The 72,089-nt window shown below is 41.4% G+C and overlaps 1 non-coding gene across 1 annotated transcript; it reads left to right on the top strand.

The window, feature by feature from the left end:
* The first annotated feature begins 60,494 nt into the window (after window positions 1-60,494).
* LOC115739904 lies at window positions 60,495-60,601 on the top strand. The gene has a single exon (XR_004015302.1). It is a non-coding gene; the product is annotated as a small nucleolar RNA R71 (small nucleolar RNA).
* The last annotated feature ends 11,488 nt before the right edge of the window (window positions 60,602-72,089 follow it).

The raw sequence follows: 72,089 nt of genomic DNA, 5'->3' as shown, positions 1-72,089 counted from the left end.
TCGTCAAGAGGTAGGAGACGAGCTGATGTGGCTCGGTCAACCGGTCAAAGGTCTACGTGTCGAGCTCCGTTTGGTCCAGCTCATGTCCGAGTCGGCTTGGCCGTTGGCGCGAGCGAGCCGACTCGGACTCGATTCAACGGTCACGATTAATTGATAGGTTTGATTCTAGACCATTGGATATTCATTTTCGTATTTTTAGATAATTCATATATTAGATAGAAAATAAAAATAATGAAACGGCGCCGTTTTAGTTAGTGTTAGGCGACGTCGTTTAGGGCAAATAGGGAATGAGCGGCTCGGATCAAGTCCAAGTTTAATCGTGGCCGTTCAAGGTTTTAATCACTGCGGCGTCGTTTCGTGAAGAATGACCGAAGCGTCGTCGTTTCATAGCGTAAGCAAGTCGACGACCCGCATTAGATTTAAAGTTAAATCGTGGCCGTCCGTTTCATTATTAGACACGGCGTCGTTTTAGCTTAGGTAGGTTGACGGCCAAGATTAGATCTAAGCTTAGATCCTAGCCGTCCGTTCAATAACCCGAAGCGGCGTCATTTTGAATAAGTGCGAGTCGACGGTCGAGATCAAATCTGGGATTGATATCGCCCGTCCGTTTCATTTTTGTATATTCAAAATATTAGAAAATAGTTTAGAAAATAGAAAATAAATAAGAAAAAGTAAAGACGGCACCGTTTTTGTGTTCGGCGAGTCACGAACGTTCTGGACCGGGTTGACTCGGTCCGGAATATTAATCTAAAAATAAATAAAAATAACCAAAAATCCAAAAAAATTGTAAAAATATTTAGAAAATTCATAAAAATACCCAGATTTTCACAAAAAATTTCTAAAAATTTCTAGATCGATTCAGGATTCTTATAGTCTGGATCGAAAATTTTGAGACTTTGAGGGTCGATAAATATCGATTCGAAAAATTCCCAACTTTTTTTAGAAAATAGATAAAAAAAATCAAAAAAATTAGAAAAAATAATTTTTTTTTAGAAAATCACAAAAAATGGGAAATGGCCACATTCAACTGGCCCGACCTCAATTTTGTGATTTTTGGGTCCCGAACCCCAAAAATGACCATTCTACCCTTCCGGGCCTTTTGCCCCAAATTTTCCCGAACCATCCCCGGAACCCAAACTCGATATTTCTATGGGTCGATAGGGCCATTTTAGATATGTCTATATGATTGAATGATTGGATTGACTGTGATTATCCCGATTGCGCATTAAATTTTCTGATTGTGACCGTTAGGGTAGAAAAATCCCATCTGCATGATACCTTATATCGATAGAGCCTACCTCACTCGAAATTTCATCCGCATGAATTCTTAGGTTAGAAAATCACTCGACATCGGTAACCGAAAGGGCGTCAATGTAAATCTTGGCGTAACCAAGTCCCCCGACCCAAATCTCCGGTTCTCGTAGAACCGAACGATTTCTCCCGACCGTTCGGTAGGGTTTTTCGATCATACCCTCCAATAAATTGATCGGTGGCGACTCCAAAATGCATGTACACTACGCACATGTCACCCGACCACACTAAGGTCGATCTCGATAAATTTTTCTCTCACATCGCGATTCGAGTAATGGGTCTTGGGAGAGACCCGCGATTCCTAAAAATCCCGCCGACAATCGGGGTTGTATAAAAATGGATCAGCTCGTTAACCTTACTCGCCCCGTGTGTATCGACGGAGGAGGGTCGCGACAGATTGGCGACTTCACTGGGGAATCGAACTGGTTGCTAAACCGATAAGAGGACTTAAGCCAATAAAAATGTTGAGTGTTTTTTTAACCCCGTTTTCTGCAGATGCTCTTGAAGGTGAGGTATGTCCACTAACGAAAAGTGTTAAATGTTGATGCAGATGAGAGTTATAAGGGGTGGCGTCTTTGTTAACCTTTTTGTTGCGTATATGGTGTTTTGGGTTGTATGTTTATTTATGCATATATTGAAGCGGTGTTTTGAATATAAACTGCTGTGCATGTCTTGCATATTTTGAGGATCACGACACTACACACATAAGCGCCTAAACCCGAACCGCGAATCACCTTTATAGGTCGCCATAGATAGGGATCGGTATGCGAAGCGCCCGTGTTTGATTGCACTTGAGTTGACCATATTTGATCCCGCTCGCTATGCGAGATTGATGATCCTACCCACTTGTTGTTTGATTGCGCTTGTGGGCGGCTCATCGATTCGTATAGCGGGAGCCTTTTAGGTCCATACCCGAGCCTTTTTGATTTCTTTAGAGTTGAACCTCACTTGTCTCATGCGCATGTGAAATGGACGGTTGGTATACCTAAAACTAAAAACAAAAAAAAAAAAGTAACATCGGTTGGTAAGGCTTTTTACTCTCTTTATTTTTGTAAATTTAAATTTTGCATATCATGCATTTTCACGAGCATATCATCACAACTTGTAAGATCGTTTAAGTGATCGGGGATGAAGGTCAATTTTCCTTTTTAGGATAGATGGCGCTCCAAAGTCATACCGATGTCCTCGATGTATTCACATGGGAGTGGAGGACCATTCAATGCGAGGACCGAGTGCCCGCTACTTTTCGAGTCTTTGGATTTGTCTATGGATGGGAGCTCAATGGACGAAACCGCACTCGTAGCGAGAATTGTGATTATACTCGTTGTGGACAACATTTGGAACTCAAGCGCGAAAAAGAGAGAATTTGGGAGTTGTACATGAAATTGGCGAAAAAGCCTCGTGCGACCAAGACGTCTCCAAAGCACTCCCCGATTAAGAAGAAAGAAATCATCACCATATCCTCCGATGATGAAGAAGATGTTGAGCTTCCCGAGATAGTGGAGATATCATCCGATGAGGATACCGACTTGACTACCTAGTCATAGTTGGACTTTGGGGCAATTTCTAGGGTTTATTACATTTCCTTTGAGTCATTTACATGCTTTCCTTTGACATGTATTGATCGAACATTTCTAGTCATTTTTATCTTGTATTAGACTTGTGAATTTCATGGGTTGTCAAACCTTTAGTTGTAAAAGTGACTTTCTATCCCGATTACACTTAAACGATCCTAATCAATTACATGCCATCTTTGGGTGAGATTATGTCAATAATTACCCTATTTGGCTTATTTGGGTCAAATGGGAGTAGTTGACCCTCATGTTACCAAAAGATGACATGGAATTTGGTTAGTGCATTTGCATCACATTTCATGCATATTCATATTAAATCCGTGGTAATTGACTTTAGGATCATCATTTTGCATTTTTAGATCATGGGGAATGGAGATATCAAAGTCATCCCGGTACCGCGTAAGGAGCTCTCTCTATGGTGGGATCGCCTCGATATAATCAACAAAGCGTACGTTGAAGGGCGTTTGGGACGATTGGTGGACTTGATCAAAGTTGAATATCAACCGGCCCTCATTCAAGCGTTGACCAAGGCATGGGATATGCGCACGATGACATTTAATTTTCAAGGTCTTGAACCGACTCCTACGCTTGAGGAGAATACCGCTATCATTGGGGCTACATTTGACGATCATATAGCTCAACCTCCTCTTGACATGGATTCTACTCGTTTTCTCATTTGACATGACAATGGGAAAGCTAACTAAAGAGGGGGGAAAAAGATGTATCGAACCCGAATCAAGCTTATACTTCACGCTTTGAAGAACTCCCCGCTGCAACAAGTTGAATGGCCGGATTATTTAGATGACGAGATGAACATTCATAGAGCCTCCAAGGAGTACATTTAGAAGTTTAAGGAGTATCGCTAATCATTAGTTGAGCCATACGTACCTGAGTGCGTATCTCCTTGCATTGAAGATATGGAGTCCTATGAGCCCGAGTACATAGTACCGTATGTCCCGGGAGTAGAGTCGTACATTCCCGAAGATCCGGAGCAGAGGGTGTTTGAAGAGGGAGAAGACCCATACCTGTGGGATTCCGATGGATCAGAAGAGCAAGAAGAGTGGAAGCGTCATCAACTTGGATAGATCTGTTCCCTATTTAGATTTTACATATTTGTTATCTTTTAGACATTTTTGAACAATTTGGTTTGTAATAAATACATATTATTCCTTTTTATGAGCGTTTCATGCATACATATAGAAAATTCAATTACCACGGATCAACGTTTCCAAATCCTTAAATGTCCTCAATACTGATTTGATATTATGAAAAACAGGTGAGTGATAAACACGAGGACTCGCAGCAAGACGCGCAAATTGAGAATGGAGCAGGAAGAACTCGCACCTCGTATGGGTAACTTGGAGAACCAAATGAATATGATAGCCACAATGGTGGCAGAGATGAAGGCATTGTTGATCGCTAGTCGGGGGAGATACCCTGTTGATCCTAATACTCAAGCCCCTTCGGGCTCATATGATGGAATAAATACTAACCCGGCGCCTACCGCAAATCCTACTCCGAATGCGGAGTGATCACCTAAGGATCCTCCAGTGGTAATAGATCTAGAAAAGAAGGAGAAGCAAGTCCTCAAAATGGAGGAGGAAATTAAAAGGCTCGCTAAGATCGAAGAATGCCCGGCAAGTCGGGGGTATGAACTCTCGAGGTTTGATAAGGTCGCGCCATTTGAGAAAATTGAGGTTCCCGCCGATTACAAGGAACCAGATTTTGTGAGGAAGTATAATGGGACCGGGTGTCCCAAGGCGCATCTGAAGTATTATTTGCACCGAATGTCGCAATTCTCGGACAACATTCCGCTATTGGTCAACACCTTCCAAGAAAGCCTATCTGGGGCAGCCTTGGCGTGGTTCATTGAATTGGAGCCAGAGAGGCTCGCCGATTGGGACAAGCTAGCCGACGAGTTCCTTCGGCAATCCAAGTTTAATACCTTGACTACCCTTACTAGGGAAGATCTTTTGAGGACTGTAAAAGGAAAGAATGAGGCCGTTCGCGCCTACGCCCAAAGATGGAGGGCATTGGGCGTGCAAGTAAAACCGCCCGTTCCTAAAGAAGAATTGATAGACCTCTTCCTCAAGGCGTTGCCTTTTGAATACTTCGACAAGCTGAACACCTCCGGGTGTCGGACGTTTGCGCACCCGATCAAGGTAGCGAAACGTCACGAATGGGCACTAAGGGAGAAGAAAATACCCGAAGCACCTTTCGTACGCCAATACCCTTTGAGAAGGGACAATATGGAGCAAACCGGAGAAGTGGCCTTTGTCCCAAACCTGCCTAAGCTCAAAAATTTCTCACCTTCAACCCCTACTCAAGGAGCTTCTTCCCGGGCCGCTTCTAAACCACCCGAACCTAGAAGAAGAAATCAGCCTGTTTTTACCCCTTTACCCCGGATGTTATCTAAACTACTACCCATGTTGTTGGAGAATCGACTAGTTGCAAAAGAGCCACCTAGAGCTCATCCTCCAAGATTTCCTAGGTTTGATGAAACCTAGACATGCGTATACCATATGGGAGAAAGGGGGCATAACGTGGACAACTGTCTCGCTCTCAAGTTCAAGGTACAAGCATTGATCGATGGAAAAGTCCTAGAGTTTGACAAGATTGAACCGAATGTGCAACGGAACCCGCTACCCGAGTATCGCGAGGTGAACGCGATTTTTGGAGGCGAAGAGGAAGAGGTTTTGGAATTTATAGTGGATGTAAGTAAAATGCGGGATGTCCCGACATTGGCCTCATAATACCCGGAAGGAGAGAGTATTTCCCAAGAACAAAAGGATGCTTGCTTGGAAAAGCTAATCAATCTGGGTGTTATAGGAAGAATGGAAGACATCGCTTTTAAAGGAACGTATGTGGCTGTGGACATGCTTGCAGAAGAATTCACAATGAAAGCTATGATGGGAGGTGTCTGGAAAATACCCTCGGGATATTTGATGAGCGTCAAAGATGATAGGGAAATCGAAGAGTTAGACGAATATGAAGTCCACCTGGACAACGCCCGTAGAGGAGATAGAAGGTTTTTACAAAAAGCTCTTGAGAGAGGCGAGATAGTTGACAATCTCGGAGAAGATAGCGGTGGCTACAACTTTAAAGTCCTGTATTCGGCGCCGCCAAGTTTCTTCATTAATTTTGGAGATATAATTCCCGACGGGTGGGGCGGCATGGATGATCCCGAAAGTGAAGAATTTGTGGGAACGGTTGATGAAGCTAAGAATCGGGAGGCTCCTCATAATGAACAGGTGAATCGGGAGTCTAATGTGTGACTTTCTAATCTGGAGACCCATATACGTCATTTGACAACCATGGTGGCGGAGTTATCTCAATTGGTGGTTAAGAATAACACCGTGGTGGTAGAGGAGAATATGCAGATTCTGGAGATACGGCGAACCATGGAGACGCAAGGCCAAAAGATCGCTCTACCGCAAGAGCAAGGTGATGACGTGTCAAGGAAGATGAATGAGTTGAGAGAACCGATTACGCCACTCACCCAAGCTAGAAATATTCCGCCCTAAGGCGTGAATCCAAGGGTGAATTTTCGCACGAAGTATAATGGCGCTGGGTGTCCTTTGGCACATATCTCATATTATCTCCGCTAAATGGTTGGCCATCATGAAGATGACGAAACGCTAATCCGGAATTTCGGACATAGCTTAACGGGCCCCGCACTAGTGTGGTTCCAATTAATCGATCCGGACTGTGTCCCAAGTCGGGAAGAATTATCAGAGTACTTTATACGGCACTTCGAAACCGGAATCGGAGGGTACTTCACTAAAGCTAATTTGTTGAACATTAGAAAAGGGGAAGATGAGAGTTTTGAACTCTTTGCTAGGAGATGGAAGAAACATGCTGCGATGGTGCAACCGCTACTGTCAGAAAGGGAGATGCTGGAGTTTGTGCTTAAGTCGCTTCCGGCAGAATATTTTGATCGCATGTATGCATACACGTATTCTTCATTCCAACATATGATGGAGATTGGCATGAGGATTGAGGGAATTATCCCGAGAGTTAGAAGGGAAAGGCAAAGGCGTCCGGATGAAGAAAACGCCACGCCGGTAAGGCCATGTCCGTAACATAACCCCGATGATGTCCATGAAGATGAGATGATCGGAATGGTAGATACTCCGATTCGCTTTGTTATTGATCCGAATAAGGTGGATAATTGGGAAGCATCCGCCTCGAAAAAACCGTTAACGTCCGAATCACCACCAGAGGAAATCAGATCGGTGAAGATTAAATTACCGCCTGTGGAGGAATATAACCCGAAGGCGGTTCATTGGGATTATGGAACGGGCGAGATTGATGCCATAATGAGGTCGGGAAGATGTTATCCATCAAGAGAGGCGGATTCTCAAAAGAAAGTCCCAAGCTCGGAAGAAGTTGAGAAGTTGCAATCGGTCGTGAGAACCAGTGAATATGAGGTTGTCGACCAACCACGGAAAATGCTTGCACGGATTTCCTTCTTGGATCTCTTCAAAAATTCCGAAAAGCACAAGAATGCCCTCCTGAAGGTATTGGATGAGGTCAATGTTCCAGAGACCATTAACGAAGTTCAACTAGGGGATTTCGTGAGAGCTATCCTCTTGAAAGACCAGATATCCTTTTCAGATGAAGATTTTCCAAAGGAAGGGCGTGTGCATAATAAAGCCCTTTATATTGCCGTGAGGTGCCGGGGGAAGGAGGTTCCCCACATCTTAATTGACAATGGTTCGGCCTTTAATCTCTATCCTTTGAGTACTTTGAGAAGCTTGGGGATAAATGAAGATTTCGTCAAGACATCCAAGGCCACTATCCGGTCATTTGACGGAGTCTCCAAGAATGTAGTGGGAGAGATTGAACTGGACATCTCTATCGGACCGGTGACCTTCTCTGCACCGTTTCAAGTGCTGGATATTTCTAGTGCCTTCACCTTGCTTCTTGGAAAACCGTGGATTCACGTGTCAGGGGCGGTACCTTCCTCCCCGCATCAGAAGGTAAAATTTGTAGTCAAGGGTCAGTTGATCACCGTCCATGGCGAGACGGGGCATCGGGCTTCTTTAAAAGGGATGGTTCCATATATTGAGCCCTCAAAGGAGGATGAGCTGAGTTATCATACTTTTGATATCATATCTGTCATGCATGTATCGCCCGATACAAAAATAGCTACACCCGAGCTTTCAAAACCTGCGACCATGACGGGAAGAGTGCTACTCTCAAATGGTTTTATTCCGAGTGCCGGATTAGGGAAGTACGGTCGGGGGATCCGTAGCCCTTTGAATCCGAGCTCTAATGACCATAAGGTAGGTCCGGGTTATAAAGAGACAATAGAGCGCAATACGGATCGAGGTCGAGGTTGAAACAATGGTTATGGAGACCGAGGAGACCGTATACACCAAGGTGGCCGTTTTGTAGGCACCAATGCGTGGAAAGCTAGAGGGAAGATGTTCCCGAACCCCTTTTTTGAAGTGTTCTCTAAAGGAGGCAAATGGCTGGAAGATGAGGATATCTCCGAAGATGCAGAACCGGACCTGTTCAACCCATTCCCGGATAATCGGGTGCACGTGATCATTGAGTGGCTGAAAGATGATTTCCCCACCCCGGAGTAAAAGGCTCTTTCTAAACTTTACCTTTTAATGCATTTTGATTTCTGCATTTGTTTTCAAAGCTTTTAGTTGTTTTAGCACCCTTTGGGTCTCATGTCGTGATCCAAGAAGTGCAGATCAGTATTACTTTTAGTTGCATCTATTAATGAAAGTCATCTCAAGTTTTATTACGGACATGTGGGACAACGGATTGGTTCGATGATGACAATTGCTTATACTGTGAAACTTGAGGCCCGATCCACCATATGATCTTGAATTTTTAAATGGTTTTTTGAGAACAAGGACGTCCGAAAAATTGTGGGCTAGTTCTATTTTCTTTTTCTTCAAAAATTGAATTCAAAAAATGTTTTCATGTTAAAAGAGATCATGCATTCTTTAATTATATTATCTTTGAATACTAACCTTTCATGATGCATTTCGGGCATGTCATCCCACCCATGCATAACAGGTTAATATGTGACTCAGATCGGCTCGATGATTATGCATATGAAATTGATGTAGAAGAAGCTGATGTGAGCGATATCAAAAGGGAATGTGATTGTTTTGAAGAGTCCAAGCCTCCCATCTCCGAAAAACCCATCACTATTAATCTGGGGGACTCTACTTGCGTCAAAGAAGTGAAAGTGGGAGGACACTTATCTGCAGCAGATGTTTTGAGAATGACGACGTTACTTAAGGAATATCAAGATATTTTCGCCTGGTCATATGTTGACATGCTAGGTTTAGACCGTGAAATAGTGGAGCATGCTCTGCCCACGGATCCCGCTTGCACACCGGTTAATCAGCCGTCTAGAAGAATAAATCCCGAACCGGCAGATAAGATCAAAGAGGAGGTGATGAAGCTCCTCAAAGTTGGATTTATCGAGGCTGTCCCATATGCTGATTGGGTTGCCAACATCGTGCCGCTTAAGAAGAAGGATGGGAGAATTAAGATATGCGTGGATTATCGGGACTTGAACAAAGCTAGTCCGAAAGATGATTTTCCCCTACCGCATATTGATGTGCTCGTCGATAGTACCGCGGGCTTTGAATTATTCTCCTTTATGGATGGGTTCTCGGGATACAACCGGATCATGTTGAAAGAAGAAGATAAGATCAAGACCTCATTCACTACACAATGGGGGATCTTACGTCATAAAGTCATGCCCTTTGGGCTAAAAAACGCAGGGGCAACATATCAAAGGGCTGTGGTAACCCTTTTTCACGACATGATATATAAGGAAATGGAGGTTTATGTGGATGATATAATCGCCAAATCCAGACCAGGAGAAGATCATGTTCAAGTGCTGAGGAAATTATTTGATCGATTGAGGAAATACAAGCTCAAGCTGAATCCGGCGAAATGCGTATTTGGCGCAAGATTTGGAAAACTACTTGGATTTGTCGTAAGCGATCGTGGAATCAAAATCGACCCCTCCAAGATTAAAGCCATATGGGAAATAGGGACTCCTTCCATTGTTAAAGAAGTGAGGGGTCTACTTGGAAGATTGAATTGTATATCTAGATTCATATCGCAGGTATCAGAAACGGCGAAACCCTTTTTTCAAGCTTCCAAAGAAAGGCGCGAAAGTAAAATGGGATGCAGAATGTCAACAACCGTTTGAGAAGATCAAGGAATACTTGGTACAACCCCAGATCTTGGTACCCCATATCCCTAACGTTCCTTTAACTCTATATATGACAGTTCATGATGAGTCCTTGGGAGCTTTATTAGCCCAAACCAACCCCAAGGATTGAAAGGAACGTGCCATATATTATTTGAGCAAAAAGTTCACAGCATCTGAAGCCAAGTACTCGTCCGTGGAAAGGACTTGCGTAGCACTGGTTTGGGTTCTCCGTAGATTGAGGCAAGATACCTTGCACTATCATATTCAATTGGTCACCGATAATGACCCCATAAAGTACCTTTTGGATAAACTAGTTTTATTAGGAAAAATGGCCAAATGGCAAGTACTGCTTTCGGAATTCGATATCAAAACCTCTCCCCAAAAGTCTGTCAAGGGAAGAGCAATTGCTGACATGCTAGCTGAGAATCCTCCTAAAGACGTTTGAGAACAAAACAAGGGAGACCAAATTTTGAATATAATTGAAGACAAGTGGACGATGTACTTTGATGGCGCAAGAAATCTCGTTGGATCAGGTACCGGGGTAGTTCTGATATCCCCCGAAGATCAACATTATCCAGTTTCAGCCAAGTTAGTATTCCCATGCACCAACAACATTTCTGAATATGAGCACGCATATTGGGGTTGCAATTGGCCATTTCATTAAAGGTGAAGAAGCTATTGGTATATGGAGATTCCATGCTAATCATCTTACAAACCCAAGGAGAGTGGAAGACAAAGGATCCCAAGCTTATTCCTTGTCATAAATACCTCGAAGAATTGATCCAACATTTTGAGGAGATCGCTTTCGAGTATCTACTAAGAACTCAGAATCATTTTGCTGATGCTTTGGCCACACTATCAGCCATGTTACAAGTGCAAGATGGCCTTGAGATAGAACCGTTAAGAATTGACATCCTGGAGCAACCCGCATACTGCATGGTCATTGAAGAAGAACCCGATGAAGAGCCATGGTATCATGACATCAAAAATTACTTGCTGAAGGGCGAATTCCTACAAGGCGCTTAACCAGAAGATAAGAAATACATCAGCAAGATGGCTTCTAAATTTTTCCTCGGCGGACAGATCCCGTATAAGAGATCCTTTGACTTAGTCCTACCGAGGTGCATAAATGCCAAAAAAGCAAATCTCATTATGAAAGAGATTCATGAAGGAGAATGTGGGCCACATATGAATGGTCACCTCCTCGCCAAGAAGATTATGAGACTCGGATATTACTGGATGACTATCGAGTCAAATTGCAACTAACATGTGAGATCCTGTCATCAATGCCAAGTGTACGGCGACAAGATAAATGCGCCGCCAAATGAGCTACATCGGATGTCAGAACCCCGACCATTTTCTATGTGGGGAATTGATATGATTGGCCTTATCAACCCGAAGGCCTCCAACGGACATCGTTTTATTCATGTGGCTATTGACTATTTCACCAAATGGATTGAAGCCAGCTCATATGCCAACGTTATCGCAAACAACGTGGCTAAATTCATTAAGCGAGATATCATATCAAGATACGGAGTTCCAAGAGCTGTCATTACGCACAATGGCTCCAATCTGAACAACAAGGTAGTCGACCACTTATTGGATCAATTTAAGATACGACACCTTAATTCTTCACCTTACCGCCCACAAATGAATGGAGGCGTGGAAGCGGCAAACAAGAACATCAAGAAAATATTGGCCAAAACTGCTGAGAAATATCGAGACCGGCATGAAAGATTGCCATATGCTCTCATAGCCTATCGAACTTCGATTCGCACTTCAACCGGGGCAAGTCCCTACTCTTTGGTATACGGTATGGAAGCAGTCCTACCAGTGGAGGTGGAAATCCCCTCTTTAAGGATCTTGTCTCGGGTAGAACTCACGGAGGATGAGTGGAACCGCGCGAGACACGAACGCTTGAATTTGATTGATGAAAAACGATTGAAGGCTATCTGCCATGGTCAAAGCTACCGGAAGAAAGTAGCTAGGGCTTTTAACAAGAAGGTCAAGCCCGAAAATTTTGAAGCGGGGATGCTAGTTGTGAAGAAGATACTCCCAAATGCTCAACACCCGGGAGGCAAATTTACGCCAAATTATGAAGGCCCCTACGTGATTCAGAAAGTCTTATCCGGGGGAGCTCTTATACTTGTAAACATGGATGGAGAAGAATTGGCAAGTTCAGTAAATGTAGACGCTGTGAAGAGACATTATCCTTGAAATAAAATCAAGCTTCAAAGTAATTAATGAGCAGATCTGAGTCACATAAATTTTGCATTCGCATGACATTTGCATACATGTATTTGCATACGTTTGTATTTTGCGGGAGAACCGGGAGTCATGAGAAATCCTGCAGAGCAATTGATTAAACAAGGAAGTCACTTTGGGATTTAAAATTTTAAACATCTTTGATTGACTGATTCCTTTTGTTTATGCAAGAAACAGGAATTGACATCCGAAGGAGATAGGAGGAAGTCGCTTCGGGATTTGAAATTTTGGATATCTTTAACTAATCGATTCCTTTTGTTTATGCAGGAAACGGGAATTAACATCCGAAGGAGATAGGAGGAAGTCGCTTCGGGATTTAAAATTTTGGATATCTTTAACGGACCGATTCCTTTTGTTTATGCAGGAAATAGGAATCAACATCCGAAGGAGATAGGAAGAAGTCGCTTCGGGATTTAAAACTTTGAACATCTTTAAACTGATTGTTTCCTTTTATTTACGTAGGAGACAAAAGCCAGCATTTGAAGAAGACAGGTTTGAGGTTCTCCTCCTTTATGAAGTATTTTCATACACTGTCGTGCTAAAAAGTTGAAAAACTTGGATTTGCAAAGCCATAAGGCCCTTTTAAAGAAACATTCCTTTCAAGTTTCAGAAACATCTTTTGAATACACCTTTTGATGAGAACTTTTTGCAAATGATGAATTTTGATGAAAACGCTCCGAGTTTCTATAAAAGGGCACGTTTTGAAAGCTTTTCAAGAGATTAATCCTTCAGATGAAAAGAGGCAAACATTATCCTCAAACACGTCCCCGATACACTTGAGTGATGAGCGAGAGTGACAGAGAGAAAAAAGCTTAATTTTGGGTCGTAGGGATCATTCGTGGTGATTACATCGATTGAAGTGACGAAAGGCATTTTCATTTCAAAATTATCCATACACATTTATATCCCTTGTTAACTACTCTGAACCAAAAAGGGAGAATTTTCTGGATAAAACCCTATCAAGAACCATCCTACACTGGGGCATATTTGGAGGTTCATTGGATGATTTCTTGGAGAAAAGATCGGGGTAAAACTTTATTGTGCTAACTTGCATCAATCTTTTAGTGATAGCTTAAGGTGATTTCCGCGAGAGGTTTGGAACACCTCAAAGTGAAGAAAAGCATTTCATTTCTGTATCCCCAAACACTTACCCTTTGAAGAGCCAATTTGAGCTTTTAAATATTCATTTCTAAACCCTTGTTGGTGATCACCTCCCTACACCGGGGCAAAACAAAGGAATTACCAGCAATGAGTCAAAAAGCATAATTGGAAGAATTCTTGATACCGGTCTCAAAAGAGCCAATCAATGCAAAAAAAAAAAAATGACAAGAAACGAAAGGGCTAGAAAAAGCAAAGAGCCTGGTAAAAGCAAGGCCAAAGCCCATGAAAAGGCATCCCGAAAAAAGGGACAAAGTTTGAAAAATTACGATGAAAAGAGGAAAATCCTCAAAGTCAATTGAAGAAAGAATGATCATGAATCTTCCGCAAAAGCAAATGAATGCTGGTAAAAATGTAAACGTGATCATCCAAGTTCACCCCTCTTTTGAAAATATGGCCTTTCTTAAAAGCCCACCTTAAGCCAAGATACAACCCGTCACCAAAACTTTTCTGATCTAAGAGGTGTCTCAGGTTGATGCAAGAAATCACACAGGAAGCTACCGCTTAAAGAGGTAAGTACAATCCTGTCTTATCATGTCTTTAGGGTTCTTGACTTGTAAACCCGAAGAAGCTATTTTTAATCAATGTTCATTTCTAAGCCTCAAAATGAATATCCTTTGATAAACCATTGACCTGGCTTGAATTACGGTCCCTTTTAAAAATGCTTTCTCTGATTAGTCAGATTGTATGCATCTCGAATGATCCCGAAACCTCAAGGTTAGGTTTCCTGTGGGTAGATTTGAGTTTTAAGAAAAGCCTTCCCAAAATGGTGAGAAGCCCTCTTGGATGAAAGAAAACCCTTTTGAAAAACTTTTAAAACAACCTTTTTGTAGAATACTCGGGATGTGTCATTCAAAATCCATCCCCAGTGAAGGTCCGAACTTGTGATTAGACGCATTTCCTTCACAATTATACTTTGAAAATTTGTCCGGAATTCTTAAGTTTCTCCCCAGAACTTAAAATTGTCATTCTAATGATGTTTGATTGAACTTTTTACAGGTTCCCTAGTGACCCCAAATCCTCGGAAAAGTTAAATTTTAAAGATTTGATTAACTTGGATTTTCTGCGGGTCTTCCGGCATCCCCGGGTCCTCGGATCCTCAACTTTAAAATTTGAAAATAGGGTTTGAGCTTCTGTAGGTACACTAGTAAACCTAGGTCCTCAGATGGCACCCTCCTCCTTTGAAAATTTGAAAATAGGGTTTGAGCTTCTGTAGGTACACTAGTAAACCTAGGTCCTCAGATGGCACCCTCTCATTTTTAAAATTTGAAAATAGGGTTTGAGCTTCTGTAGGTACACTAGTAAACCTAGGTCTTCAGATGGCATCCTCTCATTTGAAAAATTTGAAAATAGGGTTCGAGTTTACGTAGGTATGCTAGTGAACCTAGGTCCTCATATGGCACCTTCTCCTTTGAAAAATTTGAAAATAGGGTTCGAGCTTACGTAGGTACGCTAGTGAACCTAGGTCCTCAGATGACACCCTCTCCTTTGAAAAATTTGAAAATAGGGTTTGAACTTCTGTAGGTACACTAGTAAACCTAGGTCCTCAGATGGCACCCTCCCATTTGAAAAATTTGAAAATAGGGTTTGAGCTTCTGTAGGCACACTAGTAAACCTAGGTCCTCGGATGGCACCTTCTCCTTTTAAAAGGTGAATCCCCAATGGATACCCAAACCCATTTTAAATTGGCGAGTCCCTTCCTAGAGGATAACCAATCTCATTTTAATAGGTGAAACCCCTTTGTTACAAGGGTGAACCTCTCTTCCAGACGGTGAGTCCCTTCCTAGAGGATAACCGATCTGCATTTTAGATGGTGTGTCCCTTTCTAGAGGATAGCCAATCTCATTTTAATAGGTGAAACCCCTTTGTTACGGGGGTGAACCTCTCTTCCAGACGGTGAGTCCCTTTCTAGAGGATAACCGATATGCATTTTAGATGGTGAGTCCCTTCCTAGATGATAGCCAATCTCATTTTAATAGGTGAAACCCCTTTGTTACAAGGGTGAACCTCTCTTCCAGACGGTGAGTCCCTTCCTAGTGGATAACCGATCTGCATTTTAGATGGTGAGTCCCTTCCTAGAGGATAGCCAATCTCATTTTAATAGGTGAAACCCCTTTGTTACAAGGGTGAACCTCTCTTCCAGACGGTGAGTCCCTTCCCAGAGGATAACCGATCTGTATTTTAGATGGTGAGTCCCTTCCTAGAGGATAGCCAATCTCATTTTAGTAGGTGAAACCCCTTTGTTACAAGGGTGAACCTCTCTTCCAGACGGTGAGTCCCTTCCTAAAGGATAACCGATCTGCATTTTAGATGGTGAGTCCCTTCCTAGAGGATAGCCAATCTCATTTTAATAGGTGAAACCCCTTTGTTACAAGGGTGAACCTCTCTTCCAAATCTTCAAACCACTGCTCGACACCGGACGGACGTTGACCATCATAAAATCTCGCGAACAGTTTAAAGGTAATTCTGTACACTCATTCACTCGACCATAGATCAACAAATCTCGGACCACGGACGGGTGAGCTACGGGTAAGTCTCTCTCTCTTCTCATCTCTCTTTCACATAAAATGGGCATGAGCTGAAATAATTCCCCGCGGAGTTAGAGCTTCAACGACAAAGGTAAGGCAATTGGATGTCAAGACTTGTTTTCTTTAAATTTCTCCCCAGCAGAGTCGATTAAGGACTCGGGTGTCACATTGTCTTTGAAAGCAACCTCTAACCGAGATTACTTTCAAAGAGGGGTAGCTGTTGACACCTGATTTTTAAATTCCTATCGAGCATGCGAGAGATGTCGCTCGATTCCGTGAAACCAGAGCCCTTGCGATTACCGTGAGATTGATTGTTTCCTAAGGTGACCATGCGAGGTTTAGTCATTTTTAATTCCTAGTCATATTTTTACAACCATGCTAGGTGTTCATACAAAATGGTCATGTAGGGGTTCGTTTCATTGCATTTTTCTAATTTCAATTTTTATCTTAAGAAAAAGAAAATGAACCAAAGCATTCAAAGGGTATAAAGGAGGAAATATAAAGAGCTAATCTAAAGCGATAAATAAAAATCCGCGGCTCTCGGGTATTTATATACAAAGTTGCAAATGGAAAACCCATGACAAGGATGGGTATACAAATGAAATGGGTCGGAATAGACATCGGCCAACCTCCAAGGTGGAATAGAGACTAAAAGTACTAATTAGATCGGAAAAATGTGGAGAAAGTTCAACAACAAAGTTTCCAAACAATTTTCGAATTTGTTTTTGGAAACTTTCTAATTTTTTGCTGTTTTTTCAAATTTTTAAGGTGAAATCTGATCGGACTGGATTCGAGGGATGGCGTATCGTGCAAGGATGTGACGGAAATTTCACTAAAGATCGCGCGCAAGATCGATTTTCCGAAAAAAAATTTTAGTTTGAAAAGTAATCGATGAGGCACTTTATCGAGCAAATAAATCGGTCATTAAGCATAATTAACGAAATTTGATCGGACCATCCAAAGTTAGGGAAAATGAGGTATCCAAAACGATTGATGGCTCGGTGTTGACACTTGATTTTTAGTCGGTTTTCCTTTAGTTTTATTTTCTAAAAATTCTCAAAAATTCACAAAAAAACAAAAAATTAAAAAATCAACATTGGAAGCCTTGGCCAAGCTTAATGAACCAATTTTGAACAAAAAATAATTTTTCATATTTTTCGCATTTTTTAATATTTTCGGAAAATAGGAAAATATTAGAAAATTCATAAAAAATATTTTTCGAGGTCACAAAAATATAGAAAAATGTCCAATATTTTTCTTTTAATTCCCTCTTCATATTGACCTCAAGAAAAATAAAAAATTGAGTTCAATTTTGGGCGTTCCTTCATAATACCTAGAGTTGAATTTGCACAAAAATACCAATTGAGTCTTTTTATTTGCAATTTTTGCACATTTTGTGTCTTGACATTCAATTGCAGTCCATTCAAGTTTCAATTTGATCAATTGCACCCTCAATTGCACCAATTGCACGAATTAGGCAAAATCCCCAAAATATCCGCAATTTAGTCCATCAACTTGCCAATTTTTGAAATTACTTTTAATTGAGGGACTTTTGTGGTAAAATAGGGCCGTCCCCCTAGGTTTTTACACATTTTGAATCGATTGGCATAGGTCTCATGGTCCAATTTGATCAAATTGACACTTAATTGAACATTTCCCCAATTTGGGCAATTAGAAAAATTTGGGGCTTTTGCATAAATTGATAGAAAATTTTGGGCAAAATTGCATTTCAAGAAAATATCCAGGCCCCTAAGTCCAATTTTAAAGTTTAATTGCAAAAATTCCCCACCAATTGTGTTTAATTTTGAAAATTTTGTAATGTACACTGTCCGAATCGGTTCGGACCGGTCTGACCGACGGTTGGATCGGTCGAACTGGTCCAAACAGTGTCATCTTCCCCAATTTACCCGCGCCATTTGCAGAATTGAGCGATGAACTTCCACGACCAAATCGAAGGCTAATTCGACCCTAATTAGTTTAATTAACGTGGGGTTTTTGTCTTGCAGATCAAGGCGTGTCGATCGCCACCGGTGGCACAGCCAACGGCCACCGGAATACGGCGGAATTGACAGTCAAAGTTTCGGTGAGGCGAAAGTCAACATTTTCGGGACAGTGTCAAATTCGCGCTCGTTTGTGAACGATTGAAGGCTTAATGGATCGGAGCGGAATCCTAATGATTCCGTCACTGCCTGAAGAGCCAAAACTCACGTGTTGGCACACCAGTGCGCGCGCTAATTCGAAGGCCAAGTATAAATAGTTGGGAAGCTTTGCGAATCAGGGGGGGCTCATTCGTGCTCGTCCATCAATAGAAGAGAGAGAGAGAGAGAGAGAGAGAGAGAGAGAGAGAGAGAGAGAGAGAGAGGCTCTCGCGAGCATTGTTGCCGCGTCGCCAGAGCTCAAACCGTGAGCCACTCGTCCGACCATCTCGGGCGATCTCAAGCTTCGAAACCAAGTCCGGAAGCTTATCCTCGGTTCCAGAAAGCGATCACGCCAAGCCAATCAGCCCGAGACCCCCCGAAGTGGTGAGTTGAACTTCCTCACTCCTCACTGTGCGATCATGGCACATCAACTTCACGAGCACGATTCTTTCAATTAGTCTGTGCCTTTTGTTCCCGGAGCACTTCTGATCATCATCGCAACTTGTTTTCGCATTGATTTTGCCTGAGCACCTTGAGTTGAACCTTCGATCCACGCCGGTTTGGTCGAACGTCGGCCAGGCCATTTTAGCCCTCGCGAGCTCGATCTGAGCTCGAGGTAAGTTTTCTTACCTCCTCTTCTAGTTTCTGTGTGATAGAATTGAGTTATTGTGCTCTGTGCTTCGAGTTTGAACTTCGCAATATTGCTCTGTGCGTGACTTGATACTTGCAAATCTGTGGATGAAATCGAATGATTTTAGGATATGTTGATCTAGGAAGTGAGACGAATCGATTGGCGTTAGTTTCGTGAGATTTCATCGAGGATTCACCGTTAGATCATTGCCGGAAGCTCTCGGCCATCCGTTTGTCGTCATCGAGAGGTAGGAGACGAGCTGATGTGGCTCGGTCGGCGGGTCAAAGGTCTACGTGTCGAGCTCCGTTTGGTCCGGCTCACGTCCGAGTTAGCTCGGTCGTTGGCGCGAGCGAGCCGACTCGGACTCGATCCAACGGTCTCGATTAATTGATAGGTTTGATTCTAGACCGTTGGATATTCATTTTCGTATTTTTAGATAATTCGTATATTAGATAGAAAATAAAAATAATGAAACGGCGCCGTTTTAGTTAGTGTTAGGCGACGTCGTTTAGGGCAAATAGGGAATGAGCGGCTCAGATCAAGTCCAAGTTTAATCGTGGCCGTTCAAGGTTTTAATCACTGCGGCGTCATTTCGTGAAGAATGACCGAAGCGTCGTCGTTTCATAGCAGAAGCAAGTCGACGACCCGCATTAGATCTAAAGTTAAATCGTGGCCGTTCGTTTCATTATTAGACATGGCGTCGTTTTAGCTTAGGTAGGTTGACGGCCAAGATTAGATCTAAGCTTAGATCCTAGCCGTCCGTTCAATAACCCGAAGCGGCGTTGTTTTGAATAAGTGCGAGTCGACGGCCGAGATCAAATCTAGGATTGATCTCACTTGTCCGTTTCATTTTTGTATATTCAGAATATTAGAAAATAGTTTAGAAAATAGAAAATAAATAAGAAAAAGTAAAGACGGCACCGTTTTTGTGTTCGGCGAGTCACGAACGTTCTGGACTGGGTTGACCCGGTCCGGAATATTAATATAAAAATAAATAAAAATAAATAAAAATTTCCAAAAATCCAAAAAAATTGTAAAAATACTTAGAAAATTCATAAAAATACTCAGATTTTCACAAAAAATTTCTAAAAATTTCTAGATCGATTTGGGACTCTTATAGTCCGGATCGAAAATTTTGAGACTTTGAGGGTCGATAAATATCGATCCGAAAAATTCCCAACTTTTTTTAGAGAATAGATAAAAAAAATCAAAAAAATTAGATAAATTAGATAAATTTTAGAAAATCACAAAAAACGGGAAATGGCCACATTGAATTGGCCCAAACTCAATTTTGTGATTTTCGGGTCCCGAACCCCAAAAATGACCATTCTACCCTTTTGGGCCTTCCGGCCCAAATTTTCCCGAACCGTCCCCGGAACCCAAACTCGATATTTCCGTGGGTCGATAGGGCCATTTTAGATATGTCTATATGATTGATTAATTGGATTGATTGTCATTATCCCGATTGGGCATTAAATTTTCCGATTGTATCAGTTAGGGTAGAAAAATCTCATCTGCATGATACCTTCTATTGATAGAGCCTACCTCACTCGAAATTTCATCCGGATGAATTCTTAGGTTAGAAAATCACTCGACATCGGTAACCGAAAGGGTGTCACTGTAAATCTTGGCGTAACCAAGTCCCCGGACCCAAATCTCCGGTTCTCGTAGAACCGAACGGTTTCTCCCGACCGCTCGGTAGGGTTTTCCGATCATACCCTCCAATAAATTGATCGGTGGCGACTCCAAAATGCATGTACACTATGCACATATCACCCGACCACACTAAGGTCGATCTCGATAAATTTTTCTCCCACATCGCGATTCGAGTAATGGGTCTTGGGAGAGACCCGCGATTCCTAAAAATCCCGCCGACAACCGGGGTTGTATAAAAAGGGATTGGCTCGTTAACCTCACTCGCCTCGTGTGTATCGATGGAGGATGGTCGCGACACTCAGGAAAAGCTTGACTGAGTGCTTCGTAACGACATCACGAATGTGCACACTTAGTGTCGATACTGAAAAATTTACAACCCCTAACTTTGCAGCTCATCGGAGCGCTTTTAGAAGTGATTATCTTAGTGTTCAAATCAAATCAAGAAAAACTGCTCATACTAAGTAAAACTAGTATTATTTAGTTTTCAAAATGATCGATGGCTGTTGACACATAAATTTTGACTAAATTTTTTAGGAAAAATTTGCATAAAAAAATTAGAGATTAATCTTAGTCTCTAATAAAAATATTTAATTCATTTTCATTTTAATTTTTGCATATCAATCATTTCATTTTATTGGACCAACGGCGGGTGATTCTGAACTTAAATTTTCCGGACGAAACCTGTGGAAATGTGAAATTCGAAGGAACAAATAATAACCGAATTAGCATATATGATTCACATGTTTGCTCAATAATTTGGTCATTATAAAAAAGAATAGTGGGCACGCATGAAAGGCAATTATGATGCTGTAAAGAAGTATTATACTTGATTTGCTCTAATATTGATGATCAAGTTATAATCCATTAGCTGTTCATTCATGAATTGTTCACTTGACTACTTTATGTTTGCATTACTAATTTTCACTGTGAGATTGTTTCAATAAGCAATCCTCCCCGATTCAATTGAGTTGATCATTTTGAATGAGGAATATTAGGATGACGAAAGGTAAGCTATTTCCATACATGTCCTATATCCCTTGTGAGAAATATAAGAATTTCCATACTCACAAGGTAAAGGGTTATCTCACGAAAAGTATGATGACCAAAATAATATGAGGCATTCATTTCCTCTATCAATACACTACAGGTTGCCCTTTACTCAACCCCTTCGAATGGTGGTTTCATTTCATATCATTATCAGGAACAACCCCACATTGGGGCGATTTCCACGAGAAAGTTCAAAGAAGGTTAAAATTTTCTTGTTTTCACTTGCATCAATATTCAAATTTATTTATTGCATGCAAATTCTGTGTTAACTCAAGGGCCTTAGAAATGATGAAGAGCATTTCATTTCCACACCATATACATTTATCCCTTGCTTAACCTAACTTCAACGGCGTATTCATTTCTCATAACCCAATCGGTGATCACTCTTGTGATAAAAAGGCAAATGAGAATCATCTCAAAGTATTTAGGAGGTAAGGAGCAAAGTGCCTTGGAGCAAGATGAATTTTGAAAGTTCTGTCATGAAATGTGCAGAAGATTCAAATGAGATCCTCCTTTCCTCCTAGAAGAAACTCTCGAAAAAGAAGAAGAAAGAAAGCGGGAGGAGGGAGTAAGAAAAACAAAGGCTTACCTTACTAAAAATCCTGAGCATTCAAAAAGGTGTTAAAAAAAAATAGAGAAAGGTCTCTCGATAGAAAAATTCTCAAAAAGAAAGGGAGGTCTCAACCGAATTGGCTCACTAAATGCTCCTAGCAGAAAAATCATTTTAAGGGAAGATTGCTTATTAGCAATAGCACCCATGCTCGAAGTATCGAAGATGGATGATCACCAATCTTATCTTCACGTTCCCCTTTTTTTGTAAATAGGTCTTTCATTTCCAAGCCTACCTTGAACCTACATTACAGCCCTTACCAAAAGTCTCTTCAGATTGGGGCACCCGAGCTAACGTAGTATTTCAAATGCTTATAAATGACATTCAAATAAGTGCAAGCAAGATCATTTTATCTCATTTTACAGGGTTCCCGACTTGTAAAGCCAATGCAGTTGATGAAGATCCCATTTCACTTCTAAGCCTTACGACTCTTATGAGTCCCCTTTGATCAACCTTTGACTAAGCCTAAATTACAGCCCTTGCAAAAGACCTCATGGATTGGTCCGGTCATACTAATTGTAAGAATACCCGGACCCTTGTCAAGTATGAAGATAACAGTTCCCAGCGTTTCTTGTGCCCGCATTGATGGTTGGGTTTTCAAAAGCTTTTTCATGAGAATGAGTGAAAAGTCTTTTTTGATTGAAGGTTCTTCATTCAACTTGGTCAAATTTGTCAAAAGGATTAGACAGATTTCCTCAACGATAAATTCTCCGGTGGAAGCTTGGTAATGTGAACAAGTTTTGACTTATGTTGTTACATTATTATTGTGTACATAATTATTTGCAGCTCTATTTTAAGTGAATAAATAGGTATGACGCAATCGGCCTAGCCATTCCTTAACCATTGCTCGGAAAATCCAGGTAAATTTTCTAACCCTTTTCCAAATTGGCTTTGGTTGTCATTTTAATCCCTATGTATGTTCACGCCGATAAGGTTCGTGTAACATACCTGTTTTATGATCACGCTGATAAGGTTCGCATGGCATAATCCTTTTGTGTGCATACTAATAAGGTTTGGATCACACCCTTTTTGTGTTCACACTGGCAAGTTTTAGGCGTCACATCATCTCTTGTATTCATGCTAATACGATGATAGCGTAGATATGAAGAGACCTGCTAAAATGGGGAAGGTCGCAAGAGACATTTTATTGACTCACGGTGACCCATTGAAATGGAGGAGGTCTCGAGAGACATTTTATCAACGCAAAGTGGCTCATTGAAATGGAGGAGTCACGAGAGACATTTTTACCGACTCATGATGATCCGCTAAAACGGAGGTGGTCTCAATAGAGATTTTTAGCCGATACGTGACCCGCTAAAACGAAGGAGGTCTCGAGAAGCGTCTTATCGACTCATGGTAGCTCACTAAAACAATGGCAGCCCCAAGAGACAAAATGGTATGGCTTGAACCATAATTCAAGCATATTTCTTTATTACAGATCTTGCGTCGTCTCACACCTAAAAAATTTGCATAAAAAATTAGAGATTAATTTTAGTCTCTAATATAAATATTTAATTCATTTTCATTTTCATTTTTGCATATCATTCATTGCATTTTATTGGACCAAAGGCGGGAGATTTTGAACTTAAATTTTTTGGACGAAACTAGTGGAAACGTGAAATTCGAAGGAGCCAATAATAACTGAATTAGCATATATGACTCACATTTTTGCATATCATTCATTGCATTTTATTGGACCAAAGGCGGGAGATTTTGAACTTAAATTTTTTGGACGAAACTAGTGGAAACGTGAAATTCGAAGGAGCCAATAATAACTGAATTAGCATATATGACTCACATTTTTGCTCTATAATTTGGTCATTATAAAAAAGAATAGTGGGCATGCACGAAAGGCAAAGAGGAGGAGGAAAGATATCAACCTTATCATGTCGTGGGGCAAAATTCATTCAAAAAGAAAAAAGCAAAATATAGATGGGTAATATATTTTAAATATCTCATGAGGAAAGAAGATCCAGCTTCTTCCTTTGAAATCCTAAGCGATCCCCATCTATATAAAGCATAATATTCACGTTCACAAGCGGGGATTGGCGTAGAAAGTTCAGAGTTTTAACTGAGAAAATTTGAGAGAACAACATGTGAGAGAGAGCATGCTTGAAACGCCGAAATCCCTTCTCAGTCATATAATTCGTGAAGCCTTACTTCCTTCACGTTTTTTTTTTTCTATCTTCATGTAGGAAGTTACAGCCGAATACCTCCTCCTGCTGATCCGACGCCCCCTTGCTCGCTGACCCGACGCCCACCAAATAGAAGGTTGTGCTGCCGTGACCAAAAGAATTGGCAGGGGAGTTTTCTGGAGTCAACTTGACTGATCCAACGTGGGAGGAAGGATTCTCAGTGGAGTACCTTGAAAAGAGGCCACAAAGAGACAAAACGTTAACAATGGACACATATAAAGAGACTGAGATCAAAAAGAGAGAAGGTAGAGCGGTGATTTTTGGCTTGGTCTGTCTAGTTCGCGCAGGGAAGGAAGAGTCTCCAACAAGCTTTGCAAGTGTCAACATGATTCTTAGCCGTCAGTCCATTGAGCACAAGCGTCGGCCCGCAAGATTTGGTTGCAAGTTCAAAAAGGAAACTTATCATGCAATCAAGGTAATTTTCGAATCTTGGATAATTAGTATATTGTGTTGCCATATTCCACATTGATTGAATATTCAATTTGCTTGATTTAGAACTTTGCAACATATCATTGTCTAAATTGAAAAATTGCATGTCTAAATTAAGTATCTCGAAAGCTTTGTGATATTTAATTTCCTAATTTGGATAAATTGTACGGCAAATTGGAACCTTGAAATTCTGTGAAAATATTGCAATATATTCACTTACCTAATTGAAATCTTTTGAATATACTCAAGATATTCAAAATGTGATCGATTAGGAATTTCCTAATCCGCAATCGCATACATTAGGAATAAGTCTATCTATCAAACTTTAGATGGAATTATTCCCATAGCGGCTATTTCGAATTTCGGGATCGATCTATCGGGCTTTAGATTGAAACTTGATTCGAAAGAAATAACGGTAATTATCTTTTCATTAAAAGATTTGTAACTTTAATTTAAATTCACTCATAAAAATTGAAAATCACAAAAAAAATAAAAAATTCAAAAAAAGAAAAATTCTTGTCTTATGTCTTTAAATTTCATGTCCGAAAATCAAAGAAAATAATAAAAAAAAAAGATTAGGAAGATATGGTTTCTTAAAAACCACGTCTTATCACTTTTAGAAAGATGGGATTTTTCTAGAAAGTCCTATCTTCTGGATTACATTCAATAAATGAAATTTTTTGAATCCCTTTCAACTTTTTAAAAGATATAGACATAGGGAAAAAAAAATTTCTTAAAAATTTTGGAAATTAATGCAAATTAAATCCGAAAAATTTAAGATAATCTTGAACCAATTCACCTTCATTTTTCATTAATTTTTAATTTCAAAAATACATCAAAACTACAAAAAAAAATCATAAAAAGAAAACCCAAACAATTGCACCTTTGAACTTCAAGTCCAAAAAAAAAAAAAAAAAATTTAAGTCAAAATTCATCAAAATTGCCAAATTGAACATTTTTCATGGAATTGGTACCGAAAGGGCATTAATTGAAAAATTAATGTAACCAAGTCCCCGAACTTTTAATTCTCCGGTTCGTAGAAATAAAATAGTTTTTTCCCACTATTTTATTTAAGTTTCTAATCAATCTATCTAAAATAATTAGTGGTGGTTCTAAATATTAAAATCTTTTGCGTAATAAATACTTGAACCTAAAGTTGCGAGTTGTAGAGCTTGGGAGAGCTCAAACTAGGTTAGTTAATCTAATTAATTAATCTAGTAATCCATTAACCTAAGATTGGGAAAACTTAATTTTAGGTCGCGATAACAGCTCAGGAAATGATCAATCGAGGGCATCGCAAGGATGTCGGGAAGATGGATAGTCGTGAGCCCAACACAACTAAAAATCAAACCCCACTTTGTGTTCACCGAGGCAATTTTGAAGGCAAATATCTCGGTGCACAAATATAATTATCAGAAGTTATTGATACCATATGAAACTAGATTAAACAAGGTTTCCAACGCACTTGGCGGCTTATAAAAATTCCACTTGAGCACACCTTACCAAAAAAATTCCACTTGAGCACACCTTACCAAGTCCTCAAACACACGAACTCGTAACTTCCAGACCCAGAAAAATTTCAAGCCTCACTTTGCGGTTCACCGAGATGACTTTCAAGGATCATAATTCAATCCATAGAGATGACCAAACCAAATCCAAAGTATCAATGTGAAGTGCTACACACATAGAATATGACCGACCAAAGAACGACCATAAAAGCTTGAGAAATAATCAAGAAAAACGACCTCAAAGTGGTGGGTTCGCATTGCTCCAACATGGAACAATTTTCAATGCCTAGAATTAGTTCATGGTAGCCATTTTAGAGGACCACAACTCACACCTCGCTTACAACCAACGGGCAAGCAATATACCGATGCGAAGAGCTATGTACAAAAAACAATATGAAATAAGAATAACTCATAAAGCACACAACACGAGAGAGAAAATCACCCTGAAATTAGGGGTTCGCATTGTTTTTTAAACCTAACACTTGAAAAGTCGAAAATGGCCAACCACAATAGCAATTTCGAAGGGGCGTAACTCACACCTCAATCACAATCAATAGTTAAATAATATATTGACACAAAGAGCTACACAAGAGGAAGAGATTCAGCTAGAAATAATCCAAAACGCACATAAAACAAGAGAGAAAAATGATCCCAAAGTAAGGGGATCTAGTTGTTTTGGAGTAAAACAAGAGTGAAAATCAGATCAACAAGGCATCCTCCCGAGTTCATATCTCACTCTACAAGTGCAACCAGTAGCAGAAGTAAATACATATGCACTCTACTACACACAGAACACAATGAGCTAAAGAACAGCAAAAAATGGGTACAGGAAAGCATTGAAAAAGGAGCTCAAAATAGGGGGTTTGAGACGTGGAAGGCATTTCATCGAACATGTGACGTACAACACAAAAAAAATTTAATCCGGGGCAATATGAGAGAAGCCAAAGCATGTAATCACTCAAAGGGGATGTAATGAGCATATATGCATGTATAGGAGCAGTCGGTTTGGTTCCATTCGACCCAAAAGTCGAATGGAAACAAATCGGACCACAAGATATGAGCTAGTGCAAAGTTGGTCGTGAAGGGTATTCGCGCTACCTTTTGGGCGGCTTCGATGATCGAATGGAGGCAATGACAGGTCCGAGGTGTTGTGAGAGTGTCGATGAAGGTGTGTAGATGCTTGGTCTCTCTTGAAAAGCTCTTGTTCCCCTTGTTTTTTTCCCTCAAAGTTCACTAATTACTAGCCCAAATCCTCTGAGTACCAGCCATGGAAGTGGTGGTTTTCTCAAATTCGTGAAACCTCGACTTCCATAGCCTTACTCTCATTTTTAGACAATGTCCACCACCCTTGTGCACACATCTCTCTCTGCACATTCCTTGCTAGCTAGAATATTCCATCGGGCTTGTCCTTGTTTGCACTCGAGCATTAGCTACCCAAATCCATATCACTTTCATGCCAAACCCGTGTCCACAAGATGCCAAAAGATGATGGGAAGGTTCTGGAATGTGGCCGTGGTACGTACGTGGCAGTGATCAAGATTGGCCGCACGAATTTGAGCTGCAACTTGCCGGTCCTCTATTTGGGCTCGTGGGCTCATCCGCAGTGGAAATGGGGCTGGGAATCCCAGCTTCGGCAATGAAACGCCACAAAAGTGGGTTTGTCAGGATCGGGATTGAGTTGGCTATAAAGCCCAATCAGTATAGTCGATGATCATGCCCATTTTCGTGGTCAATTTTGTTGATTTCTATCAAGGGATCAATTGCGGCCGTGGGAGCTAGAGGTTGAAGAAGATGAACAGTAATTGGGTTGCGGATTGGATCTACCCAACCCGGTTACACTTTTTTTTAATCAAATTATCCCCTAAAATGGCCTTCTTTTTTTTCGAGAAATTGAAGTTGGAATTAGATTGTAAAACATGTTTTTTTTTTTATTTTATCTAAGAGAGGTATTTTTGGGATTAAATGCCATGATTTAGTGCAAAAACCCCAAATCAAAATTTGCTCGGAAATGATTTTTCAATAATCCGAAGCCTAAACAATTGAATCGAGTCAAACTAACCCCGTGACGCCCTAGGACGCATCGCCTTTGGGTTTGACCCTTGCCATTATTTTCTTTTCCGTTCCATTAACGACAAGCGGAAATGTATAGACAACTACGAATACATCATTAGAACGCCTAAAACATATAGAAAACACACCATTTATTCATTAGCATCAAGATATTTTACATAGCCCTCTAAGGCTTCACTCGACTATCATTACACTATATCCACATAATACCTATTATATCAAAAGACCGGGGAATCTAACGCCGCTACTGATGACAACCTCCCAAAATTGGTTCCCTCTCCGTAGCATGTTATTTAATGGTGGTTGGCACCTCTACTACTAAGTCCAATCGAACCATTGTAACTCGAGAGGGGCTCGAGTTCAACTCTGTTAACAATCGAGTACCATGCTAAAAAGTGATAGGGGATGTATTTCGAGTTCGACTCCGTTAATGATTAGATACAATACTAAAAAAGTGATAGGGGATGCATTTTGGTAATCCCACTTTCACCCACACTATGGAATCGTATTGTTGGTAGAGTGCTTCCTCATCCACATCAAATACTTCCACATAGGTCATTTCAATATTAATTGGTGTGCCAAAATACGGAGCTTCACAAGATCCCATACCTACAAATCTGAAAAAATAATAGGGTGAGACAACGCTCAATAAGTAAAGTCACTAGTTATAGGATAAAAAAAATAGTTCGACGTCTAACCAGCCGCACTACTCACAAAGCCAAATCGATAATAGATCAATAGCAAATGCAATACCAACTGCTTACTATACATATACGTAGAATATATATACACACACACATATATATATACATATACGTAGAATATATATATACACGTAGACTACGACTACAAGAAGGCATAAACATGAACACGCATGCATGAACATTTTATAACATTATCATTGTCTCGACATCAACTGGTCCCTCTAGCATTAACTAGTCATCGCACTCCGCGGCATCCCGAAACTCCCGGCTCGGGGTCCTCTTGGCTCAACCAAGGCATTGCCCACTATTGGCGGTATCTCGAAACTATCCCCGGGGGATCTCGTTGATGTGGGGGCATCCGGCAACTGAGATGGGGCATCTCCGTCACCTCGAGCGACGAAGAATCTTATCTTTTCTTAGTGTCCATGCAATCATGATGTTCACATCCAATAGGTGTTACCGCTAATACAACTATATAACATAAGACCGCACACGTACATAACTTGTGTAAACAAACATATATTCATCAGAATACAACTACATAGAACTATAGGGGCTTATTTTAGCTCGTATTCTTGTCTAAACCGAACAAGATTTTCCTCCATAAAAAATCTACATCATGCATAAATTATCATATATTATTGCCATAATAACTTCTATACGCATAACCGGGCTCAAGCACCGAACCTATCGCTTTAGCCTAGAGCTAGGGACTCCACTTACCTCGCGAGATGAAATCAAACAAACCTTGGACGTAGCAAGACAGTGAGTAGTCGAGAGAGAGGAGTAGTAGCGTGAGAGGGAAAAAGGACGAGAGAGAGAGAGAGAGAGAGAGAGAGAGAGAGAGAGAGAGAGAGAGAGAGAGAGAGAGAGAGAGAGAGAGAGAGAGAGAGAGAGAGAGAGAGAGAGATGGCGTGCATGGGAGGTAGAAAATTCTGGTGCAATAAGTCTTCTTTGTTATGATTGCTCTTTTCATGATAAGACAAAGGATCTAATGACAACACTTTACGTGGTGGCCTACCTTACCATAAGAAGACAGCCTAGATTTTTAGGAGTAGAATTAGCTTTAGAAAACTTGGAAGACTTTGTGTGCCTCCTTCCCTTCTTGGCCAAGTTAAAAGACTCGATGATGACCTTTAGATTCCTTAAGATATCATTATCTCAAAATGGCCCAATTAGAGAAATTTGTTACCATAATCATCATGAATTTTGTCTTATACTCATTAAGACTAGTTTAGACATCCAATGAGATTAAGTTATGGTCGTGTCGCTATGCAACAAAAAATAAACCCTAATTACTACTTAGAAGATAGCGGTAAACGGGGATCGAGTCCACAAAGAAATTAAAACGAATTCCAAGATTAGGTAGTGGTAAACAGGGATTGAGTCCACATAGAAATTAAAACGAATTCCAAGATTAGGTTGAAAAAGATGATAAATGTCTATTTTCTAAGGACTAATTATTATAAATTGAATTCCTAATTAAAAGCAAGATAAAATTAATTTAACAGGAAAATTTATGGAGAAACCTATCGCCTTTCAATCTCGAATCCCCGATACCTTCTTATTTGATTAGCCTTTTTGTTCGCACTATCAAACCTAACAAGCTACAAGCTTGCCATAGTTGCAAAGATAATCTACAGCCTATCCTAGCTATAACCTATCTTGTCGATCACTATCGTCTTTCACTTTTGAAGCTTAGCACACTTAGTTCGATCGGATATAGATTATCATCGGCCTTGATCGTAAACTGCAATTAAAATTATTTCTTGGGTATGAAATTAGAATCACAGAAACTAAAATCATAAACTTGATTTAACAATAAAATTCTTGAATAGAATAGATGAAAATGTATTCTCTCCCAAACAATCAAGTGCAATACCAAACACTAAATAGAAAGTTTAGACTTCAAACAAGAATTATCGTTTCATCTAAACCCAAATATGATATAATAAATTTAGCTACTCATAGAGATAAATGATGGAGAAGAAATTGAAGAAGAACTCGGAGAAGAAGCTATGGCCGAAGTGAATTTTCCGCACGTTTCTTCCTTTTCTTCCCGCCTCCTCTCTTTTTCTCTCGTTTGTCGTCCCTAAAATCTCTAGTAGTCTCCTCTTTTTCTTTTTATCGGGATCTCTCCGTGATTGTATTTGATTTCCGGAATATGCTATCAATCAAGAATTAATGAAAATCCAACCTTGCTAAAGATAAGATTTTGCAAAATTCATTAAGGATCTTGGATTTTAGGAAATATCAGATTTAACCAAATCTCTATAGCTAGAGAATATTCCAAATTCGCTCTCTTATCAAACTCCTCCAATAATCAAAATATTAGCCAAATGAACTAATTTAATTATTAATATTTATTTGAAACCCATAAATTAGATACACTTTTATGCATAAATATGAATCGATCACACTCCCCAACTTAGAATTTTGCTTGTCCTCGAGTAAAAAGGAAAAATCACACTATGCTCAGAAACTCAATTTAAGCAAGGAAAACATCTTATACCCTTCTTTAGCTAAGCACATTAGTAAAGTCATGAACCCTTGAAACTTTAAGGGAATGTTTGCCTATCCAAGCCATAATTGCCTATCCGAGGGATACGTCATTCCTTAGATGACCTGCATAAACATATTCTTGTAGGCCTATGCATCAAATCATTTTAATCCAGGCCATACGTCGTTCCTCAGATGATCCGCACAAACACATTCTTGTAAGCGCATGCATCAAATCATTTTAATGCAAGAAAATATCGTCGTGGCTTAATGCAATTCATGTAAATCTAATGCAATACTTTGTTTAAGTAACAAATGGATGTTACCGTATTAGATCCGTTGGATTTACCAATATCACCTAGAGGGGGATGAATAGGTGATTCTAAATAATTTTGACTAGAAAATGCGGAATTAAAAGAATCAAGTCAAAATGTATATAGAATCCGAATATGTGCGGTTTTAATTCTGAACACGAGTATGCAATTTCTGGATATGTAGACTCAGAATATGAACACAAATATGCAATATTATCAATCAAAATGATAAGAGTTTAGAGATAAAGAATATTGCACACGACGATTATAGTGATTCGGCTTAGATCAAGCCTACGTCCACTTTCTCACGCGGATAGCCGATTGGCTGGATTCCACTAGATGAATCAATGGAGGTCTACAACAAGTGATGATACTCTCTTTGATAGATCGCACTATCCTTTCTCAATCACTCTTGATCATTATTCCCATCATTCCCATTATTTCCATTAGCCTGATTGGCGGCAGCCATGGCAACACGGACAACCTGAGCAATATCAACGTTCCTATCTTGGGTCCGCTTATCCATTAGGTTCCCAATTCTTTCCAAAGCTGTCAAAACTCCGTCCATCCTAGGATCTTTCGCTACCGGCGGTCTCGAACTAGAAGCCTCACCTCTAGGTCTCCTAGGTTCACGATTCACCTCTGCTCACACTTACCACACCTGATTCACTAGAATTCCATCACGGAATTAGAGACTTACGTTATCTACTCGGGGCCGGTAATTCTTCTATACCTAGCAAGACAACAATCACATATACAACAACCAATCACTTAATAGCGTTCAAGAGCACATCAATCGGGGATTCACAATTATACCTCAAGTCCACACGCATCCGCAACTTAGTATAATCGATATCAATCCTTCAATCACTTGCTAGGTATTCAATGACAACACACACAATACTAAGTATGGAGCTTGGTAATCTCATAATCACCCACGGTAATGCTATTTTGACAGGCCAATCACATGCGCTAATTCAAATGATATGCATTTCGCGCTTAACTCTAGCGAATCTCCTAAGGTCTCATTACTCAATTACTTCCAAATCATCACTCCTTATTACTCCAATCCTCAATCACCTCGGATCGAGCTGACCTTGCTCTGATACCAAACAAACGGGGATGTCATGCCCGCGTACCCTAGTGTTCACCACATCCCGCTCTTGCCGTCAATTCCGGGATTCGGACGGTAACGATTCTCAGATGAAATGCACACGTGGAAGTAGATAAATAACCCTTACAAAATAAAAGATGCACTGGGATACCCCACACTCATAAAACATACACACCAAAAATCTTATAGAAAGATCAAAGTCAAGTACAATAAACGTCCACTTTGGTCTCGTCAAAAGTCTCTAGCAAAAGACAACCAAGATCCCAAATCCTAACACCACTACACTGAACTATTGGTCTCCTCTTCATCCTTATCTTGGTCCGCTTTAGGGTCGTAATCGGAAGAACCGTCGGATCGCACCTCGGTGGCATCCTCCTCCTCCTCCTTCGAGTCAGAAACCTTAATCACTTCTATGTCCTCCTTAGCTTTATGAGTATTCTCCGGGATGTTCCTCGATCCAACCACACTAATTTCTAGCTCTACTTTGTCTCAGATAGGGTGACACCAATTGGGCACTACTCCTCTAGGGACCTCTATTGGCTTCAAGGGACCTGTTGTAATGTCCCTAACCCAACGATACCACGCCTCATAACGATGAGGTGCTAAATGTTCCTTTCCTTCATCCACCTAGATGGTAGTACACTTCCTAATGTACACAAACCCTCTACCATCATGGAACTCATCAAAAGTGGAGGTAATCTCCTTGGGGTCTCCCAGGCGAACCGGTAGCATCTTTAGGATCTAGGGTCTAAAAAAAGAATCCCACAATGGGGTGAAAATGAATCTTAGTAAATCAACCCTAACCCTAGACTAAGCCACTAGTACCTCCAGACTACTTTTCAAATCAAAGACGCCCGAAGACGTCAATAGAACCAATATAAACGGGATATAGGCACAAGTAAGGGCATTGGCAAATCAAGCAATCACAACCACCACGCATTCAATATTTCAAACCAAGCTTTACGTACTAGTATAATAATCTCATTCTCGATATCAAGGCTCGCGTAATAACACATCAGGCTATCTTGATGTACTTGGCAATATCCGCGTAATAACGCATTAGGTTTATGTATAATTGCCGGGACCTACGTAATAACGCATCAGATCAAATCTCGCGTTTAACGCCTCAGGATAATATCAAAACCTCACGTTATAACGTATCGGGGTACAAATAATCTCATAACTCGCGTCATAACGCCTCGGGTTACTATAGTCCACGACTTCGCAATCCAATCGATCAGACTCAATTTCAATTAAAACCTTTCCATTGGCCAAGGGTTCATAAATACAATTCTCATTTTGCAGACTTCATGATCGAGTATAGCTTGACTTAGCGAACATTTAATCTATCACACGAGAATACACAAGGCCACATTACACTAGGCCCGGCACAAATTGCATCACTATGCAATCAAGTCAACAAGCATAATTCTCACCAATTCAAGCATAATTTATTCTCGTGTCATACAGATGATTAAATACCTTATAATCATTCAATGCAATTGATCATGCATAATTTGCCTCATAATTCACCAAATTGGATCACAAATTGGTCCATTAGTGCCCTAATGTCTTAATAAAAGGTTAAGGGCAATTTACTTATTCCAATGAGCCAGTCACGACCTCCAATTCAAGCTTTTGAATCCAAGATTAATTCTTAAACCGATGTCGGAAGAAGAAGTTACGGCCGAAATAGTGAAGGGCGTCGGGGCTTGTCGGGCCGAGCAACTTTACGTGGAAGTGCAGAAAATGAAATAGCAGCAAGGCAAGAACGTGAAGAGCAAGAGTGGCTGGTCAACTCAAGTCAAAGAGTGTGTGAGAAGCTTGGTCTCCATTATTGGCTTGGTCCAAACAAAATAATAGAGCACATGGGTCAAATGAAGTCCAAATATCTTAGTTGACTCTTATCCATAAATCTTTTTTTAGAAGCTTTGACTTCCATTGACCCTTTCTCATCCAATTTTCGGCTGCCAAGGGGAAAGAAAGGCCAAAATGCCCCATGGATCACTTATGGCAAAAATTAACGCTTGAGGGGTAAAATGGTCATTTTATACTTGTCGTCCAAAAATTTCGATTTTTCTCAATCAAACTACTATCGATGAGGCGACGTTCGATTCAAGACCAAAATTGGAATTCTTCATTTCCATTTTCCCTATTTCGAGAATCCATTTCCCGATTCATTTTCCTTTGAACGTAACTTCAGTTCATCTCAAACTGAAGGGCGGCTTTTGCAGTGACATTACGCGTATTGACTCGGTGATTTTCATCACTCTTAGGCTTACTCAAGTGATGGTCATTTTGGTTGTCATGTAATTGCGAAGGTTTATTACTAGTCCCTTAGGTCACGATCGTCAAGATCCAATTTAGGAAAATGTCTCAAATTATACATTGCTTAAGCGGAATCACCGCGCTCCAATCGTATAACGTTAGCAATGGATTCCATAATTGTTCTTAGATCGACCTTTACTAGCTCTAAATATTCCCTCGGCAATCCTTATGGTCAAAATGCCAATTCTCGGAAAAAGTACACTAGAAGTGCCATAACTTGTGTACGGCGTTCACTTGAGTGCCATAACTTTCAAAACGTTCACTTAAGTGCCATAACTTTCAAAAATCGTTCACTTGAGTGCTACGTCAAAGCAAAATCATTCACTTGAGTGCTACAGTAACTTTTCCGGCGTGCCACGTCATCTTTTCGGCGTGCTACGGTAACTTTCCCGGCTGCCACGTTAGTTTTTCCGGCTGCCACATCAACGTGGCACTCAAGTGAACGATTTTTAAAAGTTATGACACTTAAGTGAACGTTTTGAAAGTTATGGCACTCAAGTGAATGCCGTACAAAAGTTATGGCACTTCTAGTGTACTTTTCCCCCAATTCTCATTCGAGTTTCTTAGGTCTACGTACATTGTCGTGTTTTAGCCTTTTCCTTTTGGTCGGTATACTCGGGATTGATCAGATCCAACCGAAATAAAATTGAATTACATCGGTAGATAATCTTCATTCAATAGTCTCAAAATGGTATGAAATTCAGAATGTCACAATTTAGGTAAAGCTTTTTATTTCCAAAAGAGATGTCCATAACTCCCGAGCTATAGTTAATACAAACATTAGCAATATTCAAGAATGGTTGACCAAAGATAATAGGAGGTTGACGGTGTGGATCATTTATACTTTGCTTGCCGACATACGGGTATCTTGGCTTCTTTTTGGACAGCCAAATGTAGCTTAGCCTGGGTAAATAGAAGCTGGAGTGAAAACTTATGCTGGTTCATACAGCACCTCAGCGGCCGGTCATTCCATTAAGCCATTGCCCGTTTCTCGTTTGCTGCTCTATGCCATATTATATGGAGGGAAAGGAACCATGCCCTATTTCATAACCGACCTATTTTCATCCCAGCCATCAAGATACGCCTACAAAAGATGGTCCAAGGCAAAGCTCTGACCTTCAAACATGTGGAAGACACTCCTCCGAATAGAAGGATGGAAGCCACTTGGGGTATTGATTGTTGACACTCGATTTTTAATCAATTTTCTTTTAGTTCTATTTTCCAAAATTTACCAAAAATTCACAAAAAATCAAAAAATTAAAAAATCAACATTGGAAGCCTTGGCCAAGCATAAGGAACCAATTTGGAACAAAAAATAATTTTTCATATTTTTCGCATTTTTTTTTATATTTTCGAAAAATAGGAAAAATCTTTGAAAATTCATAAAAAATACCTTTCGAGGTTACAAAAATACACAAAAATGTCCAATATTTTTCTTTTAATTCCATTTTCATATTGACCTCAAGAAAAATTGAAAATTAAGTTCAATTTTAGGTATTTCTTCACTATGCCTAGAGTTGAATTTGCATAAAAAATACCAATTGAGTCTTTTTATTTGCAATTTTTGCACATTTGGAGTCTAGACATTCAATTGTGGTCCCTTTGAACTCCAATTTGATCGATTGCACCCTTAATTGCGCGAATTGCACAAATTAGGCAAAATCCCCCAAATTATTTGCAATTTAATCCCTCAATTGGCCGATTTTTGAAATTACTTTTAATTGAGGGACTATCATAGTGAAATTGGACTGTCCCCCTATATTTTCATGCATTTCAAATCGATTGGCATAGGTCTCATGGTCCAATTTTATCAAATTGACGCTCAATTGAACATTTTCCCCAATTTGGGAATATTGAAAATTTGGGGATTTCATATAAATTGATGGGAAGTGTTGGGCAAAAACACATTTCTAGATAATATCCAGGGTCCTGAATCCAATTTTGATGTTTAATTGCAAAAATTCCCAGCCAATTTTGTTTAATTTTGAAAATTGAATGAAATTCACTGTATGAACCGGTTCGGACCGGTCTGACCGATTTGGTCGGACCGGGTGAACCGGTCCCGAAACGTGTCGTCGTCCCCAACAGATTATTGCATTTTGCAGGTTTGAACAATGGATTTCAACGGCCGAATTGGGGATCAATTCGTGCATAATCGATCCAATTTAGGTGGGGGTTTTGATCCTCGAGCTAAGGCCCGTCGATTGCCACCGGCGGCACGGCCAATGGCCGCCGGAGGTGTTTGGAATTGCAGGTCAAAGGCTCGACGCACACAGAAAGTCAACCATTCGCAGAATACACAAGTTCAAGCCTAATTCGCGATTGACGGAGAACCAAACGGAGTCCAACGCGATAGTCATCGCCGTCCGACCTCGGGCGACCAAAAAATCCCGTGATTGGCACGTGATCGCATCGCCGACTCAAGCTCCGACGCGCGCGAATTTTTGAAAACGAGTATAAAAGCCCGAGGAAGGTTCTCGATCAGAGGAGGCTCATTCGTGCTCGTCCATTACCGGACTAGAGAGAGAAAGAGAGAGAAGAGAGAGAGAGACGCTCTCGCGAGCATCGACGCCGCCTCGTCGGAGCTCGACTGTGAGAGGCTCATTCGGCCAATCCAGACCGCCGCGAGCTTCGAAACCACTTCTCGAAGTTCGCCCGAAGATCAAGGAAGCAATCGCGCCGTCCGAATCAACCCGCAACGCCTTAAAACGGTGAGTCCACTTCCCAATTATCTCACTGTGCATCCATGGCACCTCACCTGTGCGAACCCGATTCTTGAAATTAAAGTGTGCGTTTCCATCCTTGAACTTCACCGACCATGCTCGCATCTGGTTTTTGCATCGATCCTATTCGAACATCCCGAGTCGAAACCTCCAATCATCGCGGTCCGGCCGAACGTTGGCCAGACCTCTCCAGCCTTCACGAGCTCAATCGGAGCTTCGGGTAAGCTTCCTCAACTTCTTCTCGAGCTTCTGTTTGATGGAATCGGATTGTTATGCTCTGTCCTTCGAGATTGAACTTTGCATTGTCGTTCTGTGTTTGACTTGATTCTCGCGATTACGTGAATGAAATGGTTTGATCTTTGAATATGTTGATCTGGAAGTTGAGACGAGTAGATTGGCGTTGGTTTGGGGTCAATCGGCCGAGGTTTCACCGTTGGATCTCGCCGGGGAAACCTCGGCCGTTCGTTTCGTGGCGTCGCGAGGAAGACGATGATGCCGACGTGGCGAGTCAACCGGTCAAAGAGCCTAGGTGTCATGCTGTGATAGGTCCACCTGGATGCGAGTCGGCTCGGCCGTTGGCGCGAGCGGCTGACTCGAGATCCGATCCAACGGGCCGAGATAAATAGGGTAGTTTGATTCTCGGTCGTTGGATCTCTCTTTTTATATTTTTAAATAATTCGTTTATTAGGTAGAAAGTAGAAAAATATGAAACGGTGCCGTTTAGATCATGTCGGGCGACGTCGTTTTGGCTTTAGACGTAATGAACGGTGGAGATCAAGTCCGGGTTTAATCGTGGCCGTTCGGTGTTTTAAAGGGAACGGCGTCGTTTTGGTTATAAGAGAATGAACGGCTTAGATCGGATCTCAAGTCAATCATGACCGTCCGTTCATTTCACGGTGGCGCGTCGTCGTTTTGAAGAGATGGACCAAGGTGACGTCGTTTTGGTCACAGGTGTTTGGACGGTCGAGATTGATCTGGGAATTGATCTCAGCCGTCCATCCCTTTTGAATATATTCCGAATATTAGAAATTAAGCTTAGAAAATCACAAAAATAAATAGGAATAGGTAGAATACGGCACCGTATAGGGTTTTTGAGTGGTCTGCGAGCGGTCGGACCGGGTTGACCGGTTTGACCCGGTCCGGTCTATTAATAAAAAATAATATAAAAATAAAAAGAAATTTCCAAAAATCCAAAAAAAATTGTAAAAATACTTAGAAAATTCATAAAAATTCCCAGATTTTCATAAAAAAATTTCTAAAAATTTGTAGATCGATTCGGGACTCATAAAGTCTGGATCGAAAATTTTTGAGACTACGAGGGTTGATTAATTTCGATCCGGAAAATTTCCAATATTTTTGAAAAATAAATGAAAATTCCAAAAAATAGAAAAAATTAGAAAAATTCCATAAAATCACAAAAAATGGGAAATGGCCACATTCAACTGGCCCGACCCTAATTTTGTGATTTTTGGGTCCCGAACTCCCAAAAATGACCATTCTACCCTTACGGGCCTTCCGCCCCAAATTTTTACCAAATCACCCCGATACCCAAAATTGATTTTTGTGTGGGCCGATAGGGCCATTTTAGACATATCAAACCTTGATTGATTGATTTGATTGCTTGTAATGATTTTGATTGCGCATTAATTCCTCCGATTGTGATTGATTAGGATAGAAAATTCCCATCCGCATGAATACTCAGATTTTTTTAGGACCTACCTCATCCGATATCGTATCTCGCATGAAATCTTAGGTTAGAAAAACAATCAACATCGGTAACCGAAAGGGCGTCAAATTTGAAACTTGGCGTAACCAAGTCCCCGGACCCAAAATCTCTGGTTTTTTCGCGGAACCGAACGGTTTCTCCCGACCGCTCGGTAAGGTTTTCCGATCGTACCTTCCAATAAATCGATCGGTGGCGACTCCGAATTGCATGTACACCTCGCACATGCCACCCGACCACACAAGGTCAATTTCGATATTTGATAAATTTTACCCGACATCGCGATTCGAGTAATGGGTCTTGGGAGAGACTCGCGATCCCCCATATATATGTCTATAAAAGGAGGGATCGGCTCGTTAGCCCAATTCCACCCCGGAAAGAAATTTCCGGGAGGGTCGCGACAGACAGGCGACTCAGCTGGGGATGTCTTTAAGAGGATTTAAGCCGATAAAAATGCTGATTGTTTTCTAACCTCGTTTTCTACAGATGCTCTTGAAGATGAGGTACGTCCACTAACAAAAAAGTGTTAAATGTTGATGCAGATGGGAGTTATAAGGGGTGGCGTCTATGCTAACCATTTTTGATGCGAATATGGAGTTTTGGATTGTTTGTTTATTTATGCAAGTTTTGAAGCGGTGTTTTGAATATAAATTGTGTCGCATGTCTTGCATATTTCGAGGATCACGACACTACACACACAAGCGCCTAAACCCGAGCCGCGAAATCACCTCTTAGGTCGCCATAGATAGGGATCGGTATGCGAAGCTCTTGTGTTTGATTGCACTTGGGTTGACCATATTTGATCCCGCTCGCTATGTAAGATTGATGGTCCTACCCACTTGTTGTTTGATTGCGCTTGTGGGCGGCCCCTCGATTTGTATAGCGGGAGCCTTTTTAGGTCCATACCCGAGCCTTTTTGATTTCTTTAGAGTTAAACCTCACCTGTCTCATGCGCATGTGAAATGGATGGTTGGTATACCTAAAACCAAAAACCAAAAAAAAGTAACATCGGTTGGTAAGGCTTTCTACCCTTTTTATTTTGAACTTGTAAATTTAAATTTTGCATATCATACATTTCCACTACATATCATCACAATTTGTAAGATCGTTTAAGTGATCGGGGTTGAAAGTCAAATTTTCCTTTTTCGGATAGATGGCGCCCCAAAGTCGTGTTGATGTACCCGATGTATTCACATGGGAGCGGAAGACCATTCGACGCGAAGACCGAGTACCCGCTACATTCCGAGTTTTCGGATTTGTTCACGGACGAGAGCTCAACGGACGGAACCGCATCCGTAGCGAGAGTTGCGATTATACCCGATGTGGACGATATTTGGAGCTCGAGCGCGAGAAAGAAAGAATTTGGGAATTGTACATGAAGTTGGCGAGGAAGCCTCATGCTACCAAGACGGCCCCAAAACATTCTCCGATTAAGAAGAAGGAAATCATCACCATATCCTCCGATGATGAAGAAGATATCAAGCTTCCCGAGATAGTAGAGATTTCATCGGATGAGGATACCATTCCCACTGTCTAGATTAGTACGACTTTGGGGCATTTTCTAGGTTTCATTATATTTTGAGTCTATTATGTACTTTCATCGACATTTATTGTCCGAACATCTCTGGATATTATCATGTTCTATCTTTTTTGACTTTATTGTATTAGACTTGTAAATTTCATGAGTTGTCAATTTGTGAACGACCTTTTTACCCCGATTACGCTTAAACGATCCTAATCAAATTACATGCCATCTTTGGGTGAGATTTGGTCCATAATTACCCTATTTGGCTTATTTGGGTCAAGTGGGAGTAGTTGACCCTCATGTTACCAAAAGATGACATGGAATTTGGTTAGCACATTTGCATCACATTACATGCATATGCATATTAAACTGTGGTAATTGACTTTAGGATCATCATTTTTGCATTCTTAGATCATGGGGAATGGAGACATCAAAGTCATCCCAATACCGCGCAAGGGACTTGCTATATGGTGGGATCGCCTCGACATCGTCAACAAAGCCTATGTGGAAGGACGTTTGGGACGACTTGTAGATTTGATCAAAGTGGAATACCAACCGGCGCTCATTCAAGCACTAGCCAAGGCATGGGACGCGCGAACAATGACGTTCAACTTTCGAGGATTGGAATTGACCCCTACGCTTGAGGAGTATACCGCTATTATCGGAGCCAAATTTGAAGAACGTATAGCTCAACCCCCTTTGGACATGGACTCCACTCGTTCGTTATCGAGTTTCCTTCGCCTTAAAACTTCTGAAATTGAAAAAGTTTACAAGTCCAATTCCAACAAATTCACATTCTCGTTCCTGTTCGATAACTATTCCTCTCTACCCACCGAAACCGGTCATAAATCGGGAAAGGTGTTTATCTTGGCTTTCTTTGCATTCGTTCTATTCCCGACTTCTAGAACTACTTTTGACCCCTCCATAACCCATATAGCCGGACAAGCGTGTTGTCGCTGGGATTATTCGTACATGATCTTAGGCGAGACTTTTCTCTCCCTGAATCGTTCCAAGTCTTCAAAAAGGCCGTTTTCCAAGCGTCTAGCGGATTACTCCACTTGTGGTTCACCTCTCATATAAAGACTTTCCAACTCCGGGTGGGGTGTTATGAGATCAATGAGCACGTTCACCCCCTTAGATCCTTCCTTAAGTGTCAATCCCTTGTACCCAAATACTCATTCAAAAAGTGGGTTGAGCTATTGGACAATTTGAAACCCGAGCATATTAGATGGCGTTTGACTTGGCCCAAGATCGTAGAAGCTCGCATTTCGGGTATTGAAGATAACCCTATTCCCTTATTGGGATGTACCGCGCTGTGGCGTATTACCCCATTCGAGTGGTGAGGCAATTTGGAGTTCTACAAGAGATACCACCGGATGTTTGTCCCGGGATTTTCTCATTTGACATGACACGAGGAAAGCTCACTAAGGAAACAAAGGAGTTGTATCGGGCTCGGATCAAGCTTATCCTTCATGCTTTGAAGAACTCCCCGCTGCAACAAGTTGAGTGGCCGGATTATTTGGATAATGAGATGAACATTCACGAGGCTTCCAAGGAGTATATCAAGAAGTTTAAGGAGTATCGCCAATCAACGGTCGAGCCATATGTACCCGAGTGCGTATCTCCTCGGATTGAAGAAGTGGAGTCGTATGAGCCGGAGTACATAGTACCATATGTACCGGGAGTAGAACCGTACATTCCCGAGGATCCGGAGCAGTGGATGTCGGAAGAAGGAGAAGACCCATACTTGTGGGATTCCGATGGATCAGAAGAGCAAGAAGAGTGGAAGCGTCCCCGACTTGGATAGATCCATTCCCCCATTTAGATTTTACATATTTGTTATCTTTTAGATACTTTTGAACAATTTGGTTTGTAATAAATACATACTATTTCTTTTATGAGCATTTCATGCATACATATAGAAAAGTCAATTACCACGGATCAATGTCTCCAATTCTTAATATTTCCCATACTGATTTGATATTCCGAAAATAGGTGAGTGATAAATACGAGGACTCGTAGTAAAACGCGCAAGTTAAGGATGGAACAAGAAGAGCTCGCACCTCGTGTGGGTAATCCGGAGAATCAAATGAATGTGATCGCCACAATGGTGGCGGAGATGAAGGCAATGATGATTGCAAGCCGGGGGAGATACCCCGTTGACCCTAATTCTCAAGCTCTGCGGGGCCATCCGATGGAGCAAACGCTAATCCGGCGCCCGCCGCTAATCCAACTACGAATCCGGAAAGACCGCCTAAGGATCCTCCCATTATGATTGACCTGGAGAAAAAGGAGAAGCAAGTCCTCAAAATGGAAGAGGAAATTAAGAGGCTCGCTAAGATCGAAGAGTGTTTGGCGAGTCGGGGTTATGAGCTCTCGAGATTCGACAAGGTTGCACCGTTCGAAAAGATAGAGGTTCTGCGATTACAAGGAACCGAGACTTTGTAAGAAGATATAATGGGGCCGGGTGTCCCAAGGCGCACTTGAAGTATTATCTGCGCCGAATGTCGCGATTCTCCGACAACATTCCACTCTTGGTTAACACTTTCCCGGAAAGCCTATCCGGGGCAGCCCTGGCGTGGTTCATTGAATTGGAGCCGAGAGGCTCGCCGATTGGGATAAACCGGGCGACGAGTTCCTTCGGCAATACAAGTTTAACACTTTGACCGCCCTAACTAGAGAGGACCTTTTAAGGACCGTAAAAGGAAAGAGCGAGACCGTTCGCGCCTACGCCCGAGAGATGGAGAGCACTTGGGCGTGCGGGTAAAGCCGCCCGTCCCGGAAGAAGAACTAATAGATCTGTTTCTCAAGGCCCTTCCATTTGAATTTTTCGACAAACCGAACACCTCCGGGTGTCGGACATTTGCGCACCTAATCAAGGTGGCGAACGCCACGAGTGGGCATTAAGAGAAAAGAAGATACCGAGGCGCCTTTCAAACGCCAATACCCTTTGAGAAGGGATATTAGGGAGCAAATCGGGAGAAGTAGCCTTTGTCCCTAACCCGCCAAAGCCCGAAATTTCTCGCCTTCAATTCCTACCCAAGGAACGTCCTCCTGGACTACTTCCAAACCACCGGAATTCGGAAAAAAGAACCCGAGTTGTTTTTACCCCACTACCCCGACCCTTATCCAAATTGTTACCCATGCTATTGGAAAATCGCTTAGTTGCAAAAGAGCCACCTAGAGCTCACCCGCCAAGATTTCCGGGTATGATGAGACCCGGGACGTGCGTATACCATATGGGAGAAAGGGGGCATAACGCGGACAACCTGTCTCGCTCTGAAGTTCAAGGTGCAAGCATTGATCGACGGAAAAGTTCTGGAGTTTGATAAAGCCGAACCGAATGTACAGCGGAACCCACTACCCGAGCATCGTGAGGTGAACGCGATCTTTGGAGATGAAGAGGAGGAGGTTCTTGAGTTCATAGTGAATATGGATAAAATGCGGGATATCTTGACATTGGCCTCGCAATACCCGGAAGGAGAGAGTATTTCCGGGAGCAAAAAGAGGCTTGCTTGGAAAAATTGATTAGCTTGGGCGTCATAGGAAGAATGGAAAATGTCGCTTTCAAGGGGACCTACGTGGCGGTGAACATGCTTTGTCCGAGGAGTTCACGATGAAACCTACGAGGGGAGCTGTTTTAAAAATACCCTCGGGATATTTGATGAGCATCAAAGATGGTCAAGAAATTGAAGAGATAGACGAATATGAAGTCCGTCTGGATAAGGCCCGCCGAGGCGATAGAAGATTTTTGCGAAAGCCCTAGAGAGGGGCGAAATAGTTGATAACACTGGGGAAGATAGTGGTGGGTACAACTTTAAAGTGCTATATTCGGCGCCCCCGAGTTTCTTTGTTGACTCTGGAGATGTAGTCCCCGATGGGTGGGGTGGAATGGATGACCCCGCAAGCGATGAATTTGTGGGAACGATCGATGAAGTTAAGGACCAAGCGGCTCCTCGGAATGAACAGGGAGAATCGAGAGGTCGATATGCGACTTTCTAATCTGGAGACGCACATGCGTCATTTAACAACTATGGTAGCAGATTTATCGCAATCGACGACCAAAAGGAATACTATGGCGATAGAAGAAAGCATGCAGATTCCGGAAATACGGCGGACCATGGAGACACGAGAATCGAAAGATCGCTCTACTTCAAGAGCAAGGAGATGACGTGTCGAGGAAAATGGATGAGTTGAAGGAGCTGATTACGCCACTTACTCAAGCAAGAAACGTCCCACCTCAAGGTGTGAACCCGAGAGTGGTCTTCCGCACGAAGTATAATGGCGCCGGGTGTCCTCTCGGCGCATGTCTCATACTATCTTCGCCAAATGGTTGGCCACCAAGAAGATGACGAAACATCGATCCGGAACTTTGGACAAAGTTTAACGAGCCCCGCACTAGCATGGTTTCGAGTTAATTGACCTAGGCCTGGGTCCCGAGTGGGAGGATTTATCGGAGCACTTCTTACGTCACTTTGAAGTTGGGATTAGGGGTTATTTCACTAAGGCTAATTTGTTGAACATCCGGGAAAGGTGAAGATGAGAGTTTTGAGCTCTTTGCAAGAAGGTGGAAGAAACACGCTGTGATGGTGCAACCGCCGTTGTCGGAGAGAGAAATGCTGGAGTTTGTACTAAAGTCACTTCCGGCGGAATACTTTGATCGCATGTATGCATACACGTACTCATCGTTCCAACATCTGGTGGAGATTGGCATGAGGATTGAAGGGATCATCCCGAGAGTCGAAGAGAAAGGCGAGAGGGATTTCGATGAAGAAAATGCCACGCCGGGTAAGGCCAGGTCGAACATAACCCCGATGACGTTCATGAGGATGGAATGATTGGGATGGTAGATGCCCCAATTCGTTTTGTGATTGATTTGAACAAAGTTGATAGCTGGGAGTTAGAAGCTTCTAGTTCGGAAAAACCATCAACATCCGAATCACTACCGAAAAGATCATACCGGTGAGGATTAAATTACCGCTTGTGGAAGAGTACAACTCGAGGGCGGTTCATTGGGATTATGGAACGGGCGAAATTGACGCCATAATGAGATCCGGAAGATGTTATCCCCCGAGAGAAGTGGATTCCGAAAAGAGAATCCCAACTGCGGAAGAGGTTGAGAAGTTGCAATCGATCGTGAGGACCAATGAATATGATGTCGTTGACCAGCCTGCGGAAGATGCCCGCACTGATTTCCTTCTTGGATCTCTTCAAAAATTCTGAAAAGCACAAAGATGCCCTTTTGAAGGTCTTGGATGAGGTGCATGTTCCGGAGACAATTAACGAAGTGCAATTGGGAGACTTTGTGGGTGCTATCCTTCGAAGGACCGGATATCCTTCTCGGACGAAGACTTCCCGAAAGAAGGGCGGGTCCACAACAAAGCCCTTTACATAGCTGTGAAGTGTCACGGAAAAGAGGTGCCTCACGTCTTAATTGATAATGGTTCCGCTTTCAACCTTGTGTCCACTAAGCACTTTGAGAAGCTTGGGGATCAATGAAGATTTTGTGAAGACATCCAAGGCCACCATCCGATCATTTGATGGAGTCTCCAAGAATGTTGTAGGAGAGATTGAGCTGGACATTGACATTGGACCGGTAACTTTCTCTATACCGTTCCAAGTGTTGGATATTCCAAGCGCCTTCACCCCTGCTCCCGGGAAGACCGTGGATTCATGTGTGCGGAGCGGTACCTTCCTCTCTGCATCAAAAGTTAAAATTTGTGGTCAAAGGTCGGTTGATCACCGTCCATGGCGAGACGGGACATCGAGCGACTTTAAAAGGGATGGTCCCTTACATTGAACCCTCAAAAGAGGAGGAGCTGAGTTATCACACCTTTGACATTGTATCTGTCATGCATGTGTCACCAAATGCAAAGGTGGCTATACCGAGCTTTCGAGACCTGCAACTATGGCGGGAAAAGTGCTACTCTCGAATGGATTTATTCCGGGTGTTGGATTAGGGAAATATGGTCGGGGAATTCGTAACCCTTTGAATTTGGGCTCAAATGACCACAAGGTTGGTCTCAGGTTATAGCGGAATAGCGGAAAATAACATAGGCCGAGGCCGAGGTCGAAACAATCGTTATGGAGACCGTGGACGCCGTGGGCGCCAAGGTGGCCGTTTCATAGGTACCGATGTATGGAAAGCTAGAGGAAAAATGCTCCTAAATCCTTTATTCGAGGTATTTTCTAAAGGAGGCAAATGGCTGGAAGATGAGGACATTTCGAGAATGCGAGCCGGACTTATTCAACCCGTTCCTGGATAATCGGGTGAACGTGATAATTGAGTGGTTGGACGATGATTTCCCCACCCCCGAGTAAAAGGCTCTTTCCGAACTTTATCTTTTAATGCATTTTGATTACTGCATTTGCTTTAAAGCTTTTTGATGTTTTAGCACCCTTTGGGTCACATGTTTGTGATCCAGGAAGTGCGATCTTGTATTGTTCTTAGTTGCATTTATTAATGAAAAACATTTCAAATTTGATTACGAGACATGTGGAGCAACGGATTGGTCCGATGGTGACAATTGATTCTACCATGAAACTTGAGGCCCGATCCGCCATATGATCTAGGATTTTAAACAGCTTTTGAGAACCGGGATGTCCGGAAGATCGTGGACTAGTTCTCCTTTCCTTATCTAAGAAAATTGAAATTTGAAAAATGTTTTCATGATAGGAATCATGCATCCTTCAATTTTATCATCTTTGAATACTAACCTTTCATGGTGCATTTCGGGCATGTCATCCCACCCATACATAACAGGTTAATATGTGACTCATATCAGCTCGATGACTATGCATGCGAAGTTGATATAGACGAGGTTGATGTGAGCGATATCAAGAAAGAATGGGATTGTTTCGAAGAATCTAAGCCTCCTATTTCCGAAGAACCTATCACTATTAATTTGGGAGATTCTGATTGCGTCAAGGAAGTGAAAATAGGAGGACACACATGCAGCGAGATATTTTAAGAATGACGGTGTTACTCAAGGAATATCAAGATATCTTCGCACGGTCGTATGCTTGACATGCCGGGTCTAGATCGTGAGATTGTGGAGCATGCTTTGCCCACGGATCCTTCTTGCACACCAGTAAATCAATCACCCGGAAGAATGAATCCTGAACGGCGCGGATAAGATCAAGGAAGAGGTGATGAAGCTCCTTAAAGTTGGATTTATCGAGGCTGTCCCATATGCTGATTGGGTCGCCAATATCGTACCGATTAAGAAGAAGGACGGAAGAATTAGAATATGCGTAGATTATCGGGACTTAAATAAAGCTAGTCCGAAGGATGATTTTCCCCTTACCGCACATTGATGTGCTCGTCGACGCATCTTGCGGGCTTTGAATTATTCTCCTTTATGGATGGATTCTCGGGATATAATCGGATCATGCTTTGAAGGAAAAAGATAAGATCAAGACCTCATTCACTACACAATGGGGAACTTTTTGTTACAAGGTGATGCCATTTGGGTTGAAAAATGCAGGTGCAACATATCAGAGGGCTATGGTGACCCTTTTTCATGATATGATACATAAGGAGATCGAGGTCTATGTGGATGATATGATTGCCAAATCCAAGCCTGGAGAAGACCATGTTAAAGTGCTGAAGAAGTTATTTGATCGATTGAGAAAGTATAAGCTCAAGTTGAATCCTGCGAAATGCGTATTTGGCGCAAGATCTAGAAAGCTGCTAGGGTTTGTGGTGAGCAGCCGTGGTATTGAAATTGACCCTTCCAAGATTAAAGCCATATGGGAAATAGGAACTCCTGTTCTTGTTAAAGAAGTAAGGGGGTTACTTGGGAAGATTGAATTATATATCCAGATTCATATCCCAACTATCGAAACGGCGAAACCCTTCTTCAAGTTGCTAAAGAAAGGTGCAAAGGTGAAATGGGATGCGGAATGCCAACAAGCATTTGAGAAGATCAAGGAATATCCGGTACAACCTCCGGTATTGGTACCTCCTATCCCCGGACGTTCCTTTAACTCTATATCGACGGTTAATGATGAGTCCTTGGGAGCTTTACTTGCCCAAACTAACCCCAAGGATCGTAAAGAGCGGGCCATATATTATTTGAGCAAAAAGTTTACAACATCCGAAGTCAAATACCCAACAATGGAAAGGACTTGCGTAGCATTGGTTTGGGTCCTCCACGAGATTGAGGCGAGTATACACTGCATTATCATATAGAGCTGGTCACTGAAAATGACCCCATCAAATACCTTTTGGAGAAGCCAACATTGTTGGGAAAGATGGCTAAATGGCAAATACTGCTTTCAGAGTTCGATATCAAAACCTCTCCCCAAAAATCTGTCAAGGGAAGAGCAATTGCTGACATGCTAGCCGAGAATCCTCCTAAGGACGTTTCGAGCAAAACAAGGGAGGTCAAATCCTGAATATATCCGAAGACAAATGGACAATGTACTTTGACGGTGCGGTAAACCTCACCTGGATCGAGTGCATGGGGCGTTTTGATATCCCCCGAAGATCAACATTATCCAGTTTCAGCCAAGTTGGTATTCCCCGTACCAACAACATTTCGAATATGAAGCCTGCATACTAGGATTACAATTGGCCATCTCATTAAAGGTGAAGAAGCTACTGGTATATGGAGATTCCATGCTAATCATTTTACAAACTCAAGGGGAGTGGAAGACAAAGGATCCCAAGCTTATTCCTTATCATAAATACCTCGAAGAGCTGATCCAACACTTTGAGGAGATTACTTTCGAATATCTCGCGAGAACTCGGAACCATTTTGCTGATGCTTTGGCTACATTATCAGCAATGTTACAAGTGCAAAATGGTCTTGAGATAGAGCCATTAAGGATTGATATTTTAGAGCAACCTGCATACTGCATGGTCATTGAAGAGGAACCTGACGAAGAACCGTGGTATCATGACATCAAGAATTACTTACTGAAGGGCGAATTCCCGCGGGACAATCAACCGGAAGATAAAAAGTACATAAGCAAGATGGCATCTAAATTTTTCCTCAGCGGACGGATCCTATACAAGAGATCCTTCGACTCGGTCCCGCTGAGGTGCGTGAATTCCAAAGAAGCAAATCTCATTATGAAAGAGATTCATGAAGGGGAATGTGGACCGCATATGAATGGCCACCTCCTTGCCAAGAAGATTATGAGACTCGGGTATTCTTGGTTGACTATCGAGTCGGATTGCAACCAAGCATGTTAGATCCTGTCATCAATGCCGGGTATACGGCGACAGGATAAATGCGCCGCCAACCGAGCTACATCAAATGTCGAGCCATGGCCATTCGCATGTGGGGAATTGATATGATTGGCCCTATCAACCCAAAGGCCTCAAACGGACATCGCTTTATTTTGGTGGCTATTGACTACTTCACTAAATGGATTGAAGCTAGCTCATATGCCAATGTCACTGCGAATAGTGTGGCTAAGTTTATCAAGCGAGATATCATCTCAAGATATGGAGTGCCAAGAGCCATCATTACGGACAATGGCTCAAATTTGAACAACAAGGTTGTCGATCAACTATTGGAACAATTTAAGGTACGACACCTTAATTCTTCACCTTACCGCCCGCAAATGAATGGAGGCGTGGAAGCGGCAAACAAGAACATCAAGAAGATATTGGCCAAAACTGCTGAGAAATATCGAGATTGGCACGAAAGATTGCCATATGCTCTCATGGCCTACCGAACTTCAATTCGTACTTCAACCTGGGGCAACTCCTTACTCTTTGGTATACGGTATGGAAGCAGTCCTACCGGTAGAGGTGGAAATCCCCTCTTTAAGGATTCATGTCTCAAGTAGGGCTCACGTGAAGATGAGTGGAGTCGACGAGACACACGAACAATTGAATTTGATTGACGAAAAGCGATTAAGGGCTATCTGTCATGGTCAAAGTTATCGAAGAAAGTGGCCGAGCTTTTAACAAGAAGGTTAAACCTAGAAGTTTTGAAGCGGGGATGCTAGTTGTGAAGAAAATGCTCCCAAATGCACAACACCCGGGAGGCAAATTCATGCCAAATTATGAAGGCCCCTATGTGATTCGAAGGTCTTATCCGGGGGAGCTCTTATACTTGTAAACATGGATGGAGAAGAATTGGCAAGTCCGGTGAATTCGGATGCCGTGAAGAGATATTTTCCTTGAAATAAATTGAGCTTCGGAGCGGTTGATGAGCGATATGAGTCACATGAAAATTTTGCATTTGCATGACATCTCGCATACATGCATTTGCATACGTTTGTATTTTGTAGGTGGACTGGGAATCATGAAGAACTTTGCGAGCAAACAACGATCAAAACAGGGAAGTTATCTATTACTTTGGATCACGGATTTTGAATATCTTGGACTAATTGTTTCCTTTTGTTCTTTACGGGAAACGGGTGACACCGAAAGAGGAGACGAGAGTCAACATCCGAAGGAGACAAGAAGAAATCACTTCGGGATTTGAAAATTTGAATATCTTGGGTCGATTGTTTCCTTTTGTTTTTACAGGAGACGGGAGTCAACGTCCGAAGGAGACGAGAAGAAATCGCTTCGGAACTTAAAATTTTGAATACCTTGAACTGATTGTTTCCTTTTGTTTTTACGGGGACGAAGCCAATATTTGAAGAAGACAGGTTTGAGGTTCTCTTTCTTTACAAAGAATTTTCATACGCCGTCGTGCTTGAAATTAAAAAAACTTGGAATTATAGAGCCACAAGGCCCTTTCAAAGAAATATTCCTTACAAATTACGAAACATCTTTTGAATATTATCTTTGATGAGAACATTTGGCAAACGATGAATTTTGATGAAAACGCCCGAGTTTCTATAAAAGGGCATGCTTTGAAAGCTTTTCAAAAGAATGATCCTTCAAATGAAAAGAGGCAAACTTTGTCCTTAAACACGTCCCCGACACACTTGAGCGATGAGTGAGAGTGATAGAGCGAAAGAGCTTAATTTTGGGACGTAGGGATCATTCGCGGTGATTACATGGATTTAAATGATGAAAGGCATTTCCATTTCAAAATTATCCATACACATTTGTATCCCTTGATAACCACTCCGAGCCAAAAGGGAGAATTTTATGAATATAACCCTGTCAAGAACCACCCCACAATGTGGCATATTTGGAGGTTCATTGGATGATTCCTTGGAGAAAAGGTCGGGTAAGACTTTATTGTAACGACTCGCATCAATCTTTTTGTGATTAGCTTCAGGTGATTTCTAGCAAAGACTTGGAACACCTCAAAGTGAAGAAAAGCATCTCATTTCTATATCCCAAACACTTACCCTTTGAAAAGCCAATTTGAGCCTTTGAATATTCATTTCTAAACCCTTGTTGGTGATCACCCCCCTACCGGGGCAAAGCAAAGGAATTACCAGCAATGAGTCAAAAAGCATGATCGGAAGAATTTTGATACTTGGTCTCAAAAGAGCCGGTCGATGCGAAAATGATGAAGAATGAAAGGGCTAGAAAAAGCAAAGTGCCTGGTAAAAGCAAGGCCAAAGCCCATGAAAAGAGCATCCCGAAAAGGGAAAATCCTAAAGAAAAATCATTAAGATGAAAAGAGGAAAATCCTCAAAATCAATTGGAAAAAGAATGATCGTGAATCTTTCGCAAAAGGCAAATGAAAGCTGGAGAAATGTCAAGGTGATCACCAAAGTTCACCCTCTTTTGAAAATATGGCCGTTCTTAAAGAGCCCACCTTAAACCAAAATACAACCTGTCACCAAAACTTTTCGATCTAAGAGGTGTTTCAGGTCGATGCAAGAAATCATACGGGAAGCTACCGCTTAAAGGGGTAAGTACAATCTGTCTTATCATGACTTCGGGGTTCTTGACTTGTAGACCCGAAGAAACTATTGTTGATCAAAATTCATTTCTAAACTTCAAAATGAATATCCTTTGAAAAGCCTTTGACCTGGCCTGAATTACGGTCCCTTTTAAAATGCCTTCTCGATTAGTCGGATTGTATGAATCTCGAATGATCCCGAAACCTCGAGGTTAGGTTTCTGTGAGCAGATTTGAATTTTAAGAAAAGCCTTCCTAAATGGTGAGAAGCCCTCTTGGATGAAGGAAAATCCTTTTGAAAATTTTTTAAAACAACCTTTTTGAAGAACACTCGGGATGTGTCATTCAAAGTCCATCCCCGATGGAGATTTGAAATTGTGATTGGAGACATTTCCCTCACAAATACACTTTGAAAATTTGTCTAGAATTCTTGAATTTTTCCCAAGAACTTAAAGTTGTCATACTAATGATGTTTGATTGAACTTTCTGCGGGTTCCCTGGTGACCCCAAATCCTCGGAAAAGTTGCATTTTAAAGATTTGATTAACTTGGATTTTCTGCGGGTCTTTTGGCATCCCCAGGTCCTCGAGATCCTCCTCGCTTATTTGAAAATTTGAAATAGGGTTTGAGCTCTGTAGGTACACTAGTCAACCTAGGTCCTCGAGATGGCACCCTCTCGGACGGTTAGTAGGCTGGAGAGACGAAAACCGATCCGCTTATTTGAAAATTTGAAATAGGGTTTGAGCTCGTAGGTACACTAGTCAACCTAGGTCCTCGAGTGGCACCCTCTCGGACGGTTAGTAGCTTGGAGAGACGAAAACCGATCTGCTTATTTGAAAATTTGAAATAGGGTTTGAGCTCAGTAGGTACACTAGTCAACCTAGGTCCTCGAGATGGCACCCTCTCGACGGTTAGTAGCTGGAGAGACGAAAACCGATCTGCTTATTTGAAAATTTGAAATAGGGTTTGAGCTCGTAGGTACACTAGTCAACCTAGGTCCTCGGATGGCACCCTCTCGGACGGTTAGTAGCTGGAGAGACGAAAACCGATCTGCTTATTTGAAAATTTGAAATAGGGTTTGAGCTCCGTAGGTACACTAGTCAACCTAGGTCCTCAGATGGCACCCTCTCGGACGGTTAGTAGCTGGAGAGACGAAAGCCGATCTGCTTTTTAGATGGTGAGTCCCCGCATGGAGGATAGCCAATCTCTTTTAAATAGGTGAAACCCCTTTGCTACAAGGGTGAACCTCCCCCTCGACGGTTAGTAGTCTGGAGAGACGAAAGCCGATCTCGCTTTTTAGATGGTGAGTCCCCGCATGGAGGATAGCCAATCTCTTTTAAATAGGTGAAACCCCTTTGTTACAAGGGTGAACCTCCCCCTCGACGGTTAGTAGCTGGAGAGACGAAAGCCGATCCGCTTTTTAGATGGTGAGTCCCCGCATGGAGGATAGCCAATCTCTTTTTTGAATAGGTGAAACCCCTTTGTTACAAGGGTGAACCTCCCTTCTAGACGGTGAGTAGCTGCATAGACGAAAGCCGATCTGCCCCCTTTTTTTAAAATGATGAATCCCTAGTGGATAGTCAAACCCATTTTGAATAGGTAAAACCCCTTTGTTACAAGGGTGAACCTTCCTTCCAAATCTTCAAACCACCACTCGACATCATACGGACGCCGACCATTGCAAATCTCATCACGCCATTCACGGGTAATTCCATACACCGAATCTTTCAACCTCGGATCGACAAATCTTAAACCATAGACAGGTGAGCTACAGGTAAGTCTCTCTCTCTTTTCATCTCCCTTTCATATAAATGAGCATGAACTGAAATAATTCCCCACTGAGTCAGAGCTTTAAACTGCGAAGGAAAGGCAATTGGATGTCAAAACTAGTTCTCCTTAGATTTTTTCCCCAGCAGAGTCGATTAAGGATCCAGGTGTCACCTTGTCTTTGAAAGCAACCTCTAACCGAGGTTACTTTCAAAGAGGGGCAAATGTTGACACCCGATTTTTAATCAATTTTCTTTTAGTTCTATTTTCCAAAATTTACCAAAAATTCACAAAAAATCAAAAAATTAAAAAATCAACATTGGAAGCCTTGGCCAAGCATAAGGAACCAATTTGGAACAAAAAATAATTTTTCATATTTTTCGCATTTTTTTTTATATTTTCGAAAAATAGGAAAAATCTTTGAAAATTCATAAAAAATACCTTTCGAGGTTACAAAAATACACAAAAATGTCCAATATTTTTCTTTTAATTCCATTTTCATATTGACCTCAAGAAAAATTGAAAATTAAGTTCAATTTTAGGTATTTCTTCACTATGCCTAGAGTTGAATTTGCATAAAAAATACCAATTGAGTCTTTTTATTTGCAATTTTTGCACATTTGGAGTCTAGACATTCAATTGTGGTCCCTTTGAACTCCAATTTGATCGATTGCACCCTTAATTGCGCGAATTGCACAAATTAGGCAAAATCCCCCAAATTATTTGCAATTTAATCCCTCAATTGGCCGATTTTTGAAATTACTTTTAATTGAGGGACTATCATAGTGAAATTGGACTGTCCCCCTATATTTTCATGCATTTCAAATCGATTGGCATAGGTCTCATGGTCCAATTTTATCAAATTGACGCTCAATTGAACATTTTCCCCAATTTGGGAATATTGAAAATTTGGGGATTTCATATAAATTGATGGGAAGTGTTGGGCAAAAACACATTTCTAGATAATATCCAGGGTCCTGAATCCAATTTTGATGTTTAATTGCAAAAATTCCCAGCCAATTTTGTTTAATTTTGAAAATTGAATGAAATTCACTGTCTGAACCGGTTCAGACCGGTCTGATCACTGGTCGGACCGGGTGAACCGGTCCCGAGCGATGTCGTCGTCCCAACCTGATTATTGCATTTTGCAGGTTTGAACAATGGATTTCAACGGCCGAATTGGGGATCAATTCGTGCATAATCGATCCAATTTAGGTGGGGATTTTGATCCTCGAGCTAAGGCCCGTCGATTGCCACCAGCGGCACGGCCAATGGCCGCCGGAGGTGTTTGGAATTGCAGGTCAAAGGCTCGGCGCACACGAAAAGTCAACCATTCGCGAAATACACAAGTTCAAGCCTAATTCGCGATTGACGGAGAACCAAACGGAGTCCAACGCGATAGTCATCGCCGTCCGACCTCGGGCGACCAAAAAATCCCGTGATTGGCACGTGATCGCATCGCCGACTCAAGCTCCGACGCGCGCGAATTTTTGAAAACGAGTATAAAAGCCCGAGGAAGGTTCTCGATCAGAGGAGGCTCATTCGTGCTCGTCCATTACCAGACTAGAGAGAGAAAGAGAGAGAAGAGAGAGAGAGACGCTCTCGCGAGCATCGACGCCGCCTCGTCGGAGCTCGACGGTGAGAAGCTCATTCGGCCAATCCAGACCGCCGCGAGCTTCGAAACCACTTCTCGAAGTTCGCCCGAAGATCAAGGAAGCAATCGCGCCGTCCGAATCAACCCGCAACGCCTTAAAACGGTGAGTCCACTTCCCAATTATCTCACTGTGCATCCATGGCACCTCACCCGTGCGAACCCGATTCTTGAAATTAAAGTGTGCGTTTCCATCCTTGAACTTCACGGACCATGCTCGCATCTCGGTTTTTGCATCGATCCTATTCGAACATCCTCGAGTCGAAACCTCCAATCATCGCGGTCCGGCCGAACGTTGGCCAGACCTCTCCAGCCTTCACGAGCTCAATCGGAGCTTCGGGTAAGCTTCCTCAACTTCTTCTCGAGCTTCTGTTTGATGGAATCGGATTGTTATGCTCGTCCTTCGAGATTGAACTTTGCATTGTCGTTACGTGTTTGACTTGATTCTCGCGATTACGTGAATGAAATGGTTTGATCTTTGAATATGTTGATCCGGAAGTTGAGATGAGTAGATTGGCGTTGGTTTGGGGTCAATCGGCCGAGGTTTCACCGTTGGATCTCGCCGGGAAACCTCGGCCGTTCGTTACGTGGCGTCGCGAGGAAGACGATGATGCCGACGTGGCGAGTCAACCGGTCAAAGAGCCTAGGTGTCATGCTGTGATAGGTCCACCTGGATCTGAGTCGGCTCGGCCGTTGGCGCGAGCGGGCTGACTCAGATCCGATCCAACGGCCGAGATAAATAGGGTAGTTTGATTCTCGGCCGTTGGATCTCTCTTTTATATTTTTAAATAATTCGTTTATTAGGTAGAAAGTAGAAAAATATGAAACGGTGCCGTTTAGATCATGTCAGGGCGACGTCGTTTTGGCTTTAGACGTAATGAACGGTGGAGATCAAGTCCAGGTTTAATCGTGGCCGTTCGGTGTTTTAAAGGGAACGGCGTCGTTTTGGTTATAAGAGAATGAACGGCTTAGATCGGATCTCAAGTCAATCATGACCGTCCGTTCATTTCACGGTGGCGCGTCGTCGTTTTGAAGAGATGGACCAAGGTGACGTCGTTTTGGTCACGGGTGTTTGGACGGTCGAGATTGATCCGGGAATTGATCTCGGCCGTCCATCCCTTTTGAATATATTCCGAATATTAGAAATTAAGCTTAGAAAATCACAAAAATAAATAGGAATAGGTAGAATACGGCACCGTATAGGGTTTTTGAGTGGTCTGCGAGCGGTCGGACCGGGTTGACCGGTCTTTGACCGGTTTGACCCGGTCCGGTCTATTAATAAAAAATAATATAAAAATAAAAAGAAATTTCCAAAAATCCAAAAAAAATTGTAAAAATACTTAGAAAATTCATAAAAATTCCCAGATTTTCATAAAAAAATTTCTAAAAATTTGTAGATCGATTCGGGACTCATAAAGTCTGGATCGAAAATTTTTGAGACTACGAGGGTTGATTAATTTCGATCCGGAAAATTTCCAATATTTTTGAAAAATAAATGAAAATTCCAAAAAAATAGAAAAAATTAGAAAAATTCCATAAAATCACAAAAAATGGGAAATGGCCACATTCAACTGGCCCGACCCTAATTTTGTGATTTTTGGGTCCCGAACTCCCAAAAATGACCATTCTACCCTTACGGGCCTTCCGCCCCAAATTTTTACCAAATCACCCCGATACCCAAAATTGATTTTTGTGTGGGCCGATAGGGCCATTTTAGACATATCAAACCTTGATTGATTGATTTGATTGCTTGTAATGATTTTGATTGCGCATTAATTCCTCCGATTGTGATTGATTAGGATAGAAAATTCCCATCCGCATGAATACTCAGATTTTTTTAGGACCTACCTCATCCGATATCGTATCTGCATGAAATCTTAGGTTAGAAAAACAATCAACATCGGTAACCGAAAGGGCGTCAAATTTGAAACTTGGCGTAACCAAGTCCCCGGACCCAAAATCTCTGGTTTTTTCGCGGAACCGAACGGTTTCTCCCGACCGCTCGGTAAGGTTTTCCGATCGTACCTTCCAATAAATCGATCGGTGGCGACTCCGAATTGCATGTACACCTCGCACATGCCACCCGACCACACAAGGTCAATTTCGATATTTGATAAATTTTACCCGACATCGCGATTCGAGTAATGGGTCTTGGGAGAGACTCGCGATCCCCCATATATATGTCTATAAAAGGAGGGATCGGCTCGTTAGCCCAATTCCACCCCGGAAAGAAATTTCCGGGAGGGTCGCGACATTGATCCAACAATCTTTTATGCCTACAGAGGGTCATCCTAGTAGTGTAGTTCTTATGTTTTTTTTGCCTCGATTGTTTGGCCGGGCTTCATTTTACATGCCGGGGACTTCTCCCCATTTTGGACCCACGACACTCTTGCACTCGTTATGACATTTGCCAATGTCATCACGAGTGCAAGTCCCTTTTTTGTAGTGTCGGGTTTCCCTTCCTTTGTATAGTTGCGCCTTGGTTAAAGTTAATATAATACTTACTTTTACAAAAAAAAAAAAAAAAGATAATAGGAGGTTGTTTTTACCTGGGGTTGACTCCATATCAAGCACTAGAAAGTCAATAGGAAAATATAAATCATCAAACTTGATCAAAACATCCTCTAACATAGCCTAGGTTCTTTCACAAATCAATCGGCAAGTTGCAATTTCACAACGGTTTTTTTTCAACTCACCCAAACCACAAGTTTCATACACAAAGCTAGGCAAAATATTCACACTTGCTCCCAAATCAAGTAAAGCCCTCTCAATCTCAACATTTCCAATGAGACAAGATATGATTGGCATACCTAGGTCTTTAAGTTTAGGAGGAAGTGTTCTAGAAAGTACAAGACCGACTTGTACCGGTAAGCGAATTGTACATGTGTTGCTGATGTTCAACTTACACTTGTGGGTGCACAAATCTTCTAAAAATTTTGCATATGTCGGAACTTGTTTGATTGCATCAAAGAGAGGTAAATTGATTTGCACCTACTTGAAGAGATTCATCATCTCCTCCATCTTTGCTCCTTTCTTGTCTCCTCCTACCAAGTTTGGTGATTTCAAAGCTGTTGGAAATGGTGCTTTTGGTACATAAGTATCTGTCTCATCTTCCCATCTAGCCATCTTCTTTTTCTTCTTTGGTTAGGTTGAATTTTCCTTCACTGTCTCAGTATCATTGATGCTTTGCTTTTCAAGCCTGTACACCTCTTTTCCATTGCGCAAAGTTATGATTGATTTTGCTTGCTCGTGTTACACTCGGCCATCGGGTTGGTTGTTAGTGTTACCAACCACTTGACTAGGCAACTTTCCCTGTTCCCTTTGATTGATCGTTGATACTAGCTGGCCCATTTGCGTTTCCAACTTTGCAATGGATTGAAAGTGTGAATGGACAAGTTGATTTAAAGCCTCAAGTCCTTGCAAAGCTCGTAGTACCTTTTCTTCAAAAGATTGCGCATTTAGTATTGGTTGAGGAGCTTACGGCGCTTGCACGATAAAGGGAGACCGATTAGTAAAATTACTTACTTGAGGTCAAAAGAGTTACCTTGTTGTTGTTGTAGCTACCTCCAAGAAAAGTTGGGATGGTCTCTCCAACCGGAGTTGTAAGTATTCGAGTAAGGATCATGGCCGGCCTTGTTAAAACCTTGAGTTGCCTAAACTTGCACTTATGCAAAGACCGCTCCTTACGATGAACCTCCACTTGAATATATTGAGTCTATAGTATACACATCATGTTGGGGATTCTGTTCTTGAAGTAACAATTGGTCAAATTGTTGGGTCAAACCATCAATCATGGAGTCTACACTTGCAACCTTGGCGTATACCCCCATAAATTGACCTATTTAGAACAAGGACTCCCTTTTAGTGGTTCATGAGTGGCCCTACTTCCTTGACAAAGAGACATGGTGCATGGAATTCTCACTTAGAATCTCAAATAGTTGCCATGCCTCGTCTTCATTCTTGTGCAAAAAGGTGCATCCACAAGATGCATCCGCCATAAGTCTGTGCCTCCCATGGATTCCATTGTAAAAGCTCTGTACTAGTTGCCACTTTGGAATTGCATGATATGGGCAAGAGCGCAATCAATCTTTGAATCTTTCCCATGTCTCATGAAACTGCTCACCATCATGCTGATTGAAGCTTGTGATTGCTCTTCTAATCTCATTGTACGTTCAATGGGAAAGTATTTCTTCAAGAATAGGCGCTGCAAATCTGGCCAAGTAGTGATCACTATATTCAAAGAATTAAGCCAGTGCTTAGCTTTATCCTTTAATGAAAAAGGGAACATGCTAAGCTTTAGCGCCTCATTAGAAAAGTTCTGCATCTTCACAGTAGAGCAAATCTCCGGAAACTCATCCAAGTGCTTATAAGGCTCGCATTGCTTGAGACCATAGAATAAGGGTAGCATTTGAATGACACTTGACTTAATTTGATATTGTGTTGTTGCAATCGCTGGGATTCGTATCTACAAATTAGATGTGTATGTGGGAGGAGTGAAGTGATCACTCAAAGGTCTCTGTTGTTCGGCCATTTCCAAAGGCTCCTTGTCTGCTAATACAATATCCCCTTATGGTTGTGGCAACCGATTCTACCGATTTGTAACTCGTTGGGCTCTTGCTTGCTCTAAATCCATCAATTCCGGGTTTAGAGATCAACGCCCATGCATAATCAACTAGCGAATTAGCCCAACCCTCAAACAAAATATGCAAATTAGAGGTTGCTTTTGTTCGGCGGTGCTGGATCGACGGTAGTGGAGGAGGGGTTGGAAAAGATGAACAGTTTCTAATTTGCAAATAAAAAAATCACAAATCACAAAAAAATCATAAATAAATAAATAAAACCAAAAATCTCAAACCGTGCTTAGTTTCCTCAGCAACGACGCTAAAATTTGGTCGTGTTGCTATGCAACCAAAAATAAACCTTAATTACTACTTAGAAGATAGCGGTAAGTAGGGATCGAATCCACAAAGAAACTAAAACAAATTCCAAGATTAGGTTGAAAAAGACGATAAATTTCTATTTTATGAGGACTAAATATTATAAATTGAATTCCTAATTAAAAGCATGATAAAATTAATTTAATAGGAAAATTTATGGAGAAAACTATTGCCTTTAAGTCTCGAATCCACAATACCTTTTTATTTGATTAGCTTCTTTGTTCGCACTACTATAAGTGTCACGCCCCGAACGTTTCGGGCCCTCTAACATCCCACCATGGCCGTTCTAGTTCATAGTTTCCAGGATCCAACGGTGAACATCTTAAGTGCGATATGAAATGCACAAGCGAAAGCGTAGACGAAACTCCATACAAAAATCGAATCCGGATGACTTAGGACAAGCACAATACATAACATAAACTCAACTCAATTTACACCATAACTTAAATAGAAATACAACATAACTAGGTTCGGGAATAGGCGATACATAACGTCAAATGGGTATACTAGCCCAAGATTAATTCCTGTAACCTAGAAGGGTGTACAAAAGGTAGGTGTTACAGCTACGCCTAAACATTGGCCTTACTGTTGTCGGTCGATAATCTCGGCTCCACGGAATCAAGATCAGAATCCATGGGGGTGCTCATCTTACTCTCCAGGTCCGGATTAGTCTCGGTGTCCATCCCCGGATCGGTATTGGAGGGCAACGCTATAACTCCAACCAACTTGAGTCTTGGTAGCTCTAGTTCCAGCTCCATCTTAGCAAGTCCCATGTCGGAATCAGCCACTATGCTACCGGGGACAAATAACTTCAGCGGGGTCCACGGCTCCAAGCACCTCGTCGGGTATGACATACTCCATAAGCAGTCCAAAATACATGTCCCCATCTTGGTAGGTCCAGGCCAAAAAGGTCAAGGGTCTCCAGGAATCGCCTCCCTCATCCATCCAAACCGTATTAGCTTTCCTATAGTACGCCTAGTTCACGCCTATTGGATACTTGATGATCACGGTCTCAAGATCCGTCGGCATCTTAAAAAGTGGTGGCATGGTGATCGGTGTCAAGGCTTAGAGTCCGAAAAGTTGGTCCCACGACGGGGTGAGTTTATAACTCAACGAGTTAACCCTAAATCTAAACTAGGACAGTATTACCTCCGGACACTTGGGAAACATGCAATTCTTTACAAAATTAGACACATGGCGATTAATACATCAGATAAAGTCATGATATGATGGCACCAAATAATTTCACAAGTCAATTCACAACAAGGGCCAAGTCACACAACTTAGACTAAGCTTCGTACTTAGGAAAACAATAGCTCATAAGCTCATAGATATAGGATGGTACTCAATTCCATTACTGTGGTCCTCAATTCTCAATGGCCAAGCCCACGTTAGTACGCCTTAGGCTAATCGTAATTCATTATACCCGTGTTAGTATGCCTCTGGTTACAATTGCCATTCTTAGACTCGCGTTAGTACGCCCGAGGTCATATCCCGCATTAGTACACCTCAGGATATAATGTGTATATACATACATATCTCATTCAATTCATTGGTCAACAATTCAAAGTACACAATCAACATTGGATTCTCATAATCCAGCCCTCAAAAGCCCAAAATTGATCACGTAGGCCCATTACCATATACATGGCTGAACATGCCCCTAGGCCAAACAATAAACTAACCGATCAATTTCACATATCAAATCATGGCCGATCACACGTAAAGCAACTTTCATTCTTGTACTTCATGATCGAGTATAGTAAATATGGGTAAGTCATTCGAGTCATTTGGTACACTAAAATGGATCGTGCACAAGTTTGAGCTCAAAACATCCCGATTACTCAATCCGATCTAAAACACGCTATCTTAGCGCATTGTCATGTAAAAATCACGCACCCACTGCCTTGATTTAACATGATTTAGGCACAACATCATGAGTTTCACTCAAGAACAAATCACCAATCAAAGAACCAAATAAAGTAGATTCCGATTCCACACATTTCCCGCCAAAACAGCCCATGAACATCATCAAACCCATACTTATCTTGGTCTATTAGTAACCCAAAGTCCTAATAAGAGTTTAGGGGCAACTTACCAAGGGTTTCAAGCGAGAGAACCGGCTAAAGAGGGCAGCAAGATCACGGTTCAACCTAGATAATGGCTGGTTCGATTTTTCCAGCAAAATACCCGAAGATCAACCATGAAAAATCACTAAATCCACCCATAAACTCAATAACCAACCCTCCTACATACTAAGCCAAGCTTGAGAGGTGACTTACTACTGGAATGAGTGAACTAAGCTCCTAGAATAGCCCTTAGTATTCTCGATTTTGTGTAGGGGTGTGGGCGGTCGGCTCGATTTCCTCGGCGGACCGGCGGCTCAAGGACGGTGGCTCATGGCCGTGGAAGTGAGGTGGGTTATGACCAAAGAGGAAGGAGGAGGAAACGGCGTGAGGGAAAGAGAGATGACGTTCGGTGAGGGAAATGGGAGAGGAAGAGAGAGTTGAGGGCTCTCAAAGCTTGTTGAGGAAGCTTGGGTGCAAGTTGAGTGGTTCTTGAAATGATAGATTGAAAGGCTTGAGTGACATGTATGAGTGGCTAGTGATAAATGAGTTGGCGAGTGATTTAGGGAGAGTTGTCTCCAACTTTATGTCCATCAAAGGGGACCCCGACCCAAGAGTTTAAAATCTTATTTTATCCCCATTATTAAAGATCACTTGGACACTTATGCCCTCTAGGTTTCAGCCATGTGGGGTAGTAGACCAAAGACCATCTTGCCCTTATTACTGCATAGATGAATGAACATTTAGCAAGGGTAAAAGGGTAAACTCACACTTCGGGTTCGAAATTCGATTTTCTAACTTCCAAGGGGTGAACTACAATTTTAATTGATCTCGACGAGGCGACGTCCAAATTTTGATTGTTGGAATCCTCGAATATTCGACGTCTAGTTACGAAGTTACGTGAATTACAGTATGAGCTTAAATGCAAAGAAACAACCGAAGGCTGATATTAGTTCGAGCAAGAAAATTTCTAACAATTTACCTCATGCTGCTGCTGGAATTACATTTGTTTGGCCCCAATGTAGTTTGATTTTTGACAAGGCTTAAAGAAATGAAACCGCCGTTTAAAGGGGTTAACAATGGTTACATGTAGTGTTTGGGATAGAGAAATGAATGCCTCTCATCATCTCAATCTAGGTAATCACTTTAAAAGATCTCCCCGTCCTCAAACAAGGTTATCATTCTAACCCTTACCTCACTCATCGCTTAAGAGTGTGTAAGGACGTGTTTGGGCATAGCTCGCCTAGAATCATTCAAGGCACTCATTTTGACAGATTTTAAACACGTCCTTTGGAAAACCCATTTCTTTCTATCAAAATTGTCCTCCCTAGGGATTTTTTTATGCATGATGTATATTTCAATGCATTTTTTGGATAACTTCAAAACCATTCAAATCCAAATGCAAATGAAGTGATTTTTAAAATCCAGACATTTTCCACAAACTTGAGAGTTGGAAGTTTGCGGACTCTTGAACATCTTCGAGTTATAAAAGGAAGGGGTACTTACCTTTTTGGCACGACGACTCTTACAAAGATCAAACATAAAATGTCAGTATATGTCCCCAATTTCAAGATAAATCGGAGCGATATCGCGCTACTCTTGCTTATGCATTCCCATTTAGATGCCAATGTATAACTCGTGGGAATCCCCCTTGTATGCACTTCTTGAAGTTTTTTATGTTTCATTGGCATTATCTTTTGTATTGGATCCATGCGGGCAAACTCCTTCTTTTGAGTTTTCTTGAGTGCTAATGATTTCCCTGCATGTCTAAAGGATAAACTCATATTAGAAATAAGACCATCGAGGGTTAATTTTAAACGACACAAAGTCATCCTTCATTCGAATCCATGTTGACAACTTCGAGATTTTGTTCACATCAGCTTAGTGGATAAAAATTTTCCTTGTTCCCATTGACTTGTTGGAAAGAAAGGAACTCTCTCACATTTGATCGCATTGATAATTTGCTTGCCCTAGTCGGGTGACTTTTGCCCTAGCTAAATGCTTTAGTGCTCTTTCGCATTCTCTTGTGATTCCCTTTTCAATTTGGGGAGTCTCTCGTTTAAGTTTTCACTTCTTTTTTTACCTGCGTATGAAGAAATGAATGTTAGCCCACATTTGACTTTATTTGAATATTCAAGAATGAAATACTCCCTTTGAGGTATTATCCTTTTGACACTTGAAGAAATCGTCCTTTTTCGGGCATCTTGCCCCAATATACTCTCTTGGTGGGATGCAAGATTTTTGCTCCTATCTTCCGGCGAAAAAAAGAGGGATTTGCCCCAAATAGACTCTCCTAGTTGATCCCTTAGTAATCCGAGTCATTTGACCATCTTTGACCTAAGCCAAGAGACATATGTCGAAAAGTTAGACGATATATGAGACTCTTTTATTAGAACGATCACATTTACATCCTTGAAGTACCACTCCTTGGGACATTCCGCACAAGCCACTGTGTAAGTAGAATCAAAGTTCACGCATGACATTCCGAAAAAGTCTTTTGAACGATATTTTCAATAAAAGAATCAAGAAATGGGGAACTAGTTCATCATATCATCAGATGATGTACTTAGGGTTGGCGAACTTAGAATGGGTTAAAATTTGGTTTATTTCATGGAAACGGGCCACCGATTAAAACTCACGGCTTTGCTGTGAAAAACATCATTTTTTTCACATTTCGGAGTCATTTTCATGGGTTTTTGGGCGTTTTTCTTAGTTTCAATGGCGTTTTAGTAATTTTGTGTCCCTTAATGTAGTTAGGGTTAACACCATATAAAAGGGTATTTTAGGGTTTCGAGAGAGAACAGACTTTTTGATATTTTCGTTGATTTTGATAAATCACCACTAAGTGAACAGATTGTTCCTCATTATCGATTCTTAATTCCTATCTAGCCAATTTCCGTTGCGCTTCGGCATCATCAGACTTCCTTGTTCCACTAAAACTCATTTGAAAACTAGGAAGCGTGCGGGAATCCAAGTCTCAAGCTTTGAGGATCAAAGCCAAGTATCATCATCGGGCTGGTTTGGGATATTCTCATACATCTTTAGTGAAATGTGCCTACGCATTTTATTGAAACTCATTGATAAGGCCGCATTACAAGGTGTACCACTTGGACCAACAGCTCGAGATCCAAGAGTGTTTCGTTTTCTTTTTACAAGACTTAACCAAGCAAATTGGAAATGCAACAGAGAAATTGAATTTGCAACGAAACAAAATGCAACAAGCTAAACGTAATAGGGAAAGAGAAAGAAGGATCTTATCCTCTTCGTTATCTCCATATATCGAGTTGACTCCTTGATGTTAGGCTAAGGGATTATGGGGTCCAACGAATTTTAGCTTTTCAAAATCTAGAATTCCATTGTCAATAAGCTTCTACACCTTGATCTTGAGTTGAATATAATTATTTGTGTTGTACCCTTTCTCCCCCGTATAGTAAGCACACGACTTGATTTTAACATAACATCCGAGCTTGGGAGAATTATACCTCAACACTTCCTTATTCACCATTTCCCTTTCCAAAAGTATCGGGAGTAGTTTTGAGAGTGGCATGAGAAGTGGTGAAAACTGTGTCGGAAGTTTCTTATTGGATTCGAAAACTCTCGGCGCTCCCGAAGAGGTGCTACTTCGAATGGGAGTTGATTTTGAAAGGTTCTTTTGTTTCAAAGGGTCCGGCACAAATGCTACATCAACAAAAGGTTCACTGTCCTCATTTGTTGGGTATTGCCGCTTGAATGGCATTTTGGGTGTTTTTGTCTCTCTTATGGCCTATTCTACCCCTTTTGCCACTTTCACAAGATGAGTGAAAGTTAGGCACCCAAAGGTATTTAGCTTGTCAAATAACTCAAATGGGAGCGCTTTGAGGAATAGGTCCATAAGTTCATCTTCCGAGATGGGGGCGTAACTCGTGTGGCCATAGCTCTCCAACATTGTGCATAAACACGAATACCTTTGTTTTTTTTCTTTCCTTTCTTTGAGGAGATCTCCCCTAGTTGGGACAACTTTGATATTAAACTTTCACCGATATAGAAATTCACTTGCCAGATCTTTCCATTCGTCAAATTTTTCGATGTCCAAATCAATGTACCATGACAGTGCTACACCATCAAGCTTTCTTGAAATATATTCACTAGCAATGGGATGTTATTGGAATACTTGGCCATTTTGTACAGATAATACTTAAAATGGGCCTTCGGACAACCTATCCCATTATACTTTCTCGTGAACTCGGGCTCCTTGTAGTCTGTTGGGACTTTGATCTTCGCGAAATGGGCGATCTTGTCAAATCTTGACAGCTTGTATCCCCGATTGGTCATACACTCCTCAATCTTGGCTATTCTCTTGACTTCTTCCTCAAACTTCGCGATAGGTTTATCCTTCTTCTTTTCCTCAAGATCAATCACAACAAGCGTTGCTCTAGGTGAAACCTCAACATTTGGAACTTGATCCGCATTCGGGACTAGATTGATGCTAGTGGACCCACCCGCCTCCCGAACTATAGGCATATTTGGATGGGCTGCTTGATTAAGATCAATTGGTGCGGCGGTCCTCATATGAACATCGATTAACATTGCCTTCATTTCAGCCATCATGGCAGCTATCTAGGTCATTTGGGTCTCTAGACTACCCACACATGATCCTAACTCTTCTTGCTCTATCCTAGCTCGAAGATGGGTTCTAATATGGGTCCTTCTAAATTACGTGATTAGAAGCTACCCGTTGTTGTAGGTAGAAAGACAAATTAGCACATGACAATAACAATCCGAGACATAAAATACAAAAGCCCCTTTAATTTTATATTTCCTCTTAATGAAATAGCAGTGAGAGACATCCATTTGATTTGAGTGATCTGACGGGTCGCCTTATAAGAAATTATATAATTAAAAGCGAAACAAATGGTGATTACTCGAAAGACCCCTTGTATATTCCATTAGAACCCCCATAAAAATCAACGAAGTTTAACGATTATATCGGATAAATAGATCCTTATACATCACTCTAGAGAGATAGAAGACAAAGAAATATCTATTACATGGAAATTGAAAGCTCATACTACCAAAAGAGGGTCCAATGGAATATAGTGCCTAATCCTCGATGGGTACGATTGCAAGACGGAGGCGCTTGTTTTACTAGACTAGGAATTTGTCTCTACGAATCGCATCATCCCTTTCTTAGGCAGCCTTCTCGGCTAAACCTCTTAGAGAGTCAACTTGGTAGGCATAGTAGGGACGACTACCTTGGTCAAGGTTCTTAGGGCGCATCATATGTAATCTTCGGATGCGTGGTGCCTTCTCATACTCCCTTCAGGCTCGAATCCATCCATCATGGTAATAGATGTGGTACGGTAATTGTGTCAAGTGTGGACTATATTGGTAACTATCTTATCCAATTGTGCTTTCCGTCCTTAGGTGACCTCTTTTTGAAAGACCAATGCGAGAGAATTGGGTTTGAGAGGGAGAGGGATTTGTTCGATTGCATGGCATTGACGGATCACCCTAAGAGGGTAGTATGACGTAACTCCCATCAATCCCAACAAAGGGATAACATTATCGAATCCATCGGCAAAACAAGGATTAGGGGATACAAGTCACTTGGCGTACCATTGAATACGAATAGGAACAAGAGCCTTGATATGGTTGAGCCACCTAGAAAATACCCAACAAGAAAAGAGTTTGTTCCTTTTGAAAAATCGGAGCAAGGGGTGGGAAAAAGAATCAATTTGTGAGATTTACACATTGGTGCGAATTTCCTAATGCGGGATACCATCTACACTTGAAGGAGACATATAGGCGCTCTAAGAGTTCCCTTTTACGGCTTCTTGAATTTTGAGAGAGAGAGACGAAGTTTCCCCAAGGATCAATGGAGAATTTCTTACCGCTACATACTTGGAGTATAATGTGGACAATTGAAGGGGTCATGCTTTTGTTCGTGTATGGAAAGATGATGAATCTGAAGAAGGCTAGGATAAAGACCCTAGGGATCTAAGCTCCCAATCCACGGGTAAACCTAAAGAGAGTTCATCGATGAAAATTATAGAATGGCATTGGTGTTTCCCTTGAGGATGTTTTTTATGAAAGTGGAATTGGCTTTCAGGAATAGGCTAAAAAGCGCTACCAAATCAACTTCTATTAGAGGAGTGGCTAAACCAAAGTTCCAACGGGACCTATCTTGGTGTTGTATTCTTCGAGAGTTGGAGTGACTTTGCATTGGCCTATCATAAAGGAAGACGACTTGGGGAACCAAAAATGTGACAACGCCTTAACCATGGGAATCATTACCTCCAAATGTATTAAGGATGTAAGATAGCCTATCATCTTCTCCACATAGCTCTTATGGACGGGTAGACGTCGCTCCCATATATCTATTATTGCTTGTAGAAAGTGTGCGATCTTGATTTCCGGTGAACCCATTTTCTAAATCCTAAAGGCACTTATGTTAATCACCATTTGTTTTATGAAAAGATTGGACTTGATTGAAAGAATTAAAATAGAAGAGATGGAACAATACTTACAAACCTTTCGAAGGGGAGAGGTATGGCAAACACATAGATCTTGCGCATGCAAACTTGTGAGGGTTTGACACTTAAAGGGTGAGGTACCTAAGGTTTCAAGTCTTCCACTTTGAGTTCTAGAAAGGGTCAATTCCATTGCACAACTATCGTTGCATTGGCACCCAATCTATAGTTTGAAGTGAGTTGAATTGAAAAATGGATTGCTCCACGTTTTTTCCCACGGAGATTTCATTTTCAATTCATTCTATTGGTTTCCTAAGGGATGCACTTGGGGTTTTAGGTACAGCGTGTATGCATTCGGTGTTGTGCTAAAACGATTAACATGCATCATATTTAACAACCATTGCTTCAATATAAAACACCCATACAATCATACATCCGAACTCCCATCTGTAGAAAAAAGTTAATAATCACACCTCCCCTTATAACTCCCACCTACAAAACCATTTACATGAGTTAGCAACTAACCCCATTTTCCTTGCGACATTGACACACGATACAAAATGTAGTCCAAGTTCAGTAACAATCAATTAGTTTGATTATGGCTTAAATCCTCCTTCGATCCCCAGGGAGTTGCTAGTCTATCACAACCCACTCTCGGACTTTTTGATTGGGCAAATTGAGGAAAGGCGAGCTAATTGATTACTAAGGTACCTCGAATATGGGCCCTTTGGCTCAAGCCCTCCCAAGCCCATACCAAGTCGCAACATCGGAAATTTGTATTTTGGCCTTAGTGTGGTTGTGTGATATGTGCAAGTGTCCATGCAAAGGAGTCGCCACAAGCCTTTTGAGGAAGGTAGGTCAAAAACCCTATCTAACAAACAGGAGAGGTCGCTCGATTCCGCGTAACTAGAGTTTTTGGGTTCGGGGATTATTTTACCCTAATATTTCTACTAGAACCCTTGTGGTTACCGCAAGATTGAGTTTTATCTAAGGTGATCATGCGAGGTTTAGTCATTTTGAATTCCTAGTCATGTTTTTGCAACCGTGGTAGACGTCCGTACAAAATGGTCTTGTAGGGTTCGTTTCATGGCATTTTTCTAATTTAGATTTTTATCTTAAGAAAAGAAAAATCAATCAAAGCATTCAAAGGGTATAAAGGAGGAAGTATAAAGAGTTATTCTAAAGTGATAAATAAAAATTAGTGGCCCTCGAGTATTTAGATACAAAGCCGCAAATGGATGACAAGGAAGGGTATACGGACGAAACGGGCCGAAATGGACGTCGGCCAACCTCCAAGGTAAAATAGAGACTAAAGGTACTAATTAGATTGGAAAACGTAGAGAAAGTTCGACTACGAATTTTCCAAACAATTTTCAAATTTTTTTTAAATTTTTTGGAAATTTTCTTATTTTTCGCTATTTTTTCGATTTTTTTAAGGCGATATCCGGTTGGACTGGATTCGAGGGACGACGTAATGTGCAATGACGTGATGGAAATTTCACTAAAGATCACGTGCAAGATAGATTTTTTGAAAAAAAAAATTAGTTTGAAAACCAATCGACCGGGGCACTTTATCGAGCAAATAAATCACTCCTTAAGCATAATTAATGAAATCTGATCGCACCATCCAAAACTAGGTAAAATGAGGTATCCAAAATGATTGAAGGCTAAGGAAAAGCTTGACCGAGAGCTTCGTAACGTCATCACAAATACGTACACTTAGCGATCGATACTGAAAAATTTACAACCCCTAACTTCGCAGCTCATTAGGGTGTTTTTAGAAGTGATTATCTTAGTGTTCAAATCAAATCAAGGAAAATTGATATACTAAGTAAAACTAGGTATTATCTAGTTTTCAAAATGGCTGACGGCTCAAGAAATAATCAATCAATTGCATCGCAATAATGTTGGGAATATGGATAGTCACAAGCCCAACGCAGCCAAAAATCAAACCCCACTTTCTAGTTCACCAAGGTAATTTTGAAGGCAAATATCTCAGTTCACAAAGACAATTATCAAAAGTTATTGATAGCATATAAAACTAGATTAAACAAGGTTTCAAATGCGCTTAGATCTTGTAAAAATTCCACATAAGCACACTGTACCAAGGCTGCAAACACACGAACTCACAACTTCCATACTTCAAAACATTTCGGGCCTCTCACTTTGCAGCTATTAAGGTGACTTTCAAGGATCATA

Source organism: Rhodamnia argentea, chromosome 10, assembly GCF_020921035.1.
Source record: "Rhodamnia argentea isolate NSW1041297 chromosome 10, ASM2092103v1, whole genome shotgun sequence".
Taxonomy (NCBI): Eukaryota; Viridiplantae; Streptophyta; class Magnoliopsida; order Myrtales; family Myrtaceae; genus Rhodamnia; species Rhodamnia argentea.
The sequence above is the reverse complement of the archived record's forward strand: the minus strand, read 5'-3'. Positions and strand labels throughout refer to the sequence as shown.